The following is a 72,089-nucleotide window of genomic DNA, read 5'->3' on the forward strand; positions in this document are numbered from 1 at the left end:
TGAATGGGTTCTAGATAATCTCGGGTAATGAAGATGCCCTTTACCAGTCTTCCTCACCATATTGCCTCCAGAATTTTCAAGTGGATGGTGTATGTGAGAAACAGCAGCATTTCTATTATTTTTACTGTCCCAAACTTTAGTTCCAGGAGAATCAAGACCTGTCACTGTGCTGCTTTCGTCTTCTTCAGTATAACAGCTACTACTTTCTGATTCAACGTCCTCCAAAAGCATCTGATCATCCTCATGCTCTCCTTGATGCGACATGGCTGGAGAGTGAACTGATCTGTTTCCATCAGTACGGGCATGTAATTCTGCCAAAGATTGATTATTATGACGAGGGAGACTCTGGCTCCTTTGGGCGATATCAAACTTGGTAGTTCCATCCTTTATATGATGCTTAGATGACAGATTTGAGTGATCCAGTATACCAGGAATCCCCGCTGTTAAATTTTCTGTAACTTGTTTAGCCAACTGATTTGCACCTTCTTTCTTTTTGTAGTTTCGTCCTTTGGTCCACATATTTTCAAAATGCTCTGGAGCAAGAGCTTGAGTCTTTCTGCGGTACATCATATCTAACATCTCTCCCCATTGTCCACCAGATTTGTGTCGTTGGATGTCCTTTCTGTCATTGGATTTGAAATCCGAGGGTAAAGAACTCCAAGAGCGGGAAGACTGAGTATCATTAGAAAGCAATGGATCCTTCGATTGAGATGCTCCATACATATTTTCTTTCAAAGACTCGCCAGAGATAGCTTCAGAGTGCTCACGCTTAAACTGCACAAGTTCAACACCTCTAACAGATCGATCTAGGACCCCTGAAAAATGATCAGATGAAGACCTTGGAGGCCCATTTGACTTGGATTGAGATGCATCCTGTGCCGAAGTTGTGACTCCTTTATCAGCTTTTTTGTTAATAGAAAGAACCAAAGATTCAACTCTTTCATTAATAAACCTGCCATGAGAATTAAAGAGAGAAGTGGGTAAAGCAATTGAACAATAAGAACGCATAAAGCATAAAGAAAACTACCTTGGACTAGCCAAGTTCAAGATTGGCCTTATCACTGTACAGGCAAGAAGCTCTCTGACAATATAACGGAAGAAAGAGCACTGCAGATCTTCAGGCTTGAAACTGAATGAGATGAGTCCATCCATCAAGTGCTGCAAAACCTGTGTATATACAAAATAAGAACATCACCACAACAGGGGTGGTCAATATCAGATGAAATCCCTTTATCCTTATGGATTCTCACTGACACGGCAATGAATAGGAGAGAAATTAAGTGGAAAACCTTGTGCTCAGCTGCAGCAGAAAATAAAGCAGGATGCAACTTGTTGTCAGCATCCAGAACTTGCTTCAGCTCCCGATCCAGATGATCAATGGTTAGCTCTTCCAACTGTTGCCTCACAATCTTGGCTTGACTCGCTCGGAATAGCTCTAAGTGAGTGCAAATAAGATTGATAATGTCCCTATATCATACCAGCCTAATAAGGTTCCTTTTAAATTCAAGTCTCCAAGTAAAAGCATATCAAGAATAAAGAAGCACGAAAATAACCTGGTCAGAAGATCAATGAGATTTATATCCCTAACACGACATGAAACTTCTCCAAGGACACCATTTATTATTTGCACCAGCTCCTCTGGACCATCTCTATCAGGTGTTAAGCGGGAGTACCAGAGGTCAGTCACCCACTCAGAAACTAGATGCCTAGTGAAATGGTCTAGCGCAGCTTCAACAACAGGGGAATTCACCTTCCTTCTCCAGTTGGACTTTCCAAGGGAAACCTTTGGAAGTTCAGGAGGCTTCTTTTGAGAAAGATGTTTGGCAGAGAGTGGTTTATCACTGTAAGCTGCAGCTCTTCTTTTCATCTCAATGTCTAATGATATATAGCGGAGCAGTACAATTAAGGATGCAGCTGCAGGCATATTGACCCAAACAGAAGAGCTGGTCACTGAAAATACAATAAAAACAAATAAGTCACAGTTCATAACTTGGAAAACCCAGGTTTCTATTTTTCTTTTTTCTTTTTTTTTTGGGGGGGTGGGGTGTGGGGTGGGTTGGATGGACAATATTAGAGACAGATTTCACACAAAAAGTATTAACAAAAAAGAGAATGCTGCGCCACGGCCTGTATGGGCTTATGGGCACTCTCAAGCCTCCCGACACAGTGAGCCCACTGTATTGGGTGTTAAGCAGCTGAGGCACGCCCATATATTTATGGCGTATGGGGCTGTAACATAGCATTCCTCTCCTCTAACAACTAACACCTGGAAGCATTAGTCTCGCATGAAGCTTAGCTGGCACTCAGGTTATGTAGATATGTTGTTCGTGCCAGCATCTACTCATGGTAAGTGCATGGCTCTACAAAGCTCTACTGCTTCAGAAGTCAACCTGTTGACAAGAATATAGAAGGAAAAAGTCCAAATGGTGGACAATACAGTCGAAGTGGACCCTAAATTTAACTTGTGAACAATTCAGAGGCTACCCTACGTCCCTATCCATCCAACAGTCAGATGCCACATCATCGCTCCATATGGCTCAGACCATATGGTTAAGGAAAGCGTTCCTTGACAAGCCATCAAGTAGACATATTCCCATATTACAACTTTACAGGAGAAGATTAGCCAACCATGATAGACTTCAATGGAAATGATAATATTCCAGGTGCAGATGCAAATACATAGTTGGCTATAGATTTCAAACTTGCTCCATTGATTGTGAAGGAACTTCAAAGGTACATTGTACACACAGACCTGTTTGTAGGCCCCAGTATACAAAATTATAAACAGAATTCCACCTCTCTTTTTTTGGTGGGGTCATTCTAAAATGATATTGACTACATTTTCTTGGGGGATAAGAGGGAGAGGATACATGGGAGAAGGGATGGTGAAGGCAGGACTCCACCCAGGTCTCCGCTACCACAAGCAATAGGCTTTACCAGCTGACCCAACTGCCACATCCTAATTAATTTACGAGTAATTTGGTATTCCTGCACATATCAACCAAATCTTTTCTGATGGTCCTGTAGCATGTCAATGAGTGATGTTAAAAGGCTTTAGCGACTACAATACACTACAAAAGGCCATGTTGTTGTCCACTACTAAAGGACCTTTTCTTGTTCTTCTGTTGATCGATGGACCCAAAAATCAGAAACCTTTAGCTGATTTAATAATATTATACCAAGGCTTCTGCGTAAGCAAATGAACAAATTTTCAGAGTCAAATAATTGAAATACAAGTGTGAAGATACAAGACGGATCTTGGCTTAGTAAAACACTTATTATTAGCAAAAAATTATTACTTAAGTTTTGTATTAAACTACAATAACCACAAAACAAGGCATGAAGATGAAACATTAAAAAAAAAAATGAGAGAGAAATTAATGAAATAAGCATAAAAAAAAAAGTAAGAAGCAAAAAAAAACGAATAAAAAATCTGCACATTCTGCAGCATGAAATACAGAAAAGCAACCCAATATACTCAGAACCAATTGACAAAAATAAAGACACGAGATGAATTCTACATCAAATTTTAAATAGTAAACCCAGTTCCTCGTGTTGCCACAATCCAATTAATCAGTAATAGCAAATTCAGCTAGAATGTATGCAAAATGAAATTGAAGCACAATTCTCCAATATCAAATCCAACACTTACAGGACATAAGATAAGACAGCCCAACGACGCATATGACCAACAATAAGATCCGCTTCTTGGCTTCCTCAATGAGGTCCCGAAATGTCTGCCTCCCAGTACTCATCTCCGCAACCCCAACCAAATTTCACGTCATAGAACAATAACAACAACAACAACAACCAAATCAAACGTCGAATCCATACATTCCTTCTCCTTCTTCCAAATTAGATGAAAAAAACATATCATTGGTATAACCAAGCACGCTGAACCTCCATTCTCATCTCAATAGCTCGATTCAATCAACCAAAAAACCCATATCGAGCCCCAGGAATTCAATCCAAAACAAACCGACTGGCAATTAATCAGAAAGCGATCAGCCTCTGTGAAATCAAAACCAAAATTATCAAGAGCTAGGGTATAATTGAAACACTTTCGAGTTTCGAGCCGCAGACTGGTAGGTTCCCCTCGCTCGCTCTTTCTCTCCTCTTTCCTCTGTGATCCTGAAGTTTTTAACTGCCAAGTGTTGCTGAGTTTCGTCTCGGCAATCCAGCGTTTTCTGGGCTTTTGTTGTGTTTGAGGAAACTCGGGTGAGGTTACCGCGTGAGATCAGACTCAGGTGAGGTGAGTGGGCGAGTGGGAGAGCGGGCTAACGTTACTTCTTATTTATTATTTTTAATTTGAACGTAGATTTGGAGTAATTAGGGGGAAAAAAAAAAATACTTTCCTCTTATTATGTCTTTGAATTAGAATGCGTGTATTTCAAATCGAATTAGTGTCCCCACATTTGTCTGTCTATTCTTTCCAGCGCAAATTAGTGTATGGGGAACTTAAAAGGCTTGAGTCGCTTGACAAGTCTACGTTACACTCTCTTTCTCCTGCTCTTTATTCCTTTCTTTTCTCCATTTCCTTTTACTTGTTTGGTGTGGGGGCAAGAAGCCTTGAAGTGATGTTGGAAACTTGGAATAGATAAGAATGGGACCCGCGATCACATTTTTTTTTTTTAATTATTAAGATAATTAGACCATTTTTTATGAAAAAGGAAAACTGCATTAAGAGGAAATATGGAGAAGGGTGGTTAAAGTTAGATTACATAATCAATCAGTTCTCGCCGTAATGACTAACTTGTGAGCAATCATAACTTTACTTCGACTTTGAATACAAATCTCTTAGGTTTTGAATTAAAACCTGAACCGATTGGGTTTGAATAGTTGATTCGGTTCGGTTTAAGTTGAAGAACCACGGTTTTGGGTTGTTTCATTGGAAGGTTAATCTGGGTCGTTCAATCCGGAATGTCCACGTGTCGACCTCTGCAAGGGGTATTGCACAAAATTACATGAGATGGAAATTACAGAGGATTTTTATCCCCTAATAATAGGATAGTGATGTCTGTAACAGTTTTCGACCTAACCACACCCAACTAAACCGACCATGGTTAGGTTAGACAATTATCTTATTGAAGGTCGACCATGGTTGGGTTAATTGTTATAGGATCAACCATCTCAGCTCAGATAGTGACCGTTCCCCCAATGATAAATGGGGTCAATTGAAAAAGCAACCCACTAGCCAATGTGAGAAACCACCGACTTTTATATAGAGGATACGTATGTAACGGATTCATAGGGTAAGACTCTTAACATGCTCACAGATTCTACGTTCCTCTCTTCTCTCCCACCACCCACAACATAACTTAGGCATCACAGCCTCCTTCGTAGAAATCCCTCTAAGCTTTCTAATATGTGATATGCAAGTCCATGCTGAACAAGAAACTGCATCAACAATACCCAGTCAATTATAGCCATTAGCCTTAATGACTAACTGGTGAGCAATCAAAGTTAGATTACATAACCAATAAGTTCTAGCCTTAATGACCAACGGGTGAGCAATCTGAATCTTACTTCGATATTATTTTATCATATTAAAAATTTTCAGATCCCGAATCAAATAATTAAGATCTAACAAAAAACTTAATATCTTCCAATGCCTCTACTTAATAGTTACTTCACAATTAGTCAATGGTTTCTAATTCTTGTACACTCCTAGCGAAGCCAAAGTTAAAGAAAGCACATTAAAATTTATCATTCATATGAATAACCGAAGCCCAACCTGCTTTAAACTGTCATCAGTAATACCTATGCATGATGTTCTTGTTCCTTATACACTGACTCCCATGACTAGGTAAGAGTAAAGGCCACAATCCTTGTCGAGTGAAGGAGGACTCAAGTACTTTTTTATGAGAGATCCACCACCCATCTATTGATATTATGTAAGATGTAGTAAGGTTCAGGATTTTACCTAAGAAAGCACAAGAATTTCCTTTATTTTTTTTTTTTTTTGTAAGGGAAAGCACAAGAATTTCAGCTTGACCATAAAAAATAACAGCAAATAGCAAACACAATCAAGAAATTGGAAAAGTCCTTTTTAAACAGAGCTGTACTGGCAAGAATAGTCTCCAGAAATCACAAGATTGATCAAGAGTTTTCCTCAGGGGTGGCCTTAAACCCAAGCTACCAATAGCCTAAATCATTTTGAAAATTCACAGGACATAAATAAATGACAATCTGATTCATGAGATACATTACAAAGAAGCATTGTCAAAAAGGAAAATCTCTTAGCGATATTGACGGAAAAAAATCCTCTTCAATTCTGATCTCGTACAATTCCGTGCAATACCACCTTTAGGCGGTGACACGTGTATTGATACCAATACAATGGCCCAGATCTGATTTAAATGTCTCTTCATTGATTTAATGTTTTATTAATTATATCAAATCTGGGTCATTGTATTGGTATCAATACACGTGTCACCGCCTGAAGGTGGTATTGCACGGAATTGTACGAGATCGGAATTGCAGACGATTTCAACCCGATATTGACTTTTCTAGAGAGACACAGTTTAAGCAACTTCCATAAGAATAATTGGAATATTGGATGTGAGTGGGATTTCCAAATAAATTTCCAAATGGGGCTGAATGAACTAGAGGATGATGATATGTAGCAATTTAGAATTGCTTTTGCAGCAACTCTAGTGGTCAATTTCCAAGATTTAATGAAATGGAAAAATAAAAAATCCTAATGTGTTTCCATTATAGCAAAATAGATAAAATTGTACTCACCATGGATCCGGCTCTTTTGTAGCGTGAGAGGACATGTAGTGTACATCCATCGACCAGCAATGCTCAAGTATGCAACCCAAGGTGCTTAAACGTAATCCAAGGCACAGAGGATCACCATATGGGGATCAAATAAATTATTGAGGAGATGGATATTTTACTGTCTATTAGCAATGAGCTGAGAGACAATAGAAAAGGGGTTGCGATATGCGACTAGCGATGATGAGGGAGACTCCATGGCCAAAGAGATAAAGGAAGGAATCCATGGTTGGGAAAATATGCACAAAATTCCTGAATATACAAACAAATTTCCTAAGCATAAAAATAATTAAATATATATTCTAAGCTTAAAATCAAACATCATTTTAACTATACGAATACTCAACTAATGAAATCTTAATCTAGAGTGAGTTGTTTACTTGAAATCTTGAAGGTAACTTAACGGTGCAATCCTCATTAGTATTTAGTAATAACAATTGAAAATATAACTGGTAACACTAATTTTTCTTTGTGATTATAATATAATTCGTATATGAGTTATAACTATTAAGTATTAACTAACCCAAAATATGTAATGGGTTTGCCTGGTTGTAACCTAGGTAGGTTACAAAAGTGTTGTAACCTATTTTTAATTACCTAATATACCTGTAATGTGAAAGAAATGATTGGTCCAAGAAGATTGAAAAAGTAATTTACATATTTATATTATCAATAAAAACTGAAAAGCTGTTGCATCACTTTTTATGACCGTGTTTAAAAGAATGGTAGAAACGAAATTTCAGAGACCCATCACCACCTTCTAGAAGACTTGGAATCTCAATTCCTTGTCCCTTAAAAGTCCAACTCGGGAATGAATCTTATAAAAATAAAAAAAAAATTAAAAAAACTTGGGATTGAAAGAAAAAAATAAAATAAAACTTAAAGTAACCGTTGGATCTATTATTTTGAGTAAAGGTGTCTATTTTCGGTCTGAGCGGGTTGGACTGATGAAGAAAAATAAAACTAACCCTTGTCGATTTGAGTTCTTATCTAATTGGTAGGAATTCGAATAAGATAAGATCAATCGAATTGAAACCATAGAAAGAAAAGCTTAAAAAAACTAAAAAACTCATGGGGAGAACATATTATTGATAAGAGGTCGTTAAGTCACCCAATAAAAACCACACCAATCTGGACTGAAATTGAACTTTTATTTCTGTTTGGCCTAATACTAGACAGAATCTAGATCAACCCGACCAAAATCGAATCAACCCGACTAATTGACAATGGATAATTGAAAATGATCAGAGTCAACCACAAAAGCCCTATAATTGATCATTCCAGAACAACTTGAATAGGGATTGCTATGGTCGATTCAACCAATGATTTTAGACTCGAAACTGATGATCGAAATGATCTCTCTAGTAATTCCAATTCTTAATTAATTATTCTAGAACTGCATGAGTTGGATAATTCACGACCAATTCCAATCCATATTGGCTAATACCAAGATTTTAACTCAAAATCAAAGAGTGAATTGGTCCCTATTGATTTTGGTCCGGATTAGATCCTAATTAGTCAGAATCAATCCCAAAACTGCCTCAGATTCTGAAAACCAACAATACCAAAAACCCTAGATTTGACTGTTCTATAATGACCGGGATTAGGATTGATCCGAATTGGCCAAATCGATCAAGGATTTTAAATTAGAATCTGACATCAAACCAGTCCTTACAAAATTTGATTCAAATCAAATAGAAATTGGACCCAAATATCCTAGAATAGACATTTAAATCTTAAAACCCACAATCCAATCCAAAAAAACCCTAGGATTGATTTTAAACACGAATTTGAGATCAAATCGATAGTTGCCAATACCATTCCAAATCCAAAACCAAATCAAATTGAAATTGACCAGAATCAGTCCCAAAACCCTTATAAACAACCTATAAAATATAATATAATTACAATATTCCACTTGTCATCACGTCAGTAATACCAAACCTACAATATTGCTACTTGTCATCTTCATAGATTTTAACTTTCCTGAAAAGAATTCAGATCAAGTCCTCGTAAAAGAATTTGAGTTTCGATTCTCGTACAATTAAGGTGGACGTGTGTAACCCACTTATTATCTTTCCTAAATTTTTGACCGACTGCCTATCTCTTCCTATTTTCTCTCCCTTTCTTTTTCCACATTCTCTCTCTCTCTCTCTCTCTCTCTCTCTCTCTCTCTCTCTTCACGGTTTATCAATTTTTTTTTCATTTTTTATTTTAATTATAATTTAACATTGATTTATTATTAATCCTACAAAATAGCTTTACTTTAATCCTACAAAAGAGATGATTCCCTTTATATCTTTCCCTTTTTTCTTTTTTCTTTTTAAGTTCATCCTCTCTCTCTCTCTCTCTCTCTCTCTCTCTCAAAATTTTCACTAACATTTTTATTTTAAAACTCACTTAAAACGAATCTCTATCATACTAATACAAAGCAATCAAATAAAAAAATAGACAAAAGAAGAAATTTTACTCATTTATAAAGGATGGTTCACCCATGCACCATCCTAGGGTTCACAAATCCCTATAGGGTCTTAGTACAAATCCAAAATACCCTTCTATATCCTCTACCATTTAATGAAGCCTACGATGAATGGATCACGGTGGTTAAAATTAAACGAGATTACTCCACCGATAGGGTTATCAGATGGGTATTCTAGACTTAGGGTTTTAGTACTGATCTAATTAATCGATATCAGATAGGATCGAATCAGTATTGTGTTGGATATTGATGTTGTATCGGATCGACATAAGTAGAGAGAGAACATTTTGTATAAGTATTGTTGGATTCAATTAATTAAAATAAGAATCAATAATTTAAATAAAAATATAAAACAATTTTTTTATATATAAAAAGAAATAATGTATTCATCCCCTTGTTTCTTTTTTCATTTATGCTGCAATCGTTGAATTCATTAGATGCCGATTCTTCTATATCAAAAAGGTGTCTCTTAGTCGAGACAACAATGACTTTTGATCGAACCACCTAGTTTCGTTTGTTTTTTGCAGTCATGTCTTGTTTCAAGATTCATCGAAAGGAATCCTATTTACACTTCCTTCGATTTTTTTTATGGTATAGGCATGTTCTTATACAAATAAAACTCCCTCGTTTTCATACAAATAAAGAGGCAATTAAGTCGGAAGAGTGAGAGAAGGAGAGAGATAAAGAAAGTGGTAACAACATTATAGGTAATCCTGGTGATAATATTTAGTGGATTACATGTGTCGGCAAAAGAGATGTATGAGAACCCAAGACCAAATTCTTGTACGAGGACCTGATCCAGATTCTCCTGAAAACACTAGCGTGTTTATTAATTATTATATAACATGATACGACCCAAGACCAAATTCTCATTCCGGCCAAAACTGCACCCTTATTGTTTATTAATTATTAATATAACATGATAATATAAGAAGTTAAACTGTTAAACTGTTAAACTGTTCCTTTAAAAAAAACAAAAGGAAAATTATTTTGCACCACACCTATTTTTTAAATTTATCTAAAAAACCACCCTAAATTCCTAAAAATATCAACCATACCCCTGATGCATAACACCATTAGTTTAGAAGTGGAAAAGACCCTTTTGACCCTATTTGTTTGTTTTTCGATCTCTTCTTTTCTTTGTAACTACTAGCCCACGAAGATGCTCTCTGTTTCTGTACAATGACGAGATGCTCCTCCCACCGAAGGTTCACGATTCTGAATTAAAAGAAAAATAAATAAAGAAACAATCTTTTACCTTTTTCATGGATAAGAACTCTAAAAACTCTACAACAATGGTGGCAGCCTTTGCATCAGGGGGTAATAGTTATTATGTAAAATGCAGACTTCGGGGGTAATGTCAATTTTCTAATTTTTTAATTTTGTGATGGGTTGTAATGACTTATACAGTGATTTAAGTTTCAAATGAAACATTTTCGGCCTACAACCCACTTAAAAAAAGAATTTTAGGCTATGCACGTTTAAAGCCCGTTTAGACTTAAATAGGTGTGTAGCCCGGTTAATGCTTGTGTTTATAGTAGCCTGATTAAATCTTGACACCGACCGACCTTATTATAAACTCACATTCAATGCCCCTCAAAGCTAGGCCTATTTAATTAAATGGGCGTTCATGGTGCAATGTTTTCAAGTAGTTATGACTATGCCCGACTGAGATCGGTCCAGCCCGACCAATTGATAAAAGTGAATGTAGAAGTAAAAGTCTCGTTTTTGGGTTAAAGTTTTGATTGTTGGATTGAATCAAATTGATCTAAGCCATTAGATTCAAATTTATTTTAATAATTATAAAATACATTAAGGGAGTGAGAAGAGTATACCTCCTAACAACATAAGATTTTGTTGTCGAGAGCGTTGTGGGGAACTGGGATTTGTTTACAAAAAGAGGGTATTTTTCTTCCTCTTCCTCATTTCTTCTTCTCTCTTCTTCATCATCTTCTTCCCCATTTTTCGGATCTCAACTGCAACTCTTGCCGACAGATCCTATTGGTGTCTCTATCTTAGGACAACAAAACTAGAACATAATTAAGAATACCAGTAGAAGTAATCTCATTCCTACCCTTATTACAACTTTAATTATGTACAACCACAATATATACCAACTAAAACTCAACATAAAACAAAACAGTGGGGTTATACAAAATTAACTGAGGTGATATTCAGAAATTTGTATCAAAGCGAGGATGTAAGAACGGTTTAATCTCCCAAAAATAATGCAATCCGTAACTGTGATCGCTCCCTCATTCCCTTCTCTTCGACAATGCCAAATTTCCTTCAGCAGGGTTTATATTATTAGTAAAGCATTACGACCAATAGGAGTTTATTCCAAAAGTCCATAATAATGGGCATATAATATGAGTAGTATATAAGAATATGGGATTCATGACTCAATTTACATATGGACCACGTATAATAGACCTATGGTTTATTTCCCAAAAAATTGAAGACATGGACTATGATGCTGCCTGTGCTGCCGCCCTTGCTTTTGAAGTGGTGAGTCTAATCTATTATCGTGGATCCAGAAGCAAACGTAAGTCTCCTATTAAAGGGAATAAAAAACTCAAGTTCGGTAGTCCTGAATCAAGCATTTCAAAGGGTAAGAGAAGTGGTTTCATCATTTTTTGCATGGTATATTCTTTGAGTTATTACTTATCTATGTGTTTCTAACAAGTGTTCAGTTTTTATTTAATGTCTACTAAGTAGCTCTATATGTTTTTTTTTTTTTTTTGGTAAACCAAGTACTAAGTTGTTGCATTTGTCCAAGGTGCATTGCATGATCCCCCCTCCCCCTGTAAGATCCGACTACGGTTCCAAAGGATAGTGAAGAAAAGACCACCTATAATAGAGATTGGGTCTTCAACTGAGAATGAATCAAATAATAAGGATGTTGATCCCGGCTCTATAGCATGGTGGGAAGGAGTCATTGATATAACCGATAGTGGTACCGATCTTGATGAAGAAACAACACCGGATGTGAATATTAAACCCAATAGTGATATAGGTAATGACCATGATGTCTTGCCTCATGATGGAGGCAATGAGGAAATCCAAGCAATGTGAAAGTCCTTAGAAGTTATGATTGATAACGTAGGGAAGCTTACTTCAAAGATGGAAAATGAAACCCCTAAGGCTAGCCTTTCTCAGCCATAGTCATTTATCCATTCATGTAAGTTCTACATATAACTTTAGCTATTTATGTTTGTATTTTTAATATTATGTTTGTTTGTATATTCGTAATCCAATTATTTTATATGTTAATTACTTCATACTTTCTAATATTTGTTGTATTTAATGTAGGTTATGGATTGTTATGCAAATTGGTTTATTTGGCTTGGCATTCCCTTTTTTATTTGCTACTTTACATTTCAAAACTAAATGGATGAATGTAATATGACCCACATTTTTGATGACTTCCTTTTTTTTCTTGTATTACATTAAATCCCTTTTGATTTACTGCTTCACAACTTGGAATATTTGACTCATCCTTTTTAGTCTTTGGATTATGAACTGAATCATACATTTGTTTGAAGAAGATGATGGCTACTGTTTTTACATTATCCTAGAATACTTATAAAGCTCTTGGATCATCAACTTGACGTAGTTTTAATCATATAATTTTCTATCTAAGGCATGTTTAATTATATGAGGTGTAACTATGTAAGTATATCTTGTATGAGTTATTTGAAGTTTATCATCTTTTAACGTTTGGTGCTCCAATGGTGTTCTTATTTTTTTTATTATGTTGGTAAGTCACTTGCCTTTTGGGATCTTTTTTTAATTATCTTTTCTTTTGTAGTTTCTTCGTATAGTACGTGAGAATGTAATTTTTTAATATAGTTTCATTTCAATATATGCAAAAGGAATGTTTCGTTACATATGTACCTCAATTAGATGAATAAGGCTTTCCTAACTTTATAAGATCCCTCAGGATAAAGAGAACTGTTAGCGGTAAATACTTATCCCATTTTCTATTTCATTATTATCTTTGGGTTGTCCTGCATCATATGTACCTGTTTGTTTTTTTTTTGTTTTTTGTTTTTTTTTTTTTTTTTTTTTAAGTGAATACATTAAATATATATATATATATATCACTGATCTCATTTTGAAACCATATATATAGATGCCAATATGAATTTTCCTTCATTTAATGATACCACAACTCTAGAAGATGTGTTTTTGTTATTCCTTACAATTAAATTGTTGTACATAATTTTTGGTTTTTAGCTGCCAATTGATGGTTATGCAGATACAAGGTGATTCAGATGCCAATTAATGGTTATGCTGTACAAAATTTCTAATTTTCAGTTGCTAATTGATTTCAGATGCCAATTGATGGTTATGCAGATACAAGGTGATTCAGATGCCAATTAATGGTTATGCTGTACAAAATTTCTAATTTTCAGTTGCTAATTGATTTCAGATGCCAATTGATGGTCATACAGATACGAGGTGATTCAACTGCCAATTGATGGTTATGTTGTACAGAATTTCTGGTTTTCAGCTGCCAATTGATTTCAGATACCAATTGATGGTTATGCAGATATGAGGTGAACCAGCTGCCAAACAATTATGGTTTTCTCCTAATGACAGTGTTGAACTTATACAGCAATTATTATGAACCGTCAGTTGAAGATCTTCACTGGCTTCTTGTAGTTTACGAGGAGATCTGGTCACTTGGCATCTGATGCTAGCTAGTGGATCTCAAGAAAGAGGATACTATTATAGACTTCATTGATTGGATTCAGCAATGGACAGTTTCTCCTATCATGTCCGACTCTACCACACCCATTCACTCTACATTGTCTAGGCCTGGTACTAACTTCTAATATAGACTTCAATCTTTTGAACTTTCTTCTGCTTTTAGGGGTTGAGCTTGGAGGATTTTCTATTGAGGGTGGTGGTGTAATCCCATTTGACGAGGTGGGAAGATCACTTAGCAAACCACATCTCTCTGGCTGGTCACCACCCATGCACTCATCATTGGCCTCTGAATAGGCTTCTTTTCTCCTCACCTCTACTATGAACTTGCTCAAGACCTCCATCACTATAGTGTGTAATGGCACAGATTTCTCAGTTAACCTGACCAACTCTAATGCAAGGGCTTGGAGAGTTTAAGTCTTCTCTCTAGATTGTGTAACCTCTCTAAGTATGGGAGGTAGTGGTACTGAAGGCTTGCGCCTCCAACAAAACAATTGGTATTCCTCAGGTGTTTGGAAAGTATTGATTCTAAATAGCACTGCAACCGCATGTCTACATAGTATTCCTTTGAACTCAAACATTTGGCATGAACACTGTATTGATACCTCACCGGGCATATGAGATACTTTCCGACCACCATTATCCTTCTTCATATGTCTTTCCAGCCACAAACCAAGTGAACCTTCTCTAATTAAACATCTATAGGAAAATGAAGCTTCTATCTCCGATTGATATTTGGCAAAGGCGTAAGGGGTCAAAATTTCAGCCGCATGCAACTCAATTGGAGTGTTTGTTCGAGGAATCACATTGTCCACCATTTACTTCGTAATCATTGTTTTGCCCTTATAATCCAAAAAATCAACAGTACGTGTAACCTAGCAGCCAAATGCATTTTAAGTTAGCATATGTAAGTATTTTTTCTATTTTTTAGCATCTAAACATATAATTAAGTCATATCTGATCCATAAAATATGACAAATTAACTTGCTTCATTATAACACGCTTAATAGATGCGTTGATAGGCTCTGATCTACCCGTGGGGGTCATCCCCGCAAAGAAAAAAGGCTTAATATAAGGTTTAGCCCATTTAGCTCGCTCCTCATACAAATCTTTTATATGTTGATTTGTAATCAATCCGTACTCTTCCAGCATTGAATCCCATCATACTTCAAACTCCTCCACTGTCTCCACTTTATTCAAATCCCAAAAATTTTTCTTCCAATCATTGTACCGCGATTTTAGAAAAAGGTCTTAAATGACTTGAAAATTTCTTTGCTATATGCCACATGCACACAACATGTTTTATGTGAGGAAACACAACACGAATAGCATCCTTCATTGATAGATCTTGATCTATGAGGATTGACTTTGGAGCCTTTCCATTCATAAATTTAAAAAAAATCTACATCAAGGATCATGTAGAAGCATTTTAACGTGTTAGTACGTTAATTACAATCAACAAAACAAAGCATTACATAATTAAACATTAGAATAAAATATGTCTCACTTACATTAAAAGCCCACTCAAATGATGGTATTTTCTCGTTCCTCAAGAGACAACAACCAAAGAAACAAGTTGATCCAAAGTTGTTGACACCCACTCAAATACTGACTGGCATATCATAGGAATTGAGCTTATAAGTGGTGTCAAACACAACCACATCACCATAATTATGGTAAGCACGTATTGAAGTTGCATGGGACCAAGCAACATGCATCAAACGGATTTGCTCATCGACCTCATGCGAAAATTGAAAATCAAGATCCTTCTCCTTCAATTGCATGCACATCATTATCAAATTCGCTGCATCATACTTTCTACCTTCATACCAGGATTCTTCATTGAACTCAAAAAATTGTGCACATCTTTTGTACTGAATGGTAAACAACCAACTGGAACATTCTGCTATTGAATTAATATTGTTAACATCTAACGAACAGAGATTTTGGCTTGGTCAAGAGCTAACAACCCATCCTTGCAATGCTTTAAAATGAACCTATGTGCACGTAGATGACAAACTTCATTCTGATTTAAAAATTCATGGCTGTGGGACTCTGAAAAAGCAATCACATGCCATAAAAGTACCCCATCCCTATTGACCAAAGCCACTTTCATATGAGCCTTACAATGCATGGCATGATTTCTATTCCTCTTATCATTCATCACATCAACCAAAGTCTTCTTGCCTAAGGTACCTGATCTATGACATACAAAGTTCATCCGATATATTTTTCCACCCTTTCCTCTCTTCTGGACAGAACATTGTTATTTCCGTACTGAGTAACCATGCATCTTTGCATACAATCTATATGCAAAAAAGGCCTCCTCACACGACTTAAATAATTGACCTATGTAAATAGTAGATTCATCATTAATAACTGTTACATCATCATCAATATTTCCATCTTCAATCTCATCATTCAGAACATTGGAACTTCTCTCCGAAAATAGCGGTTCAAACTATAAAAAAGTGAATTAAATTTTATATCAAATGGTTTTCGATTACAATAATACAAGAGATAATACAGTACCATACAAACTACAACTGGTAACCAAATTCAAACTCAACAAAATCATGTACCATTGTCACAAAATACAGAAATGAATTTTAACACTCACCAATTCCTCTTTAATATCCATTTGTTATGCCTATTGTCAAATAGGTGGGGATTAAGGTTTTTCCAACTGGATACAAAACTCAAACAACAAAAATTAATTAGGCATGAGACAAATGACAAAAACAAATTGTAGCTAATAGAATGAGAAATATAAATTCTAACCACAAGAATCATAGCACTAGCAGAGAGACAAAAAAAAAAAAAAAAAAAAAAGATTTGAAAATTTCATATTTTCGTTCAAGAGAGTCAAGGTTAAATTTATAGTAAGTGATGTTAAGTTACAAACATATCTTACATACGATTTAAAACTTAAAAATTAAATTTACCTTTTTCAAATAGCATTGTAACAGACTTTGTTACATTCAGACATACCCCATAAATGGCTTTGTAACCAAAGGTAAGATAGTCAACTCTCCTTTCATGAACAAAAATCTCTCAAAGAGCCTGCCCCATCTCTTTATAGAAACACAAGGGACATGACTTCTCTTCAGCTCAAATGGTTTTTTAAAGCATGAACCAACATGGAGATTATACATGAGGCTCAGAGAGGAAAAGAAAAATCAGTGGCAACTCTTTTGTAACCAAGCTGGGTTATAACTAGACAAACCCAAAATTAATCCTCAACTTCTATGAGCCTCCAAAAGCTCTCTTTCTAGTTTTTTTGCAAAGTAAAAAAATGGCCTTTTATTTTTAATTGAAAAAAGAATTGAATCTACCCCTACATGGTGTATGAGATTGCAATCTGATATCAAAAGATACCTCCTGCTAGAAAATCTATATGCAATCAGAATCCTTCAACAAAGTGCAGTTCCAATAGGAAGTACCTATCTTCCAAAAATCAAAGAACAAGGTGGAGGAACTGTAGAAACAGGGGATATCATGTAAACATAAGACACATGGGTAAATGCTGGTAATACTTTACAAAATAACTTTAGGTCTTGATCCGGGTTTGTTTTATTGGTTTCGGCTTGTCCTTGCATGTTTTCGGTTCACAAAGTCTCTATAAGATATAATCAATTGACATTTTTAAAACATCCTTTATCCTTTTTACTGAAGATAGGAGGTAATCACATTTTCCTACTCATCAATGATGGGTAGACCATAGTATTAGCATAGTACAGGATAACCTAGGGTTTGGGGTTTCTCAGCCTGGAGCACAAGGGATTAGTGGTAGGAAGATAGAGTAGGGCAAGTCAGGGTTACGGGGAATAGGAATGTTGGCAAGGCTGTAGCTTGTAGAGAAGGTGCCAGTCCCTTTGATATTAATCCCAAACTCTGGATTCCCATGTCACAACTGATGATTCCCTAAGCCATTACTTCTTTCCTAATTAATGAAACAGAGGAGGAAGGGTTACAAATACAATATTTTGAATTCAAAATTGGAATTCATTTTTTTTTAGGTCTTTTTTTTTTTTTTTTTTGGATCCTGGATTCTGTTCATTGGATTCTCTATTCAACAACTGAACCAACCACTTGTTTGATGAAATTCTAGAATGGCCTAATACAAGAATATAACTAGGACCTTCCAACAAATTGAAGCCGATTGACACCATCAAGTCATTAAAATAGGCCACAAGATTCTAAGATGCAGTGCAATTCATCTAGAGCAAGTCCTATAACCTAAAACTTAACTTGTAGGTAAAAGGAATCATTCGTTTAACTAAAACGCTTCCATCAACAACACCAAATGACCAAAAGCATCATAAATTCATAGTACTCATTTCAGAAAAAATAGTTTTAAAGATTCATGGAATTAGTGTTTTTGAAAAAAAATAAAATAAAATAAAAAAAAAAAGAAAAAAAGAAAGAAAGAAAGAAAGAAAGAAAGAAAGAGGGGGAGAGAAAGAAAACAACAAGGCGCCTGAAACTTCAAGTGTTAGGTTACAATCCTTCTTCCTATGTATCGAATGGAACGTGAGGAATGGAATTCTGAAATGAAAATAAATGGTAACAAGGTTCCACCGAGACCAAAGCAAGAGAGAGAGAGAGGCCTTTACCTGATTTGCTGACACGAACTCCGGTGGCTACCTCTTAGGAGAACTATGGAGCCATTGCAGATGAAGCACTCGCCGAAGAGGAGAAGGGATAAATGGAGCTGTTGCGGATGAAACACTCGGTGAGGAGAAGAAGAGGGATAAAGTTTTTTTAAAAGGTTTGTTACTAAATTCCTAGTATATCCTTCAACCAAACCATTTGAGTTAAAAATCAAATTTACAAGTATAACCTCACACAACAATGCAAGAAGACAAAATTTAGAGGACAATATAATTTAGGTTACAATATACATTGTAACTGAGTTGGTTACATTCAGACTTACCCATATGTAATTTAGGCATGTTAAGCTGGGCTTAGCGATTCTGGTTCTAGTCGGTTCCTTATTGGGCTTCTGGTTCTAGATCCATTAGGAAATCCATCGCAAAACTGTCCCATCTCATTTAATAATTGGTCCCAAAATCAACTTCCAGGCCACCATCCCATTTAGTGTTGGGATGGGTCAGTTTCGAGTTTTAGAGAGATAGTTCCTGATTCCGAACCCAAATTGACATCCTTAGTTTTTCTTATTGATGTAGTCCTAATTACTTTCCTTCCTATAGAAGAGGGAGTACTTCATGATTTATATATAAGGGGGTCACATGATCAAGGAGGAGAGAATGTCAAAGAGTGTCAAGGATGAGAGAATGTGTGTACTATTAGCAAGGTGTGCATCATTCTTCCTATATAAATAAATAAGTTAAATCTACAATAACCTGGTTTAGTACATTATTTTTCCGATATACCTAAAGGTTTTTTGACTGCTTTTGTGGAGAGACGTAGTATCTCTGAAATATTTTGATTGTCCACAAAGTATGTTAACATATAGAAGCATGGCAAGGATTATTTGGCCTCCTTTAAACTTAAATGGTTATCATACCTTCTAGAAGCCTTCGCCAGGGCGTTCTGTTATCCCCAGCCATATTCATCCTTTGCTCTCAATGTATTGAGAGTTACAGTACCCTATGGTGATTTGTTTCAGATGAGTCTAAGCTCATCTCCATCTTGGGCTTAATGGAGCATTATCAAAAGTAGAGACATCTTCAACAAAGTCTTTTGTGGGTGATTGGTAATAGTTGTTCTTAAGATTTCACAGGATTATTGAATTAGAGCCTTATAGGGCTTCGGAATGCGCTACCCCAGACATGCCCTTTAATTGGAGTTCTGGTTATATGACTTCTCTTCTCCTGGCCAGCGGAATATTGCTAAAATTGAGATCACTCTTCTCTATTCAGGAGGTGGGTGCATTTTATAGGTTTCCCTTGGCACTGAAAATTGTTCAAATAATCTATGATAAGGTCATAACCTAAAAGGAGTTTTTCTCAGTTAAGTCTACTCGTAGGATGGTTGAAGCTAGATTACCTCCAATATCACTTTCAACAAGAAAGATCTCCACTATTCCAAAGGTTATCTGAAAGATTATTTGGCACTCCAAAAACTCTCAGAAAATCAAGGTCACGTCTAGAAGGCCTGCACAAATGCTATTGCATTCATGGCTAATCTTAAAAGGAAGAAAATTATATCTTCGGGTTCTTGCCCCTCTTGTGTTTTGTAAGTGAAATCAGTTGACACAAGAGGGGCAAGAACTGGAAGATTCCAGCATGTTTTGAGTGTCATATGGCTCTCTATAGGCTCGGTTTGCATATTATGTTTTATTGAAGCGTAATACTGAGTGTAATGTTCATGATTGAGTGCTCTTGTAGGGAAGGCCGCCCAAAACTACTATATTGGAGCAAGTTGTTCATGTTATGGCTCTTAAGGGTATTTAGAAGCGGGGGAATGCTTTTGGGACCTTTTGCCCTCCTTCCTTCTATAAAATAGATCCGTTATGTGGGCAGTCAAAATTGATGAATTGTTGAGGTCCATCTCCTCAAGTTGCCTATCTTATAAAGACTCCCCCCACCATTGATGTCGGTATATTTTCTTGAATGCTGCTTTATCTTCCGAGCCCAAGCCCATGGGTTTATAATGTCTTTATATAATTGATCATGTAAAACAGGATTGCAATATATTATTAAATAATAAAATATCTATTGGAACACTAATTTCTATTATAAAGATGCAAAGTTAAATTTTGGGCCCAGTTGGATCGAGTTGGACCAGGTTGAGGTCTCAACCTTAACCCAACCCAACCCTGACCCAGGGTTGAGGTTTTTCAACCTTAACCCACCCTCAAAGTCAAGAAACTTGGCCCAAACCCTATACAGACTTAGGGCAAATCAGGACAAGCTCGAATTGCCAAGATCAAACTTTCACCCCTACCTAGTACCAATTATAAAGTTACATACATCATGTTTTATTTTCTCCAAAGTGTTTTATGACCGGTTTTTTTTTTTTTTTTGGTAGCAATGTTTTTGGACATTAAACCAAAAAAATTGCAGTTTTTTTTATGCTCTACGTAAAAAACCACATAAATCTTCTACTTGAAATTCTTCTAAATTTTGGTTATCAACGTTTATTTTCGGAGGAAGGCAGTGACAACTGACAACTGCCAAGTGACGAGCTTCAAGGACAAATTAAAAAGCACTCCTCTTCTTTGTAGCTCCATCTAATCTTTCACGGATGTTGATCGAATTATAAAACCCTATCATTCAGTCTCACCTAAAACCTTCTTGCGATCTAGTTTGATTGGTAATGGCTCCTCCAGCACTGCCCCAGAAATCTCCGTCTCCTTCCCAGCCGTCCGGGTAAGTTCAATTTCCCATTTTTTTCCTCTTTTTTCACGGTCTTCTTTCTGTTTGTCTGGTTCTGGAATCTGAGTCCTGCAACTTATCAGCAAAGGAGAAGTCGCCGATCTGAAGATACAACTCCGGCAGCATGCTGGCAGCCGTGCACCAGGCGCCGACGATGCGAAGAGAGAGCTCTTTAAGAAGGTCATTTCCTACATGACGATTGGCGTCGATGTATCCTCTCTCTTTAGCGAGATGGTGATGTGCTCAGCGACATCGGACATTGTTCTTAAGAAGATGTGTTATCTCTATGTTGGGAATTATGCTAAAGGGAATCCGGATCTGGCTCTACTCACTATCAATTTCCTCCAGAAGGATTGCCGTGACGAGGATCCGATGATTAGAGGACTTGCATTGAGGAGCCTCTGTTCTCTGCGACTGGCAAATTTGGTGGAGTACCTGGTAGGCCCGTTGGGATCGGGTTTGAAGGACAACAACAGTTATGTGAGGACTGTGGCTGCTATTGGAGTTTTGAAGTTGTATCATATATCAGCCGCAACTTGTGTCGATGCTGACTTCCCCTCGACCCTTAAAGCTCTTCTGCTTAAGGACTCTGATGCTCAGGTATATATGCTTTCCTACCATTTTAGGGTGGTCAAGTCACTGCTTTCATTATTTTTATATGTTTTGACTGGAAATTTGATTTGAAGAACCAATCTTGATGAGTTTGAAAATTTTCTGACATAATCACTGTATCTATATTCTATCCTACCAAAGCCATTGTAGCTTGAAGCACCACATTCGGACATCCTCTATATGCTTTCAGTGGTTGCTTCTGCCTGCCTAGATAAATTTCCCCCCGTTTGTATGCTAGTTGAAATATGCACATAGTTTTATTGACAGAATAAGTTATGTCAGAATAATTGCAATAGTATTGAGGATCACTAGTCATAGTTACTAACATGTAGCCAAACTAATAAGAGAACCATAGTTGTCATGGCGTCTAGGTGACCCTAGGTGTTGGAGGAGGGAAAAACCAAAGCGATACCAACAAGGCTACGCCTTGACAACTATGCAGAGAACTAGTAGTATCTTTCAAACCAATTGATGACTTAGTTGGCTGTCATTATTTACATATAGCTGTTTTAACAAATCACATGGGGCCTTTGTTATAAAAAGATCATTTTTTTAATTGCATAAGCAAGAGCAGTAGGAAATAATACAAGACAATCTGATTCCTTGTCAATAGGAAGAGAGGAAATTGATAATTTAGTATAGGGTTTTGGCCATGATGAATCAATTATTATTGGAGGTGACTTGAATGGACATGTTGGGAGTGATCGTAGAGGCTATGAAGGTGTCCATGGAGGGGACCTCAATCTTAGACTATGAGTAGCTTATTACCTACAAAAGTGGGAATCATAACAACCAAATAGATTTCTTCCTAATTAGAGGGGCAAACAGAATGTTGTGTAAGGACTATAAGGTGAATCCTGGGGAGAGTCTAACCATCCAACATTGACTGGTGGTCCTGGATATGTGCCTCGGTGCATAGAAGCGTAGGAGGAGGGAACCTATGTACCTGATGCAGATCCGGGTTCCAAAACCTGAATTGGATCGCTTGCGGGCCCACAAGAGTGATAGATAGTTCAAATTAATTGTTGAATGGAAATTTTGTAAATTTAGTAACAATTTGAACCCTTAAAAGTGAAGGAATAGGTAGTGGGGTCAACTAGAGTCAGAACTTTAATAGATGGACTATTCTGGAATTAAAGAAGATTGGGAATAAATGGAACTAAGGTTCAGAAATAAGGGGTTGTTATGATATTCTGTCCTTACTTGCAATTTATAAGACTGGCCTTCTGCAACCTTAGAAACCCACATGGAATACAGAACTAGCGGAGACCTAGCCTGATTCCGATTGATAGAACTCACCCAACAGGAATCCAGTCGAACCGAAACTTTGGGAGAGAATCATGTGACTTGAACCTGGTGGAGAACTCAGATCTGAGTTCTGGTTTTCAGATTTTCTGTCCACTGACTCGTAGGGGCTTGGGATGGAACTTAAGGTTTAAATTGCCCCAAGGAGGAGTGCTTATGCCCCAAGTTTCAGACTGAAAGCTGCAGAATCGAAGGAAATCGAACCAACTTCACTGGCTGCATGCGCTGCCTGGAATAGAAACAGAGAAAGAGAACAGGGAAACAAGGAAGAAAGAAAGGAAAGGGGAAAGAACAGAAGAAGGTCAGGGAAGGGGAGGGAGTGTCACCCGACTCATGGCAGCCATAGCTTTAACTAAAACAAAACTTTCAATTTCCAAAATTCTGAGATCTTCACCGTGTTACATGACTATATAAAGGAAGTTAAAGCATAACATTGGAAACTAACCTAAATTAGCAACTGAACTAAAAATTTGAATCTCCCAACTACCTTGACCGACACCTTTCTTTACAATAAGGAAACAAATAAATAGTTAAAGTGCTAAATAAACCCAAATCTTCCCACCCCAACTGCATCAGTGCCCTAAGTTAAGGTGGTGAAGATTAAAAGGGGAGCCCCTAAGTACATTTACTAATAAAAAATATGGTCAACCATGGAAAGTGAGACTTTGAGGGAAACACCAATGTGATTTGGAATGAGATGATGAGTTGTATTAAGAGGATTGCCAAAGAAATTAGTCAACCATATGAGATCTCAATAGAAGTGTGGAAGAAATTAAAGAAGCCTTAAGAAAGATGAAAGTAGGCAAGACTGTAGGCCCATATCTACAGTACCAACCTTTCATATATATCTTGTTAAAGAAATTAGTCAACCAATAAGACCTTATTTGTTTCACTTATCATGGATGAGTTAACCAAGAGTATTCAAGATGAGTTCCCGTGCTGTTCGCCAATAATATCGTTTGGTGGATGAGACAAAAGCAAGGATTAATGCTAAGTTAGAGCTATGGAGATCAACCGTGGGAACAAGAGATTTTAAGATTAGTAGATCAAAGACGGAGTATATAATGTGTAACTTTAGTCACACTATGATGGATAATGACATGGTGAAAATTGAGGAGAGAGATGCTGTAAAGTGATTATTTTAGATATCTGGGTCAACCATAAGTAAGAAGGTGATATAGAGCATGGTGTTTCACAAAGAATTAAAGTGGGATGGATGAAGTGGAGAGGTGCGAATGGAGTGCTGTGTGATCGATGTATCGCTTTAAAGCTTAAAAAAGCTCCATACGATTGTTATTCGATTGGTTGTGATGTATGAGGTGGAATGTTGGGGAGTTAAGAAGTATCATATAAAGAAGCTATGTGTAATAGAGATGAGGATGTTAAGATGGATGTGCGGCAAAACTAGGAAGGATAAAGTAAGGAATGATTGTATTAGAGCTGATTTAGGAGTTGCCCCAATCAATGACAAGCTCAGAGAAAATCATTTGAGATGCTATGGTGGTGTCCAACGGAGGCCTAGGGATGCCCCCAGTAAGGAGGACTGATTTGATCCCGATTAAAAGAGCTAAAAGAGTTAGGGCAGGCCTAAAATGACTATAGGAAAGTTGTGAGGAATGACATGCGTGGTTAGGTCTTGTCCAAGTATGACCTCAGATAAAGCCTATTGGAGGGCATGGATTCATGTACTCAGCCCCATTTAGCTGAGATTCTCCTGACTTGCAGGGTTGTGCCACTTTCCTCTTACTTTACTTTCATTTCTCATCTCTTCATTTCCCCTATTTTTGTGTGGACATCATTTTTGCCTTTTTTGTTCTGTTTTGCACAAATCCATGTAGCCGGCTCCATTTAGTTGGGAATTGGGATAAGGCTGAGTTTGTTGTTGTTGTAGGAAGAGAGGAAAATAAAAGTAAAAGAACAAAGAAACAAATACAGAACCTATTGAGTAGGAATAGATTAGATGCTTATCTGAAAGAAGGCACAAGGTTTTAAAAAAAAAAAAAAAAAAAAACCTAACTTGAAATGTTATGAAATTTGGTGGTATTTGTGCTAATATGAAGCTATTCATACTGAAGAATATGGGTTTAAATCAAATTTTATAGATATAAAATAACTGGGGAAAAGGTGGGCAGATTAGGCAAACCAAGCTGCAATACTGTCCAATAAACTGGGTCCATCTATAGATCCTAAATCATGAATTCAAACCTGAGTCTGAACCAACCGAAAATATGCCATAAATCCATGAAGTCAATGTTCAACCAACTCAGTTTTCTTGGGCTTACAAGATAAATGGTGTCCTGCCTACTTTGGAGTTAAACAGGGTGATTTTTGAGTATGTGACTTTGTGGTTCTAGTGGTTTTCCTTTTTGAGGTTCCTGGGCACTGCCCATTAGTATATTTCTTATTTTTCTCTCCTATTAGCTAACCTTTTTCCTTGTCAAAGAGATTAGGAGAAGAGGGGGGGGGGGGGACCCAATGATAAATCAAAAGAACGACAAATTTGAACACTTCAGAATTCAGATTGTTGTTTCAAGAAATATTGGACCCTCTTACATTTATGACTTGAAGATCTTGAGTCCAAACAGAACATACTTGAAAATCTTCAGACCATGACACCTACTTTGAATCCATGTTACATCCGAAGAAGATTGTAGGAATGAATATGGGAAAGGATAAGGGCCCTTCATGACACCTGCACATCATGCATACGAACCAAAAGAAGAATTAGTTATGCATGCAAACAATAAGAACTTATTTAAGTTTCCCAAGGTCAATAAATAGGTTCAATTTATTCTGTACTCTCTATATATTGTACTTACTGATCTCATGTTAGAACCCCTACTCTTCTGCTATACATTATTTCTCGCTGCTTCTAGCTGATTTTGGTTCTTGTATTCTTGTTGTCTCTCAAGATAAAGCTAAATGCTTCTGAGATTATTCCTTTGGGACTTGAATGTTTGTGCCAAGATTACCTGTTGGACACTCTTTTCTGTTATATTTTAGATGTTTGCTATTTTCTGAATTCTTGCAAGGTGGCTTGCTGTTGCAACATGATTATTCTTGCAGAAAAACTGGGTTTTTGGTAATATTATGGTTGATAAGTAGCATAATGATTCCGCTCTTAACTTTTAATTTTATACTTTTGTGTCAGTTAGTGCCTTAGTGGCCTCATTTTCGATTTTTTTTTCAGGTAGTTGCAAATTGTTTATCTGCCTTACAAGAGATCTGGAGCTTGGAGGCTGCTACGTCTGAGGAAGCATCCAGGGAGAGGGAAGCATTGCTTAGCAAGCCAGTGATTTATTACCTTCTGAACCGGTATGATACTTATTATGGATGTTGATTTCAATTGATAAGTTTTATCCAAAAAAAAAAAAAAAACTATGCTACTGTTCTCATGTCAACAACTGAATATGATGAAAACCATAAAGAGTAGGTGGTAGAAGTTGTAACCAGCTTCCTAATAGCTAAACAATCATTAAGGGCCCTAAACAGCTCCAATCAAACTGGAAAGGAAAATTCCAACAATAAGCTAAAGCTAGATACCAAACAAAAACCATTCTATGGATTTCTCTACCCTTTTGGTAGACTCCCTGAAACTAAACTTCTAATATGACTTCATTTACAACTTTAGCAACCTTGAATTCTTGAACCATATCCTAACTAAAGTAAAATAGCAACTGAAAATTAAAACAGAATTAACTTTGAATCGAGCCAACTTACCAAATGGAAATCCCACAACTTGGCTTCCTTCCAGTAGATTGGAAATATATACAAAAAGAAGGCTGTTATCAGCATTTTCGGAGACATTTAGACAACAAGGGCGTACCCAGTGCACAAGGCTCCCACATGTGCGAGGTGGGGGGAGGTGGAAACTATGCAGCCTTACCCCTTTCCACCCCCCCCCCAAGAATGTCAAGAGGCTGTTTCGACTTCTTTACCACCAAGTCGCAACATTCTTACCTTACTGTTCGACCAAACGTGCCCCTTAACTTTATTTCATATCCTCTATATTTCCGGAATCGTATGACAGACTGGAGGATTGACAATGACATCCTCACCCAATGAATTATATGGATTTTATAACATCTTAGATTTTAGTTTTTTTAGTGTATTTATGAATTATTTGGATTTTATAACATCTTAGATTTTAGTTTCTTTAGTATATTTGCTTTGAAGCATTCTTATTTGATTCAATAAGCTTATCTGGCAGAGATGATGATGATGAAAGTGATAACAATAAGAATGATAGCAATAATAGTGAGATGCTTTTTTTGTGCAAAAGATAATAACATCAGCTTCTCTTCTTGCTTTTGCAGAATCAAAGAATTCAATGAATGGGCACAGTGTCTTGTACTTGACTTGGTAGTTAAGTACATTCCTTCGGATAGCAATGAGATATTTGACATCATGAATCTACTTGAGGATAGACTTCAACATGCAAATGGTGCTGTTGTCTTGGCAACAATCAAGGTTTTTCTGCATCTGACCTTGTCCATGACTGATGTTCATCAACAGGTATCTATTAGAATGTCCCTTTATTAAATGTTATATCAGATAATTGACAAAATGTACAGATACTATTACCATTTCAGTAGGAGGGTCCATTGGTTCAATGCATTTTCACAACTGCGGTGGTGCTTTCGTGTGGTCATTTGGACCTTGCTAATGCTAAGGACGACTTTGTATTTTTTTATCAACAGTATCATACTTTCCATTGCCATACTTTAGTTCTGTTGACTTATCTGATACTTTAAGTTTTGAAGGGATACATGATTCTAATTTCTAATGACATAACTCCAGTACACAGTGCTACCATTTGTTGGTAACCAATTGTGTAAAGTGTTTCTGTTGGTTATGTTCACACTCTATTGGAGTGTGTGAGCTTCTCTGGTTGAGAAGGGTGGTCCAAAAGTTGGGATTTGATACTGAGGCACCTATGAGGCTTTATTGTGACAACAAGGCTGCCATAAGTATAGCCCACAATCCTATGTTACATGACAGGACAAAGCACATAGAGGTGGATAGACACTTCATTAAAGAGAAGATTGACACTGGTTACATATGTACACCTTTTGTGAGGATTGGAGATCAGCTGGTTGATATCTTCACAAAGGGTCTTCTTCATCATCAGTTTAGTTCTATGCTGTCCAAGCTGGGAATGCATGATATTTATTCTCTAGCTTGAGGGGGAGTATTAGAGATATTAGTTATGTTGCTCTAAGGGTAGTTTAGTAACTTGTCACAGTATGTTTTAATTTTTCCTTTTTCCCTCCTTAGGGAGGTATGTGTAATTACTTGTAAATATGTTAGTGAAGTAATATATTGGTGTTACTGGGATTTTACTTACAACACACATTCTACCATCATTCTTCTTCTTCTTCTTGTCTAGTTCTTTCTCCCCTGGTTAATCACAATCCTTACATTCTAACTCCTACATGTAAGAAACATCATCCTAATTTCTATCGAATGCGCTTGTCTCTCAATACAATGTTCTCCATTTTATTGTTTATGCATGATACATGTTATATATTGCTTTTTATACTTTTTTTTTTTTTTTTTTTGCAAAAGTATTTCCAATACGATATGGTACGGCACACGCTGATAGGGCTCTTAAAATTACTCGACCGATACGGCGATCGATACCGATTTTTTAATCCTTGTTTGTGTGCACAGCTGCTTTAACTGTTGGAAGAGGTTTTTTTCATTGATTAATTTATGTCTAAGTAGTTACCTAAATCGTTGTTGTTTTTGAGCAACCAAATAAGAACTGATGCTACGCAAGTGCTTATTATAAGAGGAAAGCCATTCAGTAAACAGGTCAATAATGGACTGGACTGGTGGGACAAAAGCTGTGGTGAAGGATTTGGGAAATTCACCAACTTATGCACAATGTCTTGGACTTTCTATTTAGACCATTGCTTGCAGTAATTCTGTATGGATAATATTTATTGATTTTAGAGTAATGTAGGACTAGATTTGACAAGCCAAACTAGACCCAAACTGTAGGAAAGTTTAAACCAAAGAACAACTAAACAACCATCACAACAATCCACTGCAGACTAGAAGTAAACTGAGAATATAGGATTTAATTCTGACAGCCGAAATCACTAGTTCAGAAACACTGAAGTTAGCTAACAGCCCAAGGAAATTAATGATTCAAATCACCCAATTAAAAGACCAACAGTAGGTTATATAACCCAGCAGCCCTTCTACAAGACAGATAAAAAACCAGAACTCAATTCTGGGCAGAGAGCACTATCGGCCAGAATTGAAGAAAATCCCATAATAAATAAACCCATGGTCTGATCAGCCTAAAATTGGGATCGAGTCCCCTTCTGGGTGAGGCTAACACTCGACCAAAATTATGGGGCCATCGGATGGCCAGAACTCCCAAAACAGATAGGTCGGCAGAAGAGAAAACAGAGAACCTCAACCCAGAAAATCAGTAGACAGATTAGAGCACTTACCTGACTGGCAGAATGAAATTAAAAACAATAAGAAAACCAGAAAATATGAAGATCCACTCGGACTTCTCGCCGCAGAATGTCAACTGGATCAGACACCTGTCCCTAGACCTTGATCAGACACAAGGAAAACCATAGAAGCCAGCGGCAGTAGCAACAAGTATTTTTTTTCATAAAACAAAATCGTGGGCTGTAGTGTGCCCTCTCCTTTATTTATAATAATGATGGGGGGTAGTGTTTACAAAATAGAAACTTAAAAATTTCTAATTATTGAATTACTAAACTGCTAACATGTAGTTACTAAAACTGGAAATTGTAAACATCTGAAATTAGAAACTAACAAGGACTGAAATTAGAAACTAAATTAGAACTAATTAAGTAACTAAAAACCCCATTAGTAGCCCAAACTGTGGGCTATCATAAGCCAGATCTGGTCGACCCATATAGCCACTTGGGTCGACCCTATTCGTCCTCCTAGAATAGACCTTAGGTGCCTTTGGTGCTGCATCAACTCTCCCTGGATTGAAAACATTTGTCTCCGACGAATGGACAAGGGACGTGTAGCGCTCATACAAGTCAGGATCAAGCCTCTTGAAGTCATCAGCATGAATCCAAATACAATCACTATGGGGACGACTCTTCCACTTGATAAGAAAAGTGTGATAACCGGTGCCACAGTGGGAGGTCTTGTAATTATCATCCAAAACGTCTTCAATAACTTCAGAAGTAGGTAGCTTCAGTTGGGGCAGCCTTAACATTTGTTCCGTGTTTCTATCATCCGAATGGTGCCTAACATGAAGGTGAAGATCAGCCACATTAAACACGTTGCTTATGGTCATGTCATTAGGCAACTCATGCATATAAGCATTAGGTCCTATACGTTTAAGCACCTTGTAAGGACCCATCTTTAGTGGATGTAGCTTGGTATTGATACCTGTCTGAAACTGTTCAGGATTTACTCGAATCATCACCATGTCCTTGGGTTTGAACTCCACATAATGCCAATGACGATCAGCAGAAGCCTTATACACCTCATTGCTCAAGGCAATACATCGTCGGACGTTGGCATGCACCTCAGTGATATGACACAAGAACTCATCAGCCTCAATACTAACTCGAGCTTGGGGTGGGAGTGACAAAAGATTAATAGGTCGATTAGGATGAACTCCAAGCAAGATCTCAAAAGGAGTATGACCCGTTGTCCTATTCACTGAGCTGTTGTAGGTAAATTCTGCAATATCAAGAATAGAAGGCCATATCTTCTCATAATCTCGAACCAAACACCTCAACAAGTTTCCCAAGCTAAGGTTCACCACCTCTGTTTGTCCGTCCATCTGTGGATGAAATGCAGTCGAAAAATTCAGCTTTGTATTTGTCTTTAACCACAATTTTTTCCAAAAATAGCTCATGAATTTAATATCACGGTCAGACACAATACTAGTGGGCAGCCAATGTAGTCGCACTACCTCCTTGAAGAAAAGCTTTGCAACTTGATAAGCATCAAAAGTCTTGCGACAAGGTATGAAATGAGCCATCTTAGAGAAACGATCCATAGCTACCATAATGGAATCGTATCCTTCTCTAGTAGGTGTAGTCCAAGAACAAAATCCATGCTAACATCAAGCCACAGTGTATGAGGAACAGGTAGTGGAGAGTATAAACCTATGTTCTGTTTTTCCCCCATTGCCAATTGACATACACAGCATCTCTTAATCACATGATCGACATCCTTTGCAATGCATGGCCAATAGTATCGATCCGTCACCTGTGCAAGAGTCTTATCCTTCCCAAAATGTCCTCCCAATCCTCCTCTATGTAATTCATGTATGATGTGATGACGTAGGGAAGAGTTTGGAATACAAAACCGTGTGCCAAAGAATAAGTGCCCATCATGAATAGAGTACTTTAGGTGCTGTCCACCCTGTTGCAACTCTGCAAAGATAGTGTTGAAATCAGGATTAGATGCGTACTCACCCAATATTTGATCAATGCTAATAACATATGCTGAAAATGTGTTAAGTGTGAGCACTTTCCGGCTAAGTGCATTAGCCACTGTGTTCTCTTTTCCTACCTTGTACTTCGTAGCAAATATAAACTCTTGCAAGTAAGCTACCTATTTGGCATGCCTGTGGTTAATCGACTTCTGTGAGTGAAGGTGCTTAAAGGTCTTATGATCAGTGTATAAAATAAACTCCTTACCAATGAGGGAGTGTCTGCAATGGTGTAGCACTTGGACGACTGCATACAACTCCAGATCATATGTCAAATATCGTTTTTTGGCTTCATTCAGTTTCTCGCTATAGAAAATGATGGGGTGTCCTCCTTGCATTAACACTTCTCCTAGCCTAACATGTGAAGCATCAGTAGCTACCTCAAATACTCTGTCAAAATCTGGTAGGCGTAGACTGGGTGCCTCTGTCATCTTCCTCTTCATAAGAGCGAAGGCTTTGGTTGCTATTGCTGTCCATTCAAACTTCCCCTACTTGCCTTCATACATTCAGTGATGGGTGTCATAATTGCACTGAAATTCCGAAGAAATCTCCTGTAGAAGGAAGCCAAACATGGAGGCTACAGATTTCTGTTAGTGTCTTAGGTATAGGCTGGCTAATCAGTGATGCTCTTGATCTTCTCTGAATCAGTTTCAACCCCTTTTGATGACACTATAAATCCAAGGAATACAACCTTGGGAAGCATGAATGAACACCTCTTGAGATTGATGTATAACTTTTCTGCACGGAGTACTCTCAAGACTTGCCTCAAGTGATCCATATGCTCTTCTTAGTTCTTACTGTATATTAAAATATCATCAAAGTAAACAACTAAAAAGCAACCAATGAAAGGACGAAGTACCTGTGTCATAACTCGCATAAAGGTGCTTGGTGCATTCGTCAAACCGAAAGGCATGACTTTCCACTTGTATAAGCCATCCTTGGTCTTGAAGGCGGTCTTCCACTCATCTCCAGAACGGATGTGAATCTGATGATAGCCACTCCTCAGATCTAATTTGGAAAAGACCTTTGCCCTGGACAACATATCCAACGTATCATCTAGTCGTGATATAGGGAACCTATACTTGACTGTTATCTTGTTGATAGCACAGCTATCCATAGACATATGCCAAGAATTGGTGTGAGTAAAGCTGGTACTGCACAAGGACTTAAACTCTCCTCAATGAAGCCCTTCTGTAATAACCCATCCACCTGCTGTTTCAGTTTGGCATGTTCAGTAGGACTAAGTCTGTAAGCGGGGAGGTTGGGTAAAATTGAACCGGGTACCAAGTCAATAGCATATGTCACGCATGGGAGGTAATTAATCTGGGAGATTGTTAGGAACTAAGTCAGAAAAATCAAATAGGAGCTCTCTGATAGGTGCACTATGCATTACCTCAGGTTGGAGAGTGACTTCCCGAGTAACAAGAGTCATAACCATTCCAGTCTCATGACTTGTGCGTAAGAATTGCTTGCGGGGAATGGCTAACAACTCCTTTGTGGCCATAGCTACCACCTTCTTCTCAATGTCAATGTCCTTCTGATTTGATCTTAGGGATCTCCGTTGCCGTATTTCAGCTGGCACATTTACTAGATAGAAAGTTGTAGGAACACTCTTCCACATGAAGGTACACAGATTTTTCTTCTCTCCAACCATGGCATCATTGTCATACATCCAGGCATAACCAAGCAATACATTTGTGAGTTTCATTGAGATCACATCATACCAAACTTTCTCTTCATACCGGTAAAGTTTTAGAGGAACTGAGCATCTCTTGTTCACCTCCATGGTATTGCCATTCAGCAGGGATACCTTATAAGGTTGAGGATGTGGGGGTCAGATTTCAAGGTTGTTTTCTTCACAAAGGCTTCAGAGACAATGTTGACACAACTGCCACTATCAATGATAATCTGACAAGTATGTTCACTTGACTTCATACGGCTATAGAATATGTAGTTACATCGCCAATCCTCTCATTTGGTTTCATCCACCAAAATGCAGGTAACAATATGTATTCCATGAGTGCCATCCTCATTAGTGTCTTCCATGTCATAGTTATATCCACCATCATCATCATCCTCTAAAGGGTAGGGGTAAAGAGCTGACTCATCTTCCTCATTGGAGTCTTCAACCTCAGCTACTGCATTAACCCTTTGCTTATGTGGGTAAGACTTAGCAAAGTGTCCTACCTCTTGGCAGTGGAAGCACTGTACCTTATTACTACTAGGGATGGGTGCTTTTCCTTTGTGATCAGCCCGTGGAGGAAAAGTGGACTTTGGGGGTGCTGAGCTACTAGGTTTAGTGGCTGAAAAAATTTTCTTAACCTCCCCAGCTTGAAAACCAAACCTTCTACTTGACTGTGCTATGAGCTCCTCTACTCGTAGGGCATTGTCAAAGCGATCCCTCACTGAGTACACAACAACAACACCAATCCCCCTATTGATTTCAGCTCGCAATCCCAGTCGAAACCGAGATAATAGTTGTCTTTCATTCTCCTTTATGCCTGTGCGAGAATAAAGTGCATCAAACCTGTTCATGTACTCTGCAACAGTCATAGTTTCTTGACAAAGAGAATTCAGCTGGTTTGTATGCGAGCTCTGAAGTTGCGTGGCAAGTATTTGTTAGATAGTTCAAGCTTCATCTCCTCCCAAGTGGTAGGCTCTCTACCACGGTCTTCCAACTCTCGCTCATAAGTCCACCAATCACGAGCCCTTAACTAGCTTAGCACGAGCTAGTTTTATCTTCCGTTCCTGAGGTAAGTCAAAATAGTCATCCAAAACCACTACCCAATCATAGAACAGTTGGGGGTCATGACTTCCATCAAACTCTTTCAAGTCAAGCTTAACCTTTTGCGAGTCTCTTGAGTACCTTTGTTGTACAGGACTTTCATTCTCAAAGTATTCCCTTATATGTTCTTCAAAAGTAGGTTGCTCTACAGGAACCCTTTGTAGTGCTCTCGGATTAGGGACAAGTCTCCTGTTAGCCAACTAAGTTACATTCAGTGGGGCTGCCACTTCAGGTGGTGTATGAGAATCACGGGTATGTGGTTGTGATTGGGTCTCCATAGGCAGCAACCTTACATACAGTTCAATCCGCAAAGCTTGTTGTTCAGCCTTCAGTTCAGTTCTCATATTCTGTAGCATCTCCATAATAGAAACTAGGGAGGGGGTGTTATTCTCAGCCATGCTCTGATACCACTTAATATAGAACTAGATTTGACAAGTCAAACTAGACCCAAACTGCAGGAAAGTTTAAACCAAAGAACAACTAAACAACCATCACAACAATCCACTGCAGACTAGAAGTAAACTGAGAATATAGGATTTAATTCTGACAGCCGAAATCACTAGTTCAGAAACACTGAAGTTAGCTAACAGCCCAAGGAAATTAATGATTCAAATCACCCAATTAAAAGACCAACAGTAGGTTATATAACCCAGCAGCCCTTCTACAAGACAGATAAAAAACCAGAACTCAATTCTGGGCAGAGAACACTATCGGCCAGAATTGAAGAAAATCCCATAATAAATAAACCCATGGTCTGATCAGCCTAAAATTGGGATCGAGTTCCCTTCTGGGTGAGACTAACACTCAACCAAAATTATGGGGCCATCGGATGGCCAGAACTCCCAAAACAGATAGGTCGGCAGAAGAGAAAACAGAGAACCTCAACCCAGAAAATCAGTAGACAGATTAGAGCACTTACCTGACTGGTAGAATGAAATTAAGAACAATAAGGAAACCAGAAAATATGAAGATCCACTCGGACTTCTCACCGCAGAGTGTCAATTGGATCAGACACCAGTCCCTAGACCTTGATCAGAGACGAGGAAAACCATAGAAGCCAGCGGCAGCAGCAACAAGTATTTTTTTTCATAAAACAAAATCGTGGGCTGTAGTGTGCCCTCTCCTTTATTTATAATAATGATGGGGGGTAGTGTTTACAAAATAGAAACTTAAAAACTTCTAATTATTGACTTACTAAACTACTAACTTGTAGTTACTAAAACTGGAAATTGTAAACAACTGAAATTAGAAACTAATTTAAGACTTGAAAATGGAAACTAAATTAGGACTAATTAACTAAAAACCCCATTAGTAGCCCAAATTGATAAGCCACTTGGGTCGACCCTATTCATCCCCCTAGAATAGACCTTCGGTGCCTTTGGTGCTGCATCACAGAGGTTCTGCTTTCTTGGTTTACAATATCTATTTGCACATATTTGTTCTTGAACCCTCCTCCTGACCATAAAATTTTAGTTTGTCATGTCATTTACCATTTTAGGTTTCCAATGTATTAATGTTCTGGTTTATAAAAAAGAAATTCCATTTACTTTTGACAGATGCTCAACCGCTTGCCTCATTTTAATCTCTGTTTTCATGGTTGATGTTGCATCTTATCCTTTGGAAATTTATGCTTGAAGTATTATGATTCATGACATTGCCATTCTTTAATTGTTTTTTAGGTATATGAACGCATCAAAGCCCCTCTACTAACCCTAGTTAGCTCTGGAAGTCAAGAACAGTCTTATGCTGTGTTAAGCCACCTGCATCTGTTGGTGATGCGTGCACCAATGCTGTTTTCTTCAGACTACAAACACTTCTATTGCCAGTACAATGAACCATCTTATGTTAAGAAGTTGAAGCTTGAAATGTTGACTGCAGTGGCGAATGAGAGCAACACGTATGAAATTGGTAAGCAAATAGTCATTTAAAATCTGACTTTTGAAACTTCATTTGTATGAAATTGGGAAGCAAATAATCATATTTCAAACCTGAGTTTTGAAGCATCGTTTGTAATATTTGGTGCTGGCCACTTTGGTGGTTTTTAAATTTAACTTTATTAGTTTTCAGTTCCTCCTTGGTGACCCCATTTTTTCAAGTTTCATTTTGTTTAAAGTTTTCACTTCACTTTGGTGATGACTCCTGTGGTCACAGGCATTATTCTTCCTTGATTTATTTTCATCTATGACCACTGCATGACCTTATTGGGTCCATTTCAGTGACGGAATTATGTGAATATGCTGCAAATGTTGATGTGCCCATTGCAAGAGAGTCAATTCGAGCAGTTGGGAAAATAGCACTTCAGCAGTATGATGTGAATGCAATTGTTGACAGGCTTCTTCAGTTTCTGGAGATGGAAAAGGACTATGTGACTGCAGAAACACTGGTGATTATTTTTCTCTGCACATTCTGAGTAAATAATCTATTCAGCATGATCATATTGCCCACCTAATAAGGGGGTGAAAATATCATAAACATACATGGACTTGGCAAAAGTTGATGCGAGTTCTTGTTTACTTGTCTTTGTTTGCAGGTGCTTGTGAAGGATCTTCTAAGAAAATATCCTCAATGGAGTCATGATTGTATTGCTGTTGTTGGGAATATTAGCAGCAAAAATGTGCAAGAGCCCAAAGCCAAGGCAGCTCTTATATGGATGTTGGGGGAGTATTCTCAGGACATGCTTGATGCTCCTTATATTTTGGAAAGTCTTATTGAAAATTGGGATGATGAGCATTCTGCGGAGGTAATTGAATCTGATGCAGTAAACCTAATAGCACTTTGACTCTCTGTGGCACTGCTACTGTTTTTGGTTTTGTTTTTGTTTTTGTTTTTGTTTCCCCACACTAAGTTTGGCAGACGCTTTTTGTTGTCAGATCAATTTCACAAACAAAAACCATATAGTTGTTGTATTGGAATTTGGTTCTCTTCAATGTCTACATCACATTTTTTGCTTCATCTATGTTTAATTGGTCAATGATTTTGGTGCCAGGTTCGCTTACATCTTCTCACTGCAATACTGAAGTGTTTCTTTAAGAGGCCACCTGAGACTCAAAAAGCTTTGGGGGCTGCATTAGCTGCAGGTCTTGCTGATTCTCACCAGGTGTGGTTCTATTCATACATTATTTCCATGAGCTGAACAATTCACAAATATTATGGTGGGTAGTTTCATCATGAATATTCTATTAACTGTTCTCTGATTTCAGGATGTTCATGATCGAGCCTTATTCTACTACAGGCTTTTGCAATACAATGTATCCGTGGCAGAAAGTGTGGTGAACCCTCCCAAGCAAGCTGTTTCAGTTTTTGCTGATACTCAGAGTAGTGAAATCAAAGATCGGATATTTGATGAATTCAACAGCCTTTCTGTCATATACCAGAAGGTGCCTTGGCTTTTCTTATTACGCTAGTTGAGTGATTTTACTTACTAACAGCTCACCCTTTTTTTTATCTTTGATGATCGTTAGTTCGTTACCCATGTTTATGGTTTGGTTGTCACTTTTCACCTTTGATTCTGCTTTTTTGTTGGGAACCATTGAAAAGGAGAAATTCAGAAATTATGCATCTCTGGTTGATTTTTTTTTTAAGCCTGATGATCAAAATTCCTTCACTTCCATAAATATGATAATTATTGGAAACTGAACTGTTACTTTCGTGTGACAAAATCTATGGTGATGGCTTGATTTCTTTCTAGTATCTTACTTGACATCTGGTACTGCTAATCTGCTGTAAACACAAAAAATCCTTTTTTCCTGTCACTTTTTCCCCTGCTATGAGAGGCTATAGATCCTAATTACTAAAAAAAAAAAAAAAATCATTAATTATGGCCTTGCCACAAAAGCATTTTTTACATCAAATAAATTACATTTGGTTCATGAAGTATTGCACTTCCCTTTCAAGCTTTGAAAAAAATATATTTTCTTCTTGTGCTTATTTATCCTTCTATGGCTACCCAGGGATTAATTGACTAGTTGTTATAGCCTTATAGGAGCAGATGTTGAACAACTATCACAAAGCCTTCAATTCGGAGTAGCTCCTCCACCCTCAGTTGATTTGGGATTCTGTTATGGGCAACCTATAAGGAGGAAGTGTGGGATTCATGACTGAAAGAGTGGAGAAGAAATTGGCTGCTTGGAAGGGTCAATACTTAACCAATATGCGCAAACTTACACTAATCAAGGCTGCATTGGGATAGGAACTCTGTGATCATAAACTTCACATTGTTGACGTGGCTAAGGAGAAAGGGAGGTTCATAATGTAGATGCATTTTACCCAAAAAAAATAGAAATATGTAGATGCATTACTTCCTCTCCTCTGATAAAATTTTGTTCTTTGAATAGCGTTGGAGATTTAGTTCTGAAATCAATAGCTTATGGAGGGGTCACAAGCTCCATGGCACCATTTATGGCAGGGGATTATGGTGGCCAATGGTCTTTTTAAACAGCTAGGGGCATACCTAAAATGATTATGGGAGAAGTTGTGAGGAATGACATTCGCGGTTTAGGCATTGTACCAAGTATGATCTCAGATAAAGCCTATTGGAGAGCACGGATCCGTGTGGCCGACCCTATTTAGCTGAGATTCTCATCTTGCTGGGCTGTGTTCTGTCTCCTCTTACTTTGCTACTTTCCTTTTTCACTTCTCACTCTTCATATTGCTTTTTTCATCATTCATCTATCAGTGTTATTAATATGTCTGGATCCATGTAGCTGACCTCATTAAGTTGGGATAAGGCTCAGTTTGTTGTTGTTGTTGAATGGTTTTTTTAAAACAGCACATCAAAATCTAAGTTGGTGACAATACTCAAAAACCAAGTCAATCCTTTTTATGTATAATCAAACAGCCAGCTAAGTTTCCTAGGCTGGCACATCATCCCAATCAGCCAAATTACACCCCCCCCCCCATAAGCTGAGAAACTAGACCAGAATATTCATATGGCTAGATGGCCCTAGATCCAATTTCCTGGTCCCTGTGTAACGGAGAGAAAATGTCATGTTCTTCCTTTTGGTAAGGGAAGCTTGTCGACCTATTGATTGCAGCTTCTCCAGACCTCCAGGAATGCATCATGTATTTGGTCATTGTTTCCTGCAAGAACATAAGTGGTTTGGTCCTTTTGTCACAGGCTTGCATTACTTCCCGTGTTTGGTGGATTTTGTATCATGAAGTTGTTTTATTTGATATTCTGCCTGTTGTGAGAAGACAGACTTATCGTTTGTGATTCACCTGCTAAAAAAATATTTTCTTTTTCATAACAAATTTTTATTTTTAACAGTTCATTTTATTTTATTTTACTCGCTTTTTTTAGCAAGACTCGTTTTCCTTTTGGTGATGGGTCTCATCACCATTTTTCAGATAAATTACTACATTTCAGTTTATCAAAAGGGGGGCGGGGTGGAGAGTAAAATCACCGTTCACTTGTGTATATCCGTAAAAGGATTAACTGCATTTCTTGCATGTAGGATCAGTTATAGCAGCTTTTTCAATGTACATTGTTGTGGTGTGCCGGTTCGTATTGCCAGGGTTTTCCTTCTTGAGTGGATTACTAGCATTCACTGTCCTAGAATGCAGAGGATATTCCCTGGCACAGAACTGTTTCCATTGATGCAATGTCCAGTTTGTGGTCATTTTTCCCAATTAATTTTTTTTTTTTTTGGGGGGGGGGGTGGCGGGATACACTTACATGCTGCTTTGTTATTGAATTCATGTGTTAATAATGTTCTTAGTGACTTCTTAGACTGCCTATGCATACTCTCATCTCTTATGTCAATAAATATTTTAAGGATTTGAAGGTAGAATCACTCCACGCCTAACTGGAGGTTTAAAATGTTGCAGCCTTCTTATATGTTCACTGATAAAGAACACCGGGGGCCATTTGAGTTTTCAGAAGATCTTGGAAGTTTGTCCGTAGGAGTAGAATCAGCTGATACTGTAAGTCCGGCCCAGAGAGTTGAAGCAAGTGACAATGATCTACTGCTAAGCACTTCAGAGAAGGAAGAAAGTAGAGGTCCAAGTAACAATGGCTCTGCATACAGTGCTCCTGTATATGATGGCTCATCTATTTCTATGGCTGCTTCACAGACGCAATCAGTACCAACTTTTCAAAACCAAGCTTTACCAGCATATACTCCACAGGCTATCTTGGCTATTGATGATCTACTTGGTTTAGGTCCTTCAGTGGCTCCAGCACCAGCAGCAGCACCTCCACCTTCACCCCCTCCTTTGAAGCTGAATCCTAAAGCTGTCATAGATCCAAGCACTTTCCAGCGAAAATGGGGTCAACTTTCTGTATCTCTGTCAAAGGTTTGCCTTGTGTTTCATGTTTTTGTTATCTTTACTTTGTATTTCTGTCTTTAAATTTTCTTTTGTTTTGGAAATCTTGTGCCCTACTACTTTTAATAACCATGGTTCTACCCAGATCATTCTCAATTCATGTGATTTGATGATTAGAGGGGTGATACATGCTAGAAAGGCATCCTCTTGCTATACAAGGTTGAAATAGAGCCCCAGAAAGATGTTGGAAACAGTTCAATACCAAGTCATATGCTGTTGATTTGGTGAATTAGGCTTGTGTTGAATAGACAGCAGGCCCTCTTTATTTATAATAAGGGAGAGAGCATTCTAGAATAGGTTCAAGGACTAAAATACCTTCTATGACTATAATACCTATTGAAACCATATTACAATTTACAACACTCTCTCAAGTTGGTGCATAGATATCAAACATGTCCAACTTGCTAATAATAGGACAAAAAATTTTACTACTCAGCCCCTTAGTGAACACATTAGCTAACTGGGCACCCGATTGAACAAAAGGGACATAACTAACTCTTTGTTCCCACTTCTCCTTGATGAAGTGATGATTGATCTTGACATGCTTCGTTTGATCATGTTGCACAGGATTATGGGCAATTGTGATTGCAGATTTACTGTCACAATATAGACATATAGGCAACTCAACTGGAACACACAGATCTTGAAGGAGACTCTGGAGCCAAAGAAGCTCAGAAATACCATGGGCCATGGCCCAAAACTCCTCTTCTGCACTTGACCACTCAACTAAGATTGTTTCTTGCTCCGCCAAGTAACAAGATTGCCTCCAATGAAGGTGCAGTACCCGAAAGTAGATCTTCTCTCGTTTGGACAACCAGCCCAGTCAACATAAGTGAAGGCTTCGACACGCAAGTGGCTATGTGGAGAGAAAAGAACTCCTTTACCAGGAGCAGCCTTCAAGTATCTCAGAAAATGTTATGCTACCTCTAATGTGATGAGTGAAAATCATGCACATACTAAGTGACCAACTTAACCACAAAGGCTATGTTTGGCCTAGTGTGAGAGAGATATATCAGTTGTCCTACCAGTCTCTGATAACTGCCCTTGTCAGCTAGTTCTCCATCTTTATCCTTAAAGATGAGTAATGCGGGGCTGGTGGGCCCCAAGGATTCCCAATCCGATTGGATGTGGGCCCACTTAAACACTTACAAGCCAAGTACTAGAATCAGTGGCAATTGGTAAATTAAATGGAATGGCACAATTGTAATTAAAGTAGAATCTTTAATGGAGTGGCAAGCTAGTAAATAAAGGGACTCTTGAAAGGGTAGCTGATGGGACATGAAGGGAAATAAGATTCATTGAGAATTGACAAACTAGGAAACAAAGTTAAAATAGGGGACAAAGTATATTAAAAGGGAAAGAGTAGGGGTAATTTGGGAAATGCAAGGAATAAACATAAGTGGGCAAGAATCGTGGGTTAGAGAGGGTTGTCTTCAACCTTGTAAGTTTCAGCCATGGCAAGAGGCGGAAACCAATAGAATGATAGGAAGAACTCCCTCACCTTTGGCCTGCTGGACTTGAGATTTCAGGTGTAGGCTCCTACTCCAAAGCCCTACCATATGCATGCTTTAATAGATCCAATAATCAGCAACCCAGGGAGATTTAACCCTCTGGAACCAGACCTGGGCGGTACCTGTAGTTATCCTTAGTTGCAGTTTTTACTTCTCTCAATAGGGATGGTATTATGGCAAGAATCTCTAAGGGTTTGGTTGCCCGGGGAAGGGCTACCTTCGACTCAAAGCTCGGAACCAATCGGTAACATTCACAGGTTCAGCAAGCTTTCCTTTTGTGACTGATGTTACTGTCTAGAAACAGAGGATGGGAGAATAAACCAAAAACGAGGAAAGAAGAGAAGTAAAGATGAGATAACGAGGTAGAGAGAGACCGCAGGGAAGAGGAAGAAAGGGGGCAGGGAGGGTGAACGCACCAAGAGGGAAGAAGGGGGTTTTCTCACAGAGAAGGGGAGAGGAAGAGAGAGAAAAAAAAACGAGATGGAAGAGAAGAAGAAGAAGAAGGGGGGATTGTCTCGCTAGAGAAGGAGAAGATCGTAAGGGGGGGGGGGAAGAGAAGCAGCCACGCAGGCAGTAATCTTAATTTTTTTTCAATAATCAACTAAAATTATTGTGGCCCATGGCCTTACATAAGTAGGAAAAGAATTACTAAAAAAGAAAATACTAAATATGAAATTGATCTAACATAGAAGAAGCTTCCTAATTTAAAATATAATAGAAACACAATAAACTAAAATTGAGAATTTCTACTTACCTAATAACTACCCCAAAATAGCCTAAAATAAAAAATAACAAATATCCTCAAAATAAAATAAAATCCTAGAATATTCTATTAACCTTGAACCCAAATCAGTAACTTGGAACCCAAATTAGATCTGGGTCTTGGTCCGGGTTTTGGAGCTGGTTTGGGTCGATCCATTGGAGCGTTGCTGCATCAATGAGAGTTAGGCTTAAGAAGGGTTTTGGTTGGCTTACAACGCATCATTTCTATGTCTGACAACAAATCAAGAGTATACTTCCGTTGAGAGAGTACCTTGAGCTGAATGAGACACTTTGATGCCAAGAAAGTATCTTAGCTTACCCAAGTCTTTAATTTCAATTTTGTGTCAGTTTTAATCTTCTATATAAGTTTGTAAGGGGCACAACATTGAACACGAATTTATTAATGAAATAAAAAAAAAAAAAAAAAAAAGATGGCTTATGTTATTGTACTGTGGGATGCAGTTGGGTGAGATGCCCATTCACTAGTCCTTCTTCCCCTTCGCAACCCTCCATTGAATTCTCTTTCATTTCTTATTTTCCTTTTATTTGTTTGCTGTGAGAGTGTTTGAGAGCTAGAACCAAGCCTATTGGAGGACATCTTCTCTATTCAGCCAGAATTCTAGATCCTGCTTGGGATTAGGATCACTTGTGATCCAATCTTACATCAATCAGTCCCATTCCATCTGCCTTTTATTTGATAGCGAATATCCATTTGCAGCCCATAGGTTTCTTCCTAAAAGGGAGTGGCACCAAATCTTACATATCATTCTTCCCAAGAGCCCTCATTTCTTTATACATTGCGTCTTCCCACCTAGAATTAGATGAAGTGTCCTACCAGTTTTGATGGATGGAGACAGATGATTAAGAAAAAAAACAAAAGCATGGAAGGAGGGAGAAAGGCTATCACATGACACAACATTAGAGATGAGATGTTGAGTGCAATTCCTATGGGGCTTAAAAATAGCAATTGTTAAGACAAGACTAGGATCATTAGAAGGAGATGACTCACTAGATGGAGATAGATTTGGGTCTGGAGGCAACGACTGGTTGGGCATAGGTAGAGTCGACTTGCTTATGCCGAGTACGAACATACACCTTTAAAGGTTGCGGCTCCCCCTAGACTAGAATCTGTTCCTATTCCTAACTTGTCACACCTTCCTCAAGCTCAATGTCAACATCCAATGGTGGATAATCAAAGGAAAATGCACAGCTTCCCGTAATGTAGGTCCCCCTAAAGAGGTGTAGGAGATGGATAATATGCTTTAAACTCATGGAAGACAACATCTATAGTGAAATCATCCGTTGAGAGAGAGGATGATAATATTTATACCCCTTTTGAGTAGCGGAATACCCAAGAAAAATACATTGAAGCCCTCTGGATCAAGCTTCCCATGTGGGTGATGATTATGAGCAAACACAACGCTTCCAAAAACCTTGGGTGCACAACAAACAAAGAGGTACCCATAAGAACGTCAACAGGGCAATGGGATCACATGTGAAGGCATCCGATTGATAAGGTAAGCTACTAGGAGAATAACCTCACTCCAGTACTATCTAGGAATATTCGTCTTAAACATGAGAGACTGTGCCACTTCCAAGAGATAACGATTCTTGTGCTCAACCATGCCATTATGAGTAGGAGTATCCACGCAACTTGTTTGATGCAGCATTCCATGATTAGGCAAATACACGTTTGAAGGACTCGTCAAAGTACTCCTTCCCATTGTCAGTGCAAAGGATCTTAACCTTAGCATCTACCATCTTATGGAACAACTGGAAACATGCAAACACATCGTACTTCTGACGTACTGAGTAGTTCCAAGTAGTGCGGCGGTAGCAATCAATGAAAGTTACAAACCACCGATAACTAGATATCAAAACACATCAGGCAGGGCCCCGCACATCTGAATGAGCAAAACCAAAAGGAACTAAACTTCTTTTATTAGAAATAGGATAAACAGATCTAGTTTGCTTGGCAAAGACACAAGCATCACAAAAGAGATCATTTATATTACGTTGCTTAAATAAATCTGGAAAAAGCTTAGTCAGAGTGCCTAAAGGAGGGTGAGCCAGCCGACAGTGCCACTTGTGGATATCAGTTAAGGCGAATGTAGATGAACTTGGGAGAGAAGCCTAAGTAGTCAAAACTGTTGGAGAGCTGTTAAGCAATTATAAACCACAAACTACTTTACCACTGCCAATCGTATGCCCCCTTACCAAGTCTTGAAAGGGACAATGAATGGGAAAGAAGGTTACTTTGCAATTTAAATCTCTAATAAGACTAATATAAAGAAGATAGTAGAAGAATTAGAAACATGTAACACAGAGGAAAGGGACAGCAGGGAAGAGCATTTGATCGAACACTTTCCAGAGACAGAGGAGAGAGAACCATCAACAATTCGAACTTTATTATTACTTGACAAAGGAAATAGCCGACAAATTGGTTATGCGACCCAGTCATATGGTCATTGCCACCTGAGTTGATTCTCCAGGGAACGGATACAACCGAGGCACAATGACTACCGAAAGAAATACCTGGCTGATTAGGATTGGGATCGGATGACACTGGCAGGGATGCAGCTGTTGCGGCAGAGTGTGTGGATGAAGAGGACGAAGACTCAAGCTTGGTCATCAGAAGACGAAGGATCCGTAACTCTTCCTGAGATAGTGATGGATCGGCAGGTACATTATCAGAGTAGTGTGATTAGCAGTGGCTTGATTGGATCGACCTTGTCCATGACCTCGATTATTATTAGGTCGCCCATGCAATTTCCAGCAATGGTCCCTGGTATGGCGTTCCTTAATCGCACTTCATAGTCTCTTTAATAGATGCAGATCAATCATTGGTACAAGAAGAGTCTAGATGATGTGGTGTAGCTGAGTCAGAGTATAGACTAATCAGCCCTGAGATACAAGGAGAAGCATGGCAGTGCGGCGAGTATCCTCTGACTATACCATGGCATAAGCTTGCTTATGGGATGGAAAGGGATCACGATTTAGGACATGAGCCTGAATCAGATCAAATTCAACATTGAGGCCAGCAAGGTAATCATAGACTCAGAGCTTGTCCTCCCTCTTCTTGAACGCAATTGCACATGTAGTACAAGTAGCAGCAAACTCTTCATAGACATCTAACTCTTGCCACATACCTCGTAATGTCGAATAATACTGGATAGGGACAACTCCTTCTGTTTGGTCTCATGGAAATTTTTTTTGGGTTCATAACATGTGCATCATTGCCAACTTGTGAATAACTCTCGTCTCCTTGGAAGTCTTCCATATCTTGGCCGCAATTTCAAGCAAGAGATAGCCCCGGGCTATGGTAGGATCTATGAAGTTGATAAGATAAGACATGACGAGGAAGCTGTCTGTATCCCATTTCTTCTGAGTAGAATCAGTCACAGTAGACTTGATGGTTTCCCCTGTAAGGTAGCCAAAGTAGCCACAGGAACCAATAACAAGGAAGCACGAACGAGACCACATAAGGTATTGCGATGGAGCTGATAGGGAACAAAGGAATATCACGATGATTAATTCAGACATGGTTCCTGATCACATCCGAGTCTCAGAAAAATTACCTTAGAACATGTAAAAAATAGCCAAAATCTTCAAACTCTGCATACCAGACTCTGGAGATACATCAAGAACCAGAACAACCTGAGAGGAGATTTTGATCATCTCCAGAGAGTGACAGGCTCTCGGTGAGAAAATTGCACCACCATGGGAAAGGTGGTGATGGAGGCTGTCAGTCTAGGGTTTAGGCGTTAGGGTTAGGATCTCGATGTCGATCCTAGCTCTAATACCATGTTGAATTGGTGAATTAGGCTTGTGTTGAATAAATATGAGGCCCTCTTTATTTATAATAAGGGAGAGAACATTATAGAATAGGTACAAGGACTAAAATACCCCTTGAACCCAAATTACAATATATACAATTCTGACATATAAATGCATCATAGTTGTCAGTGTCTAGGGCCTCTAGGAACTTCTCTCTTTCTCGCCCTATCGACTTCGCCAAAAGTTCCTTCTGTTCCTTCCTATTTTGATTGTGGAAATAACCTCTTCTTTTGATTGTGGAAATAACCTCTTCTTTTGATTGTAAGACCTTGTCCTCCCCTTACTATGTCATTTTCATCTGTGGTTGGGAAAGAAAAAATTTCGACCAAAGGTTGTTGGCTTGATTCAAGGTGACCAAGGAGCCTGGACATCTGGGCGTTGCCTAGGCTGACAACTATGAACTGCATTTTGACTGGCTCTGGTGGCTGTAGGCACTACAGTTCCTGAATTCTAGTGCATTCATCCGTGTGATTGCTTAGTGACATTTATGTAATTTGACTTTAATTTTATCTTGTTGCGGTTAGATAACATATGGAAGTTCTATTCGGTTTCAGTTTTAGAACTCAATTAGGAGTCTTTTTATTCTTACTTATATGCTTCCATGTAATCCCATTAGAGAATAGATTGTAAATAAGAGAAAAACTGAAACTGAAAGAGTCAAGAGAAAGACGTGTATGAAGTAAGATGAACTGGAGAGGGGAAGGGTTTAAGGTCACTGGGGCCTGGGGTGAGACTGGGTCTCTTTGAACCAATTGACGAGGTTTTGTTTTGTAAATTAGATTTCCTTTTTCGTTTCTTTAAATTAGAAAATCTATTTTCTTAGGAGTTGGAGCCAACTTACAAGATAGAGATGTGTTTCCGAACTTGGACTGGGGGGCGGGTTTGCACAGAAGGGAGGGGCGGGAAGGCAGGGGTATGGGGAGGATGGTGAGGGTGGGTTAAGTTGTAGAAGGGTGTAGGGGCAGGTGGGGTCGCAGGAAGAAGAAGAAGGTGACAGGGCGGGTGGAGTTGCAGGAAGAATAAGAAGGGGATGTGGTGGATGGGGTTGTAGGAAGGAGGAGGAGGGGGTTCGTACATGTCTTTCTAATTAAAAGACGAAAAGATGCTCATACCCTTTGATTTTGAGACTTATGAACTCGAGTTTATTAGTCTCCGCATAAATGACCAAAACTGAGTTTTTGGCCAAAACACATAAATGGGTCAGGACCTATATGTGGTTTTGGTGTTTTTTCAAAATTTTTTTTTAATAGAAACAAGTTCCATAAATGATACCAAACGCAACCAAAAATGTTTTTATGATTAAAAAAAATAATAATAAATAAAAATAATAATAATAATACCAAAGAGAGCCTAAATACTGTAGAAGAAGAAATAGTAAAACAGTATCACTGAATTTCCCACTCCCACCACCCCTTCTCTTGGGAGTTGTAATACCTTTGAACTAGTTCAGTTTAGAGTTGATGGGAGCTTGATTCAAGTACTTAAGTTTTATGAACTCCAGAAACACAGCCAATACCTTCAATATATAAATATATATATATATATATTGATGCAGAGTTTCTTCACATAATCATTCCATTTTATACATAAATTTATCATATGTGCAGGAAATTTCCATGGGCTCCAAAGGAGCTGCAGCTTTGACAACACCTCAAGTCCTCCTCCGGCACATGCAGGGCCATTCCATCCAGTGCATTGCCTCAGGTGGTCAAGCTCCAAACTTCAAGTTTTTCTTCTATGCACAAAAAGCAGAGGAACCTGCAGCATTCTATCTGGTGGAGTGTGTGGTCAATACTTTTTCATCCAAGGCACAGATAAAGTTTAAAGCTGAAGATCAAAGCACAAACCATGCTTTCAGTGCTTTGTTTCAGTCAGCCCTGTCCACATTGGGTATGTCGTGACCGTTCTTCTTCTTCTTCTTCGTCTTCTTACCCTTCAATTTTCTCCTCCCTTCCTCTGGCTTCTGTGGAGAGTAGACTCTCTCATTGCTGGGTATTTCCAGTTCTGTCAATCACATGTCAGTTGATGCAATTGCTTTCTCTTGAAAAACCCTGAGCCCTTCTTTAAGTGATACCAAGTGAGTAAAAAAAGAGTGATGGATATTTCTGTAGTAAAAAAAAAAAAAATTGATGTAGATGTGAGGGTCCATCAATAAGAATGATACACATGAATTTTGGCTTTTGATCTTTCTCGCCCACTTCATTGTTCCAAACATTTCCTTATGATATGTATCAATAGATGGTCTTCTTCTTGCTGCAGAGATTTCCATTCTTTGTGCTTGTGCAGAACAAACCCGATTCATCCGGTCTATTTATGCAAAATTTTGGTCCATGTATACTCTTATAAATATTGAAATTGATCTCTGATTACGATATAACTGGGTTCATACACACTTGCATATTAGCAGAACTCATGGAGAAGCATATTCTGAACTTAGAATTCTTGGACTCCTTCACAGCACATTGACACAACGGGTTGTTTCTCGCATTGGTTGAACCGCTGGGTGTTGATTTATCCGGGGCCAGGTTTAGTGGTTGGCTGTCTGAACCGTCCTTTTGCTGACCCATTGGTTGACCCAGAATTTATCCAAAGCTCTGTGGGATCATTTGTCAGAAAAGGTAGATAATTCAAATGATCCGATTTAGAACACTGTTTCAAAGGGTGTCATGGGATTTTGGGGGCTTTGGTTCAAATGCCATAAGATTAGCATATCAGCCTTTCCATTAGATAGTGGGATATGGTGGATTAACCCATATGTGTGTATTGCCTTCGTCGACAGCAACTTATAGCTCTCCCTGCAAGGGGATGGGATCTTCCTCCAACTTATCTTTTATTCATTCATGAAAACTCCTATCAATACGTTACAAACCTTTCGCCCGTGCCCGATACCAATGCCAATACCTGTTTGATCTTGTATCAGTGGAACAGTTGTTACTGGGAGTAAATCTGTCAAAAAATGATCTTTTAATCAAAATTAAAACCAAAACTGTTCGATGCAGCCCAATGCGGCCGATTTGTATTGGGCTGTGTTTAGTATGCATTCCCATTCTAAGAATGCACATTCTCATTCTCACAACACAGAATGCATTCTTAGATGAGAATGAGAACATTGTCTGGATGTATATTTGCTAAAAGTGAGTTCTTGACTATAGAATTCTAAGTTCTACCATAAAAAAGAGGCTTATAGAATTCTCAGGCATTTCATCAAACACCTGATGGGCAAAATTTTGTAAGGTATATAATAAGGATTAATTACATTGCAAAAAAAAAAAAAAAAAAAAAAAACCCAGAAAGCAAACCAGAGAACCATAGATTCCAATCCCATTTTTAATTCTTTTTTGAAAGATTAACATGGGTTTTCTTGTTCATCCGCTACTCTCTTGGTAATTGTAATTTAATCAAATCAAACTGTTTGAAGAGTCGAACGACGTTGAAATTAATTGTCACAATTCAGAATTGGGCAGAGAGGAGTTGCTACAAATAGAGGCTAGCACGGTGAAGAATTATTGATTTCTCCTATAGGAGTTCTACATTAGGGCATAGAACGCAATCTGGAAGCTCAAAATCATTGGAAGCCTGAATTTCATCAATTCGTCTACCAGAAGAGGGTGATTTCTACGTCGAGCATTCATTGGATCTGAAAACCTTACAAATTAGGGCAGAGAATGCAATCTAGAAGGATGACAGGCTCTGGTCTGTGCTGTGATTGTTGTGCAAAAAACAGAGTTGATCAGTCGACCCATCATCATTGAAGCTCATATAGCTGCCTTGCTCATCATATTAATGTTCTACATCGCAGCTAATAGGGTTGATCAGTTAGAGTCGAGGGCCAACACTGTCATTGGACAGGAACTCATTGTTAAGACGATGGCAAAGGTGAAGGTAGCTAGAGGAAGAGGGAGTCATGGTTGGTGAACCAGAGTTGGGTTGCGTAGCTGTCGGAACTGAGGTTGGACTCGAAGACGTGAAACACACTTTTTATTTAGAACAAACCCAACTTTAGAATGTGAAATGGGATTTTCTTGCGTTCCAGAACGAGGACCGTTCTGGACCCCATCTAGGAATCTAGAATTGGAATGCACACCAAACGACACTGTTTACATTCTAGAATGCATTCTTGGTCTGGAATGCATTCCAAGAATGCATACCAAACGCAGCCTTGGTATCCGGCCAAGAACGACACAATCTCGGTACCGTTTTTTTAAAAGCATGGTTATAAGTAGACTAGTAGAGTTCGTAAACAGACCCTGTTTTGAACTAAAATTCCTCATTGAAAAATCTATTGAAGATACATTTTAAAACTTGGATCTGCGAGTAGGATCGGCCTTTATTGATAGATTGGAATTGGCTGGAAATTGGAGAGAATGGGTCCAGATCGATTAGAACCCTCGAAAATGAAATTGGGCAGGGGAGAGAGATTTTTAAATTTTTTTTGAGTTTCTTATTCAAATGTCTTGTAGATTTAACAGTAAGTGGTAATTTTTATTGATCTTCTGTGTTTTTAGTGATTAACAGAAAGAGAAAAGGGATAACAAAAATAAAATCTTTATGCATTCATGGCTGATAAAAACAACCATTCACACAATTAGGGTTAATCTGTATCTTCGATTTGAATATGTATCTTTCGCGGATTCTGATCCAATTAAAAATCATGATTAAAGCGGAAGTAGGGGCAACTTGATTTTGCATAGAACATTTGTAGTGTTAGGGAGCAATAGAGGCTTAAACCCAATAAGAATAATTAGATTATTGCCTCTTCGACCATAATAAACAACCAAGGTCCACTACATCTATTCTAATTTTAAGTTGGAAGGTGTGAACGTGTGAATCTGCCAACATAAGAATCTGGTTGTATATCCCATATTGAGGAAACAGAAACCGTTGGAATGGATCATTTCTTACTCATAATCATGTTCATGCTCATAAAAATAGAGAAAAATAGAGGAAAAGAACACAATCTCCTAGGCAAATGGAAATTTTTTGCATATTATTCATATCCCCAAATGTTTTTGAGATGGATCACTTCTTACTCCAATTTTGCATATTTTTACATCCGAAAAAACAGTAGGAATGGACCACTTCTAACTCCAATTATCCATCTCCTATCTAATTCAAGAACAGACCTGGGGCAAAACAATCGCTTGCTTCTTAGACTTGAAGCCAGTGAATATATCAAAAACCAAAATGGATCATGAAGGCAACAACAGTAAGCCAACAATTATCACCAAGTTGTGAGATGATTCTATAAATCCTATTCAATGACTCGATCCCCACTCACTGAGATAGTAGTGACCTGAGGCCAGCTTCTAGGTCTTCTAGGGTGATTGTTTGTAGCTCATCTGCATCTGCACAGTCAAAATCAAGCCTAAGATCTAAATTCTCTCTAGAGTTGGCTAGCAATGGATCTATTAAGCCTCCATTCATCTCCTTTCGCTGCTTCTCTGTTGTTCCTCTCTCTATCAGATCAGCAATGGCATCTACACTACAGGATGGGTGCAACTTGAATCCATACAGTGGACTGTTTTCTTCTTGATTCTTCATCTTCAAATGGAGGATCTGGGCCAGTTCTTCAGAACTGAAGTCAACAAACAGGAAGAATTTGGTCACCCTTCTGCAGAAGCCTTCATTTGAGGAGATTACGCGCTTCATTGGCTCACTGTAGCCAGCAAATATAACCACTACTTTTCCACTGTCCATGACAGACATAATCTCCTCCAAGGCTTCCAACCCATAGTCCTTATCATCAGCCTTCTGCATGGGTATCAGCCGATAGGCTTCATCCACAAAGAGGATTCCTCCCTCAGCTTCTTTGATCTGTGCACATAAAGCTTTATCAGGTTCTTTGTCACACTAACAACCTTGCATCAGTTGCCAGAATGAAATAGAATAGAGGTAAAGGAATACAATGTACCTTTCTTCTAGTCTTGGGTCCTGTATGCCCAACAAATTCTCCAACCAAATCAGTCCTCTGCACTTCTGTTACTTTGTCAGTAGGTAAAATTCCCACCATATGGAGTAGTCTCCCAAGAATTCGAGCAACTAATGTTTTACCTGATAAACAAAAGTTCGCCCAACACAATAAGCAGGAATAAAATCAAATTAAGATTTGATAAATACAAGTCCCATGTTATAAGTTGTTGAAAAGGGCACTGGTCAAGTCAACTATGAAATCATAAAATTCAATCAGTTGTGATGAGGTTTGAAAGTGGAACTAAAGCTAATATCTAAAGCCCAAGGGGTTTCCTGAACAGATGGAAGAGATTAGATTTGAAGGACTTAAACAATGCTTTTCTAGTTCTCAACACAAACCTTTCCCAAACTTGAGATTTAGCATTATACAGTCTCATTAACAGAAATGGTGTGTTCATCAATTACCTGTTCCAGGATTTCCAAGGAATGCCATATGAGGGGGCTTCCGTGTGGCAACCTTGAGCCCAAGGGCTCTCCGCTTCTCATCTAAGAGCATTCCCTTAGCCCACTTCCGTAGTTGTAGCTTGAGATCATGCAACCCCACAAGATTTGTTAATGCCTCTTCAAGTTCAGCCATCTTTGCTTTTGTTTCACCACATGCTTCAATGGCCCTGCGTTTCCTCTGCTCTTCAATATGCCTATGGAGAAGTTCCCGCAACTTCTCACTTCCCGGGCCTTGTGATAGATGATTTAGAGGAGTCATGCCATCCTGTAGAAAACAGGTTTCACCAGATCTTACTTAGGAAATCTATTTTAATATAACTGGTCATTAATCCTTCAACTTTGAGATGTAATGGGAATTGTGCACACATTGTCCTGAACACTGCAATCAGCATTGTACTCGAGCAGTGTCTTCACAGTTAGGCAATCCTCAGCACGGAGCGAGTACCATACTGCAAGGTGCAAGGGAGTCATTCCATTCTGCATAAGTAGGGAAGAAACAACAGAAGACTTTCAGAATGTCTATTCCTCAACACCATCTATCCTCCAACTTCAACTGAAGCAGGATAACAGGAAGCCGGAAAAGAAGAAGAAGAAAAAGAACATACATTGGCTTTAGCCTCCACAAAAGCACCATGATTAAGAAGTAGTTTTGCTGCTTCACTGCATCCATTTTTTGCAGCCATGTGCAATGGGGTTTCCCCATACTGCAGAGCAATTCACAAAATCAAACAATGAGATGTGCACTCTAAGTGAAAAGGAATTCAGTTGATTTCTGCTGACAATTAATATCGGCATAGATCAACATGAATTTACCCACCATATTTTTGGCCTCCAACTCGACCTTTTCTGGTCCTCGCCAATTGAGCAGAAACTTAACTATCTCAACATTATTGTAACCAGCAGAAACATGAAGTGGTGTCTGTGCCATCTGAATTGAAGCAAATGATTAAAAAAAAAAATCACTGGTTAATACTTGTTAAAAAACGTATATAATAATAAGTAAAATTAAGTTCAGTCTCATACGCAGAACTAATGTTACCGGAAAAGGACATGACCATGGGAAACAATAATGATACACCACCTAAATCAGGTGGTTAAGATTGTATAGGGTGGAAGAAGCCCCTGTAAAGATGGGGAAAACCCTGGAAGGATCCTCTGAGAAATGCCCAATTCACCAAAGAAACAGGTTGACTAACAAGGATTCAAAACATGGAATCAGGGATCCTGAATCCTGACCTCAATCAGCTGGAATTGGTTACGAAATAAAAAAACTTAGAATCAGTCCTCAGCTCTGAAAACTCAACAATTCTAGGGTTTTGGACCAAGAATTGGCCATGATGAACCGGCCGGTGCTAGGATCGGTCATGGCCAATCCGATCTGATTTGGATTTTTGAGACAGTGTTGACTACTAAATGGTTCTAAATTCAGATGCCAAACTGGTAGGTACTAATTTCCAGCTAGCAAACTGAGGGTCAAATAAAGACAACTAAAATGATGTTACTTTCCAGCTAGCAAACTGAAGGCTTAAGTGAAGACAAAGGAAATGATAATTTAAAAACCGTTAGGTTGCAATTGTGTCTCTTTCCCTTCATCAGAGGAAAAGAGAATCAACAAAGCTCAACCGGTAAAGTTCTGCAAAAAATGTTCAAACGGGGTACAGAGAACTCAAAAAAACCAGACAATTTATGCTCCGAAAAGGAGAGAGAGTGAACGCATGAAAAGCACACTAGCCCAGTTAAGAGGAAACTGGCGATGCCAAATTCCAATAAAGCAAAACTCAAGAACCTGGAAAGTGGAATAAAAAATTATAAGACCATGGTACTGAATCGCCCATTCGTGAGATATGTTAACACACAATGACTCAGAAATTCAAGCTTCGCAAACAGAAATCTAAATAGAAAAGAAAGTTGCAATTACTCCCAAATTTCAACTTAAAGTGTGAAATCCTAATTCATGAAGGGAAAAGGAGAAGCAAACACAGAAAGATTCAAAGAAATGGAGGAGATCAATGCCAAACACAAAGAAACATACATGAAGTCGATCTTTGTGTGAAAACATCAAACAGGTAATGGCACAAAAGCCATAAGCAAAATAAGTGTAATTGCAACCCAGTTAATCAAAACCACAAATGCATCCAAAAGCACAGGAAATTCTCAGAGCACAATTCATAACAGAAAGGGTAACAAGAAAGAAAATAAACAAGGATAAACACAAAACAAAAACCCATTTCCGATCCTTCCCTCCAGTGACCCGTACATAAAGGGCACATTCCAGAGAAGAAAAGAAGCATGTATTGAAAATTCGAGGGAGTAATATCACAAGATTCGTGTTTTACTTCGTCCACCCTTAAAGACAAAACGGAAACTAAACAAGTCCATCAGAGAGAAAGATGAAAAGACATTACGACAGCATTTCGATCGTTGAGAAGCGATGGGTTCTCCTGAATCTTCTTCTGAAAGCCGACGAAATCTCCCGACTGCGCACAGCCATGGATAGTTGTGGGTTTCGCAGATCTTGCACGTTGATCATGAGGCACCGGCATCTCTCTCTCTCTCTCTGGACAAATACACAGATGGGAAAAGCCGGAGTGAGAGAATTCCAACTTCCAAGTGAAGAGAAGGAAGAATTCTCTTTCTCGTATCGTATCTGGCGGTTCCTGATCAGAAAATTTGCTTTTGCTCAGCAACTCCGCCTCGCCCGGTTGACGGTTTCGTCAAAATCCAACAAAGAAATGAAGACTCAATGTGACGGCTGTCCGAGGCTATAATTTGCTCGTCGCTCTATACATTTGTGTAGGACCGAGTTTTCCTTCCTCCAAGGTGAGGAGAATCTCTTGTAGGGAGGCCCGAGATCGATCCGATCATTTACTAAAACTCGGTTCGAGCTAGGGCTGACAGCGGGTAGGTTCGGCCTGATTTTGGTCTGGGTTGAATCAATTTCCGTGTGGGAATGGTGAAACTGAAACCAAACCAATGAGAAAATTCTGGTTTGGGGCGGTTTGGTTTTGATTTCTTGGTTTGATTTCTTGTTTCCATTTTTTGTTTGGTTTGGGTTAGATTTTCTATACAAAACTATGCAAAAAACTTGGGTTTTTAATGAATTTTGGACATTTTCAGTTTCTTACTAATTTATTTCGAATTTAATTTAGGTTTTGAGTTGATTTCGGTTTGGTTTTGGGTTCATTCGGTTTTCAGTGCGGTGCGGTTTGATTTGTTAATGGGGTTACAATCTCTCAAACCAAAATCAGCCCAATAAACCTTCAACTTGGTTTGTCTGAGTTCAATCGACTCGATCTGAGGCAATTTTACCAGTTCGATTTAGGTATTGACATGGTGACACCCCTAGTTGTCGGGTCAAAACAGTGACAACCCACTAGCTTAAGACTGATTGAATACTATGAGTCTATGACTGACCAATAATTGATCATTTATATCTTGATTAGTGACATCCCTAGGGGTGTTACATCCAGAGAAAACCAATTAAACCCAATTGAAACCTACTAGTGTTGACTGTGTGACATCCCTTGTCTCTTGGATCCAACCCTTTGATTCGACTGAGGAAATGTTTCGTAACTCCATGAATTGGAGCAAGAGATGATGAGATTCATTGTTCTAGTGTTCCAGTCATAATTGTTATATCATCGAGGATAAAGAGATTATTTGATATAGTACACAACAACATTAGAACAACTCTCAATCTCTAATGAAGCAGCAGAGATTGAGAGATTGAGAGCTCTCATCCATCTACCTCCCACCATAAGGTCTGGAACTCAATCCCTTCTACTATCTGGAAGCATATTTGGAGAAGCAAGACACTGCCAAAAATTAGATCTTTCTTATGGAAGGCATGCGCTCAAGGCCTTGCAACAGGTGAGGGATTTGAAATCCGAGAACTCCCCTTTGACCCTTCTTGTCTCAGATGTGGTGCCTCTCTAGGCTGTCCCTTCTCTAGAGGTGATGCATGAGTTTGATAACCCATCTATTCTTCCATGGATTCAGAGTTGGAGCTCTCTATTTGAAATGGGAAAGGCCACTACTAACCGGGTAATAAGCCATCTTTCTTTTATTTGTTGGTACCTTTGGAAGGTGAGGAATGCTTTGATTTTAATCGCAAGAATTGGAGTCCAGCAGATGTTATCAACCAAGCAGCCACTACACATAATGAATTCTATCAGGTTCATGGAAACTAGACTCATTCACAGTTGGGTACTTCAACCCTATCTCCCCCTCCTACCTGGTTACCCCCTCCTGTGGGTGTTTTCAAGGTAAACTGCGATGCAACACTATCTCATGATGAAACAATGAGTGGAGTGGCATTTGTCGGAATTCCTCTGGTAGACCCCTTTTGTAGCTTCAAATCCATCATTACAAGAGAGGCTTTGGCAATCAAGAAATGGTTGCTATTTGCAGTTGAAAAAGACCGTTGGAAAATTGTTGTCAAATCGGATAACAAGGAGTTTATCACCTCCCTTCATAATCATACTACTCCAATATTGGAGGTGCTCCCCATTTATCAGGGTATTCTCTACTTATCATCTTGGCTTCAAGAATGCTCATTTTCTTTTGTTTCAAGGGAACAAAACTATGTTGTTGACTCCCTTGCCCAGAAAGCCTTATCCTAACGGCTGAGATAGTTTGGCCATTATCCACTCTTTGGCTTTTCGAGCTATGTAACTCTGAAAAACCTTGGCTTCAGGTTCTTTCCATTTAATAATCTTCTTAAAAAATAATAATAAATAAAAAAAGACCATCTCACACAACTCTCTCCTCCTTGGCATCTGGACCTCTTGCATAACCTCCCATGCTTCCATTGGCTTGGCGTGTAAATGCCATTATACATTGGTGGCATGTAGATCTCCTACCCTTAAATTTAACTCAATCATGGTCACATCACCTCCACTGGTTAAAGAATAACATAGTCCTTTTCCTACATCCCATGGAAGATGTTATGATTGGGCAATTGCCATTTGCTTGGAATGCACTTTCCAGGGATTATCAAATGATTAGGAACTCTAATGGTCTGTACAAATATGGTTGAAACACTTAGATTTTTTTTCTCCTCTTTATTTATATTAGAACAAAAAAATATTCACGACGAAGGATATCTCTTTTTAGGCTCACTCTTGGCACCTTTATAAAGAAAATTTATTATAAAGAAAGAAGAGAAAATAGCCTCTAAGAAGCAACTTTCATTGGTCATTTTAAACAATTCTCAAGCAACAAAAGCAAAACCACCTGTCATTTCCATTCTATAAAAACTGTTTTTAGGCTCATCCATGGAGTTGATGAGTCCATGCAAAATTGGGTTCTAGTATTCATAGGTAAACTGTAAGCATATCTTTTCAAACAAGGACCTTCTCTTCCCCCTGCCTTATTACCCAACCTTGTCTACAATTGCAAGTTTAGGCACTTTTTGACAATGTTCCTAGAAATGCGTTTCTGCGTTTTCCTATTTCCAGAAACGGAGAAACGAAGTATTTGGTAAACATGTTCCGTTTTTCCTGTTTTCAGAAACATAAATTGAAATTTATGAGAATTTATGACAGAAACATAAATTGAAATTTATGAGAATTTATGACACAAGAAACAGAAACATTCGTCCTTCCACGAAACAAAATGACCCCTGCCCGATAAAAAACAGAGCCCTTCCTCCCTCTCTTTTTCTTCTCTCCTGTTGAAACACCACGAAAGGAAAACTAGTAAATGGCTGCACCCTCATATCCTCCTTCACATTCATTACATCCAAGTAATTTGTGGCACATTGAAAAGATGTTTTGGATTATCTTTTTATTTTCTTAATGGACTTACTGCTACTTTGGCATTTTGCGAGTGAGGACAGGGTACGGGAAGAAGTATAGTAGTGATCCCATAATCAATTGTTCAGATCCAAGGTTTAACATCTGTATGAATTCACAATTGAAGGTGAAAGGCTTTATGTGGAATTTGTCAACTGAGTATACAATCAAAAAATTTTAATAGCATGTCTTGGAACAAACAGTAACACATGGAATGCTTCTTTTAGGTGATAGCGTGGGGGAAAATGAAAAGGTCGTTTAACGAACCTCTCTCTCTCTCTCTCTCTCTCTTTTCTTAGGTAATATTCCAATCATTTTCTTATTCCTGATATGTATATTTCGATTATGACATCTATGTTTAGTGGTTTCATGCATTTGGGAAAACATGTTGCCATTTGGAATGCAAGAGTGATTCCCCATTATATATGGAGTTTAAAGCCTCATAATAATTTGTTCATTTAAAACCTTCATATTAGTGATTGTTTGTCCTTAAATAGCAGAATTTCCCAAGCGTGGTCGTATATTGGTTTACAAGTCCACCTCTCTTTGCTAAAAAAAATAAAGTTATCTAGCCAATACATTCAACTTCTTTACTAGAAACCAAAGTTGAAGTGAAAATAAAGTTAAAAAGTTAAAAGTAAATTAAATAAAAGTTTATGTCCATGCGAATTGCAACAGTAGGAGTATATTATTACACACATAAATTAATGATATTTTCATAACTAATCGACTGAGCAAAGCAGCATGGTAGACCACCTAAAATAGAATATTATTATTTTGATCCATATCCTTTACATAAGAAGTTGCCAATAGATAAGTATTGAACGGGAGATCCATGAAAAAACAGCTATATTGAGATACTAAAACAAGACGATATCCAAAAGGAATTACTGAATAACTTACTAGAATTGATATGAACGCTATAAATCATCCGATACTGAATTGATGAGTAGTCCCTCTAGATGATATTGAATAGACAAGTAGTCCATCTAGATGGAAGAATATTCACTTTGAAAAGTAGTTTGTTCCATCTGTTAAGCGCTTCAAGAATTCCCTAAGGGCTGGTATTCAGGTCCAATACGTTGTTTTTATCCATGCAGACATTCTCTTCTAACAACAATAACCAGTACCCCTATTGTGATTCCTAGATACTAGGAGAAAAATAGGCGACATAGAAAGCCATAGAGCTCCATAGGCCTCTATTAAGATTCAAGTCTCGAAAAAGGAATTGATAGCTTGTGTTTTTGTCATATCAATTATCATTTCAACAATATACTTCTCCCGCTAATAAATCTATACTAGCCTAGAACATGTCATCATATGAGCCCAATTTCATCCTTTTAACGAAGGAATAAGTTTTGCAAATTCATAAATCCAGTTGACAAATATTTTCCATCTCCAAGGAAAAAACACTATGATCTTCTTCCTGATCAGAAATAATCCTCACGCTCCCTTTTGGGCTTCTCATCTTACATTAAGTTCTTGTGTCAACATATTCAAAAGTTGAAGAAGGTTTTACTAATGAATCATATTCAAAATATCATTCCATTTCAGAATTCTTTGCCAATCAACAGCGTCGAACTTCTAAATTTTCATAGGGTCCTCTCAAAATTCCTCCAAGAGCCCATTGAATAATTTTATGGATTCCTCGATTTCACCAATTCTGTACTAAGCTTGAATCTCCCTCTGTTTTCCATTGAACTACCCAATCAAATTTGTCATAACATTAATAATGATCAACCTTACAGAGACCCCATTGTATTCCTGAAGCTCAAAGCACTGGTCCTGATAAACCACAATTTATTGCTTCTCCTCCACCAACAATGCCTACCCCTCAACTCGTACCAAAAAAAGGGGATTCCGAGCATTGAGCTTTTGATATTCAACAACCTCAGTTAAAAAATAATTGCAGAAATAATTATGTTATCATTCACATACCTGTGGCAGCTTCAAATAGATCACATATCAACTCTCTCTCAAAACCACTTATGTACAATTTGAGGAACTCCTTGCTCCCCTTTATGATTCAGTATAGAAAATTTCTGAATCTAATAGCATTTCTATCCTCTCATCACAAAATTCAGTCCATAAAGGGGAGGGAGGAGAACAATTCTCCTACAGGAAAAGTTTAATCTACTTTAACCTTCACCTTCCATTCAATCTTTTTCAAACCAGAACAACCCACCCCCCCCCCCCCCCCACCAAAAAAAAAGGGTAACCATAAGGTGAGAAACTGCCCAAGACAAAACCTATGAACTATTTCTATTTACTCTCGAGGGTTCATTGTGAAGAGCCATCATGAAGGATAGAATTAATTAAAATGGACTGTGGTTGCAAAGTGTGTTGTTGGAAGTTGATGTTTCGGCTTTGGGCAAGTTAATGTGATATTTGCTCAAACCTGTACAGAAATTTTCCAACAAAGGTATCATAACTAGTGACAGTGATGTAGGATGGTTAGGTTCTTAGCCAGTCTTACTGTGAGGCTGATATGGTCAAGGAATCTCCTCGAATACCTATTGGACAGAAAGAAGACTGAAAGAAAGTAAAGTAGATCTAGGGTTTACAAAAGAGAAACAGATTAATCCTTGGAGATTTATTGAGTCATCAATATTTCAAACTGAAATTTCATAGTAAGAATCTTATTTCACAATTCATTAACTAATCCCTGTAGATATATTGAGTCATCCATACTTTAAATCAAGTTTCACAGATATTTTACCCTTAATCCCTCCACAAAAGTCGTCCAGGTATTGCTTAGAAGACAGGACCGACAAGGCGACAAATCTTCAATCTTTCTGCTGGGATACTTTTCTTTAAACATAGAATCAAGGGCAACTTTGACCTGATGTTTCAAGAATCTAAGCTTGATCAGAGTATCAGACTCTCATTTGGAGGTAGATAATAGTCACAATAGAGGTCTGCTGAAGGGAACACCCACAACCCATTATTCAACCCAATCACACACAAGCTCAACCATCATAGCAGGAAAATTTTTAACCAAACAGAAAGGTCAGGTAACAGCAACACAATTGTTCAACTGAAACAAATAAAATATTCCATATAAGCAGCCAAGTAAAACATAACAAAAAGCAACAATATGTACGGCTAAAAAAAAAATACAAGCCACAAATAAGTTCTTAAACAGGTAAAACCCGACTAGGAACCATTCATTGGAAACAATTAAGAAATGGGATGGACTGATCGAATATTAATGTCATATTCAAAGTATAGGATCAATTAGTTAATCAGTCAGTTCAATATTGGCCTCAAGAGGCTGGAACCAATTAGGAACTGAACCACATAACCAGAACCAGGCCAATTTACGCTCCTATTTTGGTCATGGTCTGACTAGGATTTAGAAGTCAGTCTAATCTATAAACTATCACATTTTTGTAATTGAGATTGATTAATAATATTCTGTTATGCCTGAGGGCATATGGATTTGCTGCTTGTGCATGACTTTTCTGTGAGTCCTTCTACGTTAGGCTGATGAATTTGATTCTAGTTATTCTACTCTGGTTATTCTTAGTCTTAGTTTTTGTTATCAATCTTCTGTTAATCGGGTTAGTTCCATTTTCCTTGCTCTGGTCTACCAATACCCCATTTTGACAGCTAGATCCTCCATTGATTTTTACTATTTCTCTCTCTTTTTGGATTAATCAACCAGAAATTTTAGATTGACCATGTTGCATCTTGATCAGTTTCTTTAAGATTAACAGTTACTAAGTTCAGTTCTTGAATACACCTTTTTCTTCAAGCAAAGCTGATTCATCTATTAGTCATTACCAGATCAGACTGAAATTTTCTGTACTAGGTCTAGGTGGTATACGTATACTCATATGACTACTCAACCAGAATTTCAGGCTCATTTGATTGTTCTACTGCTAGTAATTAAAATTCTTTCAAATTATATACTTTGACTACTGTTTCATAATACCAGACCTGATATTTGAATTGATTCATAGATTCTTTTAAGTTTTCAAGTCCGCTGTCTAATTGGTTGTTAATTTTGTATTCTCTAGAACCCCCAAAGGACCCACCCACCATTTTTGCCTGTTAGTTACTGTCCACCAAAACCGATCTCATAAATGTTTGAGCATCTTAACGTACTGGATTTCACACTCTACTGAATCTTCTTGTATAATGTGTGTGTAAAATGATAATTGAATTAATATACTATGGATGGTCATGCCCATTTGAAATTAATTTAAGTTCTGTCACAAAAATGATGATCCAACACACCAATATACCCCATGCACTCATACAAGCCAAGTGAGCAACCAATAGTGGAAGTTCTGTAGAATAACATAGTTTTACAGCTAGCAAGTGCAGAAGTTAAAGAATAAATTCGGCAGGAGACTTGCATTGAACAGTCAATTCTAAGAATCTATCTAACAAAGCCTGATGCAGTCTTGGACAAATTCAGAGGTGTTTCAATATGTAAAATTTAGCACATTTTACTAAATTAAAACTTTGCTTTCATATTTATCAATATTCCAACATCATCTCCTGCTATTCCATTGATAAGTAATTTATTTTTATTTGTCACAATTATGAGACTGAAAGTTGGGAAATATCTCCCGTTAGAAGTTCCAACAAAATTATCAACCCTGAAACTTACGGGAATCAAAAAAACTCAAGTCAGGGTCTTAAACAGCATAGCGACACAAATTTGGGAACAAGCACTACCATATGACATCTCCAAGAAAACCTAAAGAGATGGCAAACAAATCGGCAGACTATGTGGGTCTTGCCTTCTCAAAAGATACTGCACGGCCTATATCTTTCAAACCCTAAAATGATCAAGGAAAAATTAATCCCAGAAAAAATTGGATCAATTGCTCCAATACCAACCATTTTTGGATCATCGTAAATCTCCGTGTTGAGAAACCACTCGCAAATTAAACTGGGTTAATTTAATTTCACTAACAACGATAATAAGCCCACGAAAGGAGGTGAAAGGGGGCACAAATTACATGTCTTCCCCATGAACAAATATTAACACAAATTACAAAAGATCCCTAAAAGAAACCAGTAGAACCAAAGAAATCAAGGAAGAATTGTGCACCGTTGGTGATGATAGCGCTAGTTTGGGGAGGAACTTTGAATTCTTCTGCCGCTTTCAGAACTACCGTGAAAGGAGCTGCCTCAGGGACACTAAAACTGGAATACATAAACAAAATTGTTAAATTTAAGTAACAATAATGAATTAGCTACAAAGATTTCCTTCTCCCTTTAACAAATACACTACAATCCACTTTGAAAGATTAAATATTCAACAATCTACGAAAATCTTTTAACTTACACTTTGAATGGGAGCTTGGGATCCGAAGTCAGAGTGACTTTGAAGGAAACGTTTCCACCCGCCATTGATGAAATCTAGGAATTTGTACAGAACCAGAGAGAAAGAGATTCTGGTTCTTCTGAAATCTGATTCTCGGCATATGAAATAAGCTACAGTGGAGGGGTATTATTGTAATATCGTCTACAGACCATAGACGGTGGTGATCCACACTAGTCAGGAATCAGGAATAAGGGTAAACATGTCCAAATCTGTCCGCTCTCGAGTACAGTCTGAAATCCATTATTTCCGGCCGTTTGTTTTCCCGCTATCGCACTTCTCATTTCTACTATCCCGCGAATTTGAATTCTAATTTCCGACCGTTATTTCTACTACCGGACGAATTTGAATTCTAATTTCCGACCGTTATACAACGGCCGAGAGAAAGCAATATGTAATTCTCCCACAGCTGGAGATCACCATTTCATTTTGCTTGCTTTGAACGCAAGAAAGTTTGAATACCCTAATTCCTTCCCTCTCAGCATCGTCGTTCTTTTCACTGATTTTTTGCATTTGTTTTTCCCTCACTGAATCCAGAAGTGAAGAACCATGAAATCATCTAAACAGTCTACGTTTTTCAGAAGGCTTCAAGGGTTGAAGAAGAAGACTTCCGAGCTCGCCACGCTTTGTGGCGTTGATGCCCTTCTCATCTGCTACGATCATGGTGGTTATGATCAACCGGGCATCCCCCAAACATGGCCAGAGAAGCAAGATGAAGTCCAAAGGATTATCACACGTTATCGGAATCATCTTCTACAAGAAAATACTAAGACGAGGAGGAAAAGACAGAACTCAGTTGCAGATGATGATCGGAATAAGAAAAGGAGAAAATTTTGTCGATTCTCATAAAGAAAATGCTTCTGTACTCGATGGGTTCAGCTCTGATCAACTTCAAGAGCTCTTGAAGGTTGTTGATTCAAATCTGGAGAAGGTGAATGAGATGATGAGAGAGAAGAGTGATCAGAAGAGCCTACCTGCTATTGATTCACAGGTAGAGATGGTAATAGAGCTTGACAGTCCGAGGAGTCTACTTGATAGTGAAACAGAGCCCTTGATTACAAGCTTGGCCCCTGCTCCAAACCAAGATTTTGCTGACACATCCGACGATTTCTTTGATGTATATCACTGTGAGTCACTTCCAGAAAGGATTGATTTGGATTCGCCCTTGCACATGCCGTATTTGTGTGATTCTTCTAGGTTCACTGATGATTCACTACTCCAGGAGTTGCAGCAGGAGAAGCTAGATCAGTCAGGCCTATCTTCTAGTGAAATTATGTATATGATTAGATTCCTCAAATGTATGGAAAATGGAGAACCCCGCTAGCCCTACCTTCGCTTTATCTAATGCAGGCTATGCTCTAGCTGTTTGTGCTTGGCTTTGTACTGGTCTTAGCTTTGCTCTTGCTTCCTAGAATTGACTAATCAATGCAAGTCTCCTGCCAAATGTACTCTTTTAACTTCTGCACTTGCTAGCTGTAAAACTATGTGATTCTATGGATACGATCATGGTTCATAAGACCTGATATAGGAGAATTATATTAGAATGTGGAAGCAGCGTACATAGTCCACTCTCCCACCCAACTAAAAATTTAACAAAGATCTATTTAGTTTTCATCTTCTGAAGCATAATTCTGTAATGCTCATTTAATCATATTTGAGATGTCATGTTCATTTCGTGTACAGATGGTGTGGGTATCAACCCTCAACAAAGTGCAGGGTTAAAGCTACCTTTTTTTTCCTGTGCATTTAGAGGTTTTCTTTTGTCAACTAAATGAAAATTTGGACTTTAGCTTCAACCTTGCTAATTGCTCCAATCTACAAGAACTTCCACTATTGGTTGCTCACTTGGCTTGTATGAATGCTGGGGTGGTATATTGGTGTGTTGGATCATCATTTTTGTGACAGAACTTAAATTAATTTCAAATGGGCATGACCATCCATGGTATATTAATTCAATTATCATTTTACACACACATAATACAAGAAGACTCAGTGGAATGTGAAATCCAGCACATTAAGATGCTCAAACATTTAAGAGATCGGTTTTGGAGGACGGAAACTAAAAGGAAAAAATGATGGGTGGGTCCTTTGGGGGGTGCAGGGAATACAAAATTAACAACCAACCAGACAGCAGACTTGAAAACTTAAAAGAATCTATGAATCAATTCAATATCAGGTCTGGTATTACGAAACGTTAGTCAAAATATATCATTTGAAAGAATTTTAATTATTTGCAGGAGAACGATCAGATGGGGTCAGAGATTCTGGTTGAGTTGTCATATGAGGCAGACCACCTAGACATAGTCCAGAAAATTTCAGTCCAATCTGATAATGTCTGATAGATGAATAAGCTTTGCTTGAAGTAAAAGGTGTATTCAAGAACTGAACTTAATAACTGTTAATGGGTTGAAATCGTCTGCAATTCGGATCTGGTACAATTCCGTGAAATACCACCTTTAGGGGGTGACACGTGTATTGATACCAATCCAATGGTCCAGATCTGGTACAACTAATAAAACCTTAAATCAGTAATGAGTCATTTAAATCAGATCTGGACCATTGCATTGGTATCAATACACGTGTCACCCCCTGAAGGTGGTATTTCACGGAATTGTACCAGATCCGAATTGCAGACGATTTTTTTCGACTGTTAATCTTAAAGAAACTGACCAAGACAATGGGAACCATAGCAACATTATCAATCTAAAATCTCTGGTTGATCAATCCTAATAGAGAGAGAAATAGTAAAAATCGATATGAGGATTTAGCTCTCAAAATAGGGCATTGATAGACCAGAGCAAGGAGAATGGAACTAACCTGAGCAGAAGATTGTTAACAAAATCTAAGACTAACAATAACTAGAATCAAATTCATCAGCCTAACTTAGAAGGACTCACAGAAAATTCATACACAAGCACCAAATCCATATGCCCTCAGGCATAACAAGAATATTATTAATCTCAATTAAAAACATGTGATAGTTTATAGATTAGACTGACCCCTAAACCCTAGTCAGACCATGACTCAAAATAAGAGTGTAAATTTTCCTGGTCTGGTTATTTGGTTTGGTTCCTAATTGGTTCCAGTTCTTGAGGCTAAGATTGGAACTGACCGATTAACTAATTGATCCTATACCTTGAAAACATGACATATTAATATTTGATCAGTCCATCCCAGTTCTTAATGGCTTCTAGTAAATGGTTCCTAGTCTTTAAGAACTGATTTTTTCTCAATTGATAATCGGTTTGGTCCATCTTGATCTGAAGTTTTTGTTGGCTTTGGACCTTAGAGTCTATCTTAGAGGTTTTTTTTTTATAAATTTCTCCTAATTGCGAATAGGTTTTGGGCCTTTAGGCCTCAAATATAATTATAAATTACAACTCACAACACTACAACTCTAGGGATATTTTTGTCCTTTGACAAATATCAACAAATAAAATGCCTTGAGAAAGGTTATGGGATATAGTTTTTTCTTTTTTTTAGGTGGTTAGTAGATATAGAAGTTAACTATGATTTTTCTACATAAAAATCTTTCATCGACAGGTTTTTAAGATATTTTTCCAATTTATAAATGTACTCTTATCAATATAGTTGTATCCCCTCCTCTAATGGAACCTTTTCCTTTGCCTCCGCTTGGTCTTTTATCCGAATCCCTTCCTCAGTAGTTCCATGGTATAAGGTGGTTTGGTTCAAAGGCCACATTTCCCGCTATAGCTTCACTCTATGGTGATGCCTGTCCAATTGCCTCCCCACCCATTCTTTTCTCATTCACTGTTATATCCCATCCAACCCTTCTTGCTGCCTCATCTGGAAATTTGTCATTTCCAAATGTTGGCCTACTAGAAGAACCATTCTCCCTTTTGATAGGAAATGGAAATGGATTGACATGACCTTCTTTAGTTCTTCCATCTATGACTCTATTGGCAAACTGGTTTTTTGTGCTACTGTTAACTGCCTCTGGATGGAACGTAACATCCGTAGATGACTTCCAAATCTCAATCTCCATATAAGATTTGGAAAACTATCTACTTTGATGTCACTTCCAAAGCCCAAACCCTTCAAACCGGCCCTATCCCCAACACCTCCAGAAATTCCCACATCATTGCTTCTTGGAACCTTCAGATTGATCTCATCCATTCCACTTGATGGCATTTTGGATTTTGGCTCTCTCGCCCCCCCCCCCAACCTTTTTGTTCTTGTATTTTGCCTTGTATTGGCTTCTTCTTGTTGGCTTATGCCTTCCCCTTTCCCCTTTTCTCTTGTATATTCTTTTCTTCTTAGTAATGAATTATTATTTATTCATCCCAAAAAAATATATAGTTGTATCAGTTGCAGGACCATTGTATCTTACTGCAGATGGTAGAATAGAGGTTCTGATAACGTTGAACTTGGTTGGTTAAAAATGTATTAAGTTCTCAGACATTAACACATTAGATCCTTTACTGGTGTATAGTTATGTCATCGTATGTTGAACTATTAATGGTGTAGCTGAGAAACCATGACATAAAATTGTTATAATGAGGTGGGTGCAAGGGATTGTGACCCATATCATTTTTATATGCCTGATTTTATTTATAAAGTAATATGATTGTTTGCCTATATACCATTTTTTGGTTCTATAAATCACTGGTTTTATGCACTTGTCTATCAATTTTTCAATTTGATGTTTTTCTCCACAGCTTGTAGTTCAACTTCAAACTCTTTCTTTGGCTTAAAATGTTATGGAAGTGATTAATGGGACATAGAAAGAACAAAAAATAGGAAAATAAATTTGAAGTTTCAAAAAGAGTTGATTTTCTTAATTGCAGCATTTTACGAGCTTCAGCCTTCCTGCATATCTTGAACATTTCAAGCTGACTTTTTACCTAAGGGTGTCAATCGGTTCGGTTAAGAGGGATAATGTGGTAAACCAAAACTGAACCGAGAACCGACTTGGTTCCATATATGGATACTCAAGCTGATTTAATTCGGTTCAGCTTGGTTTCGGTTCTATAATATGGTTTTAATTCGGTATTGTAACTCGATTTTAATTCGGTTACATAAATGGTTCCACTCTTGAACACTGATTGTGATGGACCAAAGATCATAATGGGCTCAAGTTATGGACATTATGGTCATTACAACTCTAAAATTATCTTAGCATGTGAATACATGCAACAAATTACAGAAAATACCTACCATCCAATATATATATATATATATATATAAAAAAAAGATGAATTCTCGTAACTAAAACTAATACCAATTCGGTTCGGTTTGAATCGACGATTCTTATACCCTAAACTGTAATCAAATTAAATCAACATGAATACTCATATACCCAAACCGAATTGATTCAATTCAGTGCGATTCAATTAATTCAGCTCAATTTTGGATTCGGTATTCGTTTCGGTTACAAATTGACACCCTTATTTTTACCTATTACCAACATCAATTATTTTCTTCCCACTCAATGTAGAGTTTCTTCTTGATCCCATGTAATGGTGAGCCAAATAATCGAAATATGGTTCTGATGGTATCATACCCTAATTCCTCCCTTTCCCCTCACTGAATCCAGAAGTGAAGAACCATGAAATTCTCTAAGCAATCTACCTTTTTGAGAAGGACTCAAGGGTTGAAGAAGAAGACTTCCAAGCTGGCCACGCTTTGTGGCGTTGATGCCCTTCTCATTTGCTATGATTATGGTGGTTATGATCAAGAGTGCATCCCCCAACATGGCCAGAGAAGCTAGATGAAGTCCAAAGGATTGTCGCTCGTTATCGTAATCATCTTCTACAAAAAAATACTAAGACGAGGAGGAAAAGACAGAACCCAGTTGCAGATGATAACCAGAATAAGAAAAGGAGAAAGTTTGTTGATTCTCGTAAAGAAGATGCTTCTGTACTCGATGGGTTCTCCTCTGATCAACTTCAAGAGCTCTTGAAGGTTGTTGATTCAAAGCTGGAGAAGGTGAATGAGATGATGAGAGAGAAGAGTGATCAGAAGAGCCTCATGCCATTGATTCACAGTTAGAGACGGTAACAGAGCTTGAAAATCGGAGGATCTACTTGACGGTGAAACAGAGCCCTTGATTACAAGCTTGGCCCTGCTCCAAACCAAGATTTTGCTATAACATCAGGCAATTGCTTTGATGTATATCACTGTGAGTCACTTCTAGATATGATTCATTTGGGTTCACCCTTGCACATGCCCTATTTGTGTGATTCTTCTGGGTTCAGTGATGATTCATTACTCCCGGAGTCACAGAAGGAGATGCGAGATCAGTCAGACCTATCTTCTAGTGAAATAGAGTATATGATTAGATTCCCCAAATGTCTGAAAAATGGAGATTTTCTCTGCACTACCATGCCTGATTGTTGTGTGCCTTCCATCCCCCAGCCATGATCTTTTGATTCAATTGGTTCTTTCATGACCCATCACACTATGGGACTTGCAGAAGGAAAAACAAGATCAGAGGAGCTATCTGATACGGAGATTAAAGCTTTTAACAGGTGTTCAAGTTCTTGCAATTATGTTGTATTCTTCCACAGCCCATCATAAACAATCTACAGAAGCAATTGATGTGAAATGTTCTTTTGTTTTATTGCTTTGAGTTCCTGACTTTTAACAATTCTTTGGTTGCCTGGTATTATTTTCATTTTCTGGGTACCTTGTAATCACATGTAGTGCATTTTATTGATGATTGAATTTGTAGAGTAGCCAATAAAATAATTTATTTTGTAATTCTATTGGCTTGTAATTGATTTGAATGGAAACTATTGACTGTAAAATCCTAAATTGCTAAATCAATGTGAGGAACCCATCACCATCTCAAATAGAGAACTTTGTGGAATGGTATCATCAAACTCATCACAACACTCGAATATTTTTTTATATAATCTTCTACACTCAAACATTGCTGCATTGAAAACAATTTCTGTACAACTTTATACTGTTCATCTTATATTTTCAAGAAAGTAGAGGAAGGGGAAAAAAAGAAACAAGAAATATATTTGCTTAATTCTTAATCCATAGATTAATTATCAGCATGAACGCGAGAATTACAGCCCAGTGTCTTCCAGCAAGTGATTTTAAGCCATTTGATCCACTGCAGATGGCCTTGTGATCATGATATGTGCAAACCTTTTTCTTCCTACAATTAATTACAACACAGAGTTTAGTTTTTTCAAATTTTAAATGCAATCCTATTAGGCATATTATAGAAAATGCCAATTTTAGATGCATACTTGTTACTGAAGTTAAAAACTGTCTTCAGCTCCTTAGGGAATGGTTATATACAGATTGGACCAACCTGAATATTGTGAACCCAGGAAGAGCCCGAGATTTCCTTTTGTCATTGTTGAATGCCAGTATGTGAATCTTCAATATGCATATCCGATTATGAGCTCATGATTCTTGACTATAACATGATTAATGTTTCTTTTATATAGACAATATGTCATATGGTGGAAACCCTACTCTTGCTCCAACCACAACCACAACCACAATCCTTTGGAATGCTTCTGAATTGAACAAATTCATCAACTTAATGATTGATAATGTAAGGAATGGTCAAAAGTCCAACTCCACATTCAGTAAGGTTGGATGGAATAACATTAAAGCAGGATTAGAAGCAACTTTCCAACGTCCATTT

General features: G+C 38.0%; 3 protein-coding genes and 1 long non-coding RNA gene across 5 annotated transcripts in view; 1 reads left to right on the plus strand and 3 right to left on the minus strand.

Annotated features, from left to right (window-relative positions):
* Positions 1–4,248, minus strand: part of LOC122069118 — a 16,085-nt gene extending 11,837 nt beyond the window's left edge. Inside the window, exons 1-5 of the mRNA XM_042633047.1 lie at positions 3,653–4,248; positions 1,554–1,950; positions 1,290–1,467; positions 1,028–1,167; positions 1–952 (exon numbers count right to left, since the gene is read on the minus strand). The exon at positions 1–952 is cut by the window's left edge and continues 282 nt beyond it. Of these exons, the coding sequence (XP_042488981.1) occupies positions 1–952; positions 1,028–1,167; positions 1,290–1,467; positions 1,554–1,950; positions 3,653–3,755 (1,770 nt within the window). The 5' untranslated portion in view covers positions 3,756–4,248. The remainder of the gene's footprint in view (positions 953–1,027; positions 1,168–1,289; positions 1,468–1,553; positions 1,951–3,652) is intronic.
* Positions 4,249–15,328: 11,080 nt separating this feature from the next.
* LOC122069115 lies at positions 15,329–18,722 on the minus strand. The gene is made up of 3 exons (XR_006137376.1): positions 18,589–18,722; positions 16,593–16,658; positions 15,329–16,433 (listed from the first exon to the last, which is right to left on the minus strand). It is a non-coding gene; the product is annotated as an uncharacterized LOC122069115 (long non-coding RNA).
* Positions 18,723–21,072: 2,350 nt separating this feature from the next.
* Positions 21,073–49,280, plus strand: LOC122069116 (beta-adaptin-like protein A). Its single transcript, XM_042633046.1, has 11 exons — positions 21,073–21,309; positions 21,399–21,915; positions 26,423–26,547; positions 27,549–27,747; positions 36,152–36,380; positions 36,689–36,855; positions 37,003–37,212; positions 37,459–37,569; positions 37,673–37,849; positions 40,299–40,766; positions 48,514–49,280. The coding sequence occupies exons 1-11, from the start codon at positions 21,257–21,259 to the stop codon at positions 48,805–48,807; spliced, it is 2,550 nt and encodes an 849-aa protein (XP_042488980.1). The 5' UTR covers positions 21,073–21,256; the 3' UTR covers positions 48,808–49,280.
* Positions 49,281–51,868: 2,588 nt separating this feature from the next.
* LOC122069120 (ESX-3 secretion system protein EccA3) lies at positions 51,869–56,112 on the minus strand. Of its 2 annotated transcripts, none has more exons than XM_042633050.1 (7): positions 55,729–56,112; positions 54,138–54,248; positions 53,926–54,024; positions 53,687–53,797; positions 53,282–53,585; positions 52,818–52,957; positions 51,869–52,720 (listed from the first exon to the last, which is right to left on the minus strand). In XM_042633050.1, the coding sequence occupies exons 1-7, from the start codon at positions 55,861–55,863 to the stop codon at positions 52,181–52,183; spliced, it is 1,440 nt and encodes a 479-aa protein (XP_042488984.1). In that variant the 5' UTR covers positions 55,864–56,112; the 3' UTR covers positions 51,869–52,180. The 2 variants fall into 2 exon arrangements, with proteins under 2 accessions (XP_042488984.1, XP_042488983.1); XM_042633049.1 differs by having other exon boundaries at positions 55,726–56,111.
* Positions 56,113–72,089: the final 15,977 nt, after the last annotated feature.

This window comes from Macadamia integrifolia, unplaced genomic scaffold, assembly GCF_013358625.1.
Source record: "Macadamia integrifolia cultivar HAES 741 unplaced genomic scaffold, SCU_Mint_v3 scaffold536, whole genome shotgun sequence".
Lineage (NCBI taxonomy): Eukaryota > Viridiplantae > Streptophyta > Magnoliopsida > Proteales > Proteaceae > Macadamia > Macadamia integrifolia.

Bases quoted from the DNA above. Each gene is read 5' to 3' on its own strand.
- LOC122069120 (XM_042633049.1), bottom strand. From the start codon at position 55,863: ATGCCGGTGCCTCATGATCAACGTGCAAGATCTGCGAAACCCACAACT. The intron at 54,025-54,137 runs GTGGGTAAATTC...ATTGCTCTGCAG, and splicing joins AGTTGGAGGCCAAAAATATG to TATGGGGAAACCCCATTGCA. The intron at 52,721-52,817 runs GTACATTGTATT...TTATGTGCACAG, and splicing joins GACCCAAGACTAGAAGAAAG to ATCAAAGAAGCTGAGGGAGG.
- LOC122069116 (XM_042633046.1), top strand. From the start codon at position 21,257: ATGGCTCCTCCAGCACTGCCCCAGAAATCTCCGTCTCCTTCCCAGCCG. The intron at 36,381-36,688 runs GTAAGCAAATAG...GGTCCATTTCAG, and splicing joins GAGCAACACGTATGAAATTG to TGACGGAATTATGTGAATAT. The intron at 36,856-37,002 runs GTGATTATTTTT...CTTTGTTTGCAG, and splicing joins ATGTGACTGCAGAAACACTG to GTGCTTGTGAAGGATCTTCT.